Below are 72,089 nucleotides of genomic sequence, written 5' to 3'. Positions count from 1 at the left end.
GGAAAAGAGTGTGCTGTTTACTATAGCTCTCGCACACTGGTGGGCTATGAACTCAATTATACACCTATTGAGTGAGCTTGCCTAGCAGTAATCTTAGCAGCCACTAAATTGAGGCACTATCTGTTGACACACAAGGTACAACTCATTGCAAAGATTGATCCACTCAAGTATTTACTCAGCAAAGCAGCATGGACAAGGCACTTGGCCAAATGGGTGATGATTCTAAGTGAATTTTACATCGAGTATGTAGATCGTAAAGCTATCAAAGGGCAAGTTATTGCAGATCAGTTGGCCAATGTACCTCTCATAGGTGATCATCCTCTCATTTCCAATTTTCCAAATGAAGAGATATTCATGATCACAACAACACAACCATGGAAATTATACTTTGATGGTTCATACACTAGACATGGCTCGGGGGCAGGCATCCTATTTATCACACCTCAAGGTGATAGCATCCCGAATTCTTACAGGCTCACATTTCCATGCACCAACAACATCGCAGAGTATGAGGCCTTGATCACAGGACATAGGTTAGCCATACAATGGAAATTACAAGAACTACAAGTATATGGCGACTCCCAACTGGTCATTCGACAAGCAACTAATGAATATCAGACCAAGGATGATAAACTCATGCCATATAAGCAAATGGTGGACACTCTAAAGACATCATTTATTACTATCACTTTTGAGCAGATACCAAGAGATCAGAATCGAGCTGCTGACACCATGGCTACCATCGCATCTCTACTAGATCTTCCACAGAATTCAACATGCTACGAGTTCTTGGTAGAACAGCTTTGGATTCCCTCTTATGATATCCCCGAATCCGAAATGATATGTCACCTTGTCGGTTCTGAATCCCCATGGTATGGTGAATTCTACACCTATCTCCATGATCACACCCTCCCTCCCAACCAATCCAATAACCAACATAAAACCTTCATTCGCCAAACCGCTCGATATACCATTATTGCTGAAACCTTATACCGTCGTAGTCTTGATGGTACTCTCCTTCGATGTCTGAAACAAGATGAGATAACAAAGGCTTTGGAAGAAGTCCATGAAGGCATTTGTGGGACTCATTCAAGTGGTCCATCACTCACCAAGAAACTCCTACGCAATGGATACTATTGGCCATCTATGGAAAAGGATTCCTACTACTTTGTCCGAAAATGCAAGAAATGTCAAGTTCATGGTGACCTGATACATGCACCAGCCCAGGAACTACAACCAATCATGACACCATGGCCTTTTTGTCAATGGGGCCTTGACCTTGTGGGTAAAATCCATCCATCTTCATCCAATGGCCATAAATTCATTATTACCGCCACTGAATATTTCACAAAGTGGATTGAAGCTGTTCCACTTACCCAAGTCACCGACAAGCAAATCACCTCATTCATCCTCAACTACATCATCTGCCGGTATGGTGTGCCCATGTCCATCATCACAAATAACGGTCTTCCTTTCAAAAATCAGGATGTCTGTGAACTTTGTGAGAAATTTCACATCCAACATCGCTTTTCCACCCCCTATTACCCACAAGGCAATGGTCAGGTCGAAGCATCCAATAAAAATATATTGAGGATCCTAAAGAAGACAGTCAATGATGCCGGTCATGATTGGCATGTTCAACTAAATCCAGTACTATGGGCATATCGAACTAGCATTTGAACCCCTACAGGCGCAACTCCCTACTCATTGGTCTATGGTGCAAAAGCTATCTTACCTATTGAGGTCGAGATACCATCATTACGGGTTTCCTTGCATAATCTAATAGATGACGAAGCCTACAGAGTATCCCATCTTCAGGACTTAGAATTACTTGATGAGAAGCAACAAGCTGCGTATAATCACCTCAAAGCCTATCAGCAGCGCATGAGCAGAAGCTACAATCACCGAGTTAGACCTCATACATTTGGGGTCGGTGATCTTGTTCTACATGAGAATCCTCACAACCAACCAAATAGAGAACATTAGGGCAAGTTTAAATCAAACTGGTTGGGCCCATATGTTGTCACTGTTGTGTTCGGGTCCGGGGCATATCAGTTGGCTACATCAGAAGGAGAACCACTTACAGATCCAATCAATAGCATGCACCTCGAACGGTTCTATACCTAAGGTGTACAGAGCATCAGGCTCCCCTACATACTAGAAAATACCAAAAACATTTAGAAAAATGTCCTAAAGAAAATACAAAAAAACATTCAAAAAAAGTAAAGAAAAATCATACATCCAAATGGTGAACAACCACTCCAGTGGCACCTTGGGTAAGTACAATGGTGAAAACCTGGCAAACAGGCACCACTCGTAAAGGCTATGGCTCCATTGTCTTTCAGACTTGTTGCGATCACATCTACTTCATACATACATCCATCCATCCAAAACCATGGCCTGTTATTCCTCTGCAATTATGATAGTACTCCATACGCCTTGCACCTCGCTTTTTCATAGTCATGTCTAAAACTGGGGGCAATGCCCTTAACCTTTTGATGGAAGTGGATTCTACATTGTCTTGTGATTCATTGGGTTAAACATTCAAAACTGTCTCACATAATCCCAAAAACATTCAAAACTGTCTCACAAAATCCAAAAACATTCAAAATGTCTCACAAAATCCAAAAACATTCAAAATGTCTCACAAAATCCAAAAACATCAGAAAACATCGAAAATCACACAAAAACATGGCAACACTTTGTACATACTCGTCCATGCAAATACCAAAACAAACATTGACAAACTACTCACACGATGACCATTTACCAATCGACCACACAATCCACATCAACACTCAAAAAACTGTCTTTAACAAGGATGCATCCTTCCTTACCAAAACAAAGACAAAAGTGACATTTTCTTTGACAAGAAAATTATGTTAAGCTATCAAATACTTGGTTGATTTGTGAGTACAATCCTTCGTTTATCTGTATCGAGATCTTTCAGCATTGTTTTGTATCGTTTGCACATTATTTCCGATGAATTTTTGGGGCATGTACTAATGGTGTCTACGTGGGAAGTTCACCAAGCTATGTGATCTTATGCCAAATGCAGTCATAGATCATTACGGCTTGCTGACTACAGCGTATACCTCGACCATATGGGCATGAACCATTACCAAGGATCCTTATTCTTTATTCTTTATGTATATACTGTTTGTTTGCAGGTACAATGCTCTTCCTTTGGTTCCTCCTACCTCATCCAAACTGGATAAAGGTTTTTATCTCTTAGTACGGTATGCACTTGTCTCAAGATATGATCAGCCTAAGATCAAGGAGGACGATCCAAGTCATGCATGAACGGAGATAATCCTTGCCTGTTCCGCAAGCAATACTCTGGTCGACTTGACCCTTATATATCAAGTCATTTGTATTAACTTTCTATATAAAATCCATGAAAGGAATACTCAGGTCATCTTGAATCATTATGTCAAGATGCTTGTATTCTCTTCCAAAATTTTAAAGCTCAATGATGAAAATAGAGCACTATGGATTGTCATTTCATCTCATCTGTTTATATCTTGCATTCCGTTGCATATCACCCATTCATTCCTTCATATGTAGGTTTTATATGCAAAAGTGACCATTAAAACTAGTCTTGGATACAATCATGACCGAGTACTCTGATACATCATCAATGCAACATGCAAAGTCTTAAAAACCTTGCATTCCTCATGATCATATCATCATCGCATTTAGTTGCATCTCGCATTAAGAACATTCATATCATTTTTTTTAACATTGCATATAGTTCATTTTTTTGACATTAGTTTTTCATTAAATCATTTGCATCATTGCATCAATCATAAATAATTAAGATTCATTTTTGAGATCAAATTGTCTTTGGATTGTTTTAAAATCATTTACTAGGCATTCATATAGTGTCGATTATCCATTATCATTTTATTATCCTTTATCATTTATTATTTGCATACATTCATTTATAGTTAAAAGGTGCATTCATTCATTACTAAGTATCTTATTATGCTCATTTTAGGATTCATTCACATTGCATTCGTTTATCCTCTTTTTAATTGCATTAAGGTGCAGTTATTAAAAAACCATAAGTTATAATATCATCACATTATCATTTGTACTTAAATCATATTTAAAGCATTTACAATCATAAAATCCATTTGTTTCCAAAACACATTGGTTCATACCATTTTATAAATATCCATTTTTACATATGCATTCATTTAAACATTATCATATAAACATTTGTACTTTACATTTTGTTTATCCATATTCATTCATCTAAAAACATCTAGATGCATATCCATACATAACATCATTCATTCGACCATCGCATTAACATCATCACATAAATCATCTCATCATTATATCAAAAAAAGGAAACACCAAAATCTTGTTCATAAATCATCATAAGCATACATCATCATCATGACATTATATACATAAAAGCATTACATCCAAAATCAAACAAATCATACATATATAAACCTGCATTCATATGTCAGTATCATCATCAGAACATGCATATAAGGAACATCTCATCAATGCATACATATACACATATCCATCTAAGCAATAAACTCATCATCCTGCATAAACATCCATACATAATCAACTGCATATCATCCAAATATGGGATCTCCTCATATATACCTCATCTCATATATCAGAGTGCAATGAAGTCTACAAAATGGGCTACCAAGAGCCATCCAAGATACAGTCCAAAAAATAAACAATGATACAAATACATATATGCATGAATGCTCTCTCAAATGCCACTCTAGCCAGATGCTGTCCCAACACCTCGCCTTGCTCCACCACTGGTGCCTGCACCACCTGATCCATCTCTCCGTGGAGGCCTCATCGAACCACCACTCCCTCCTGCATCCCCTGATCTCTCCCTCCTCAATGGGCCCATCACACCCCCACTGCTCTGTACCCTCTATGATCGCTCTGATCTCGCCTACCGCATCTGCGAATAGCTAAGAGCTCGCTAACTAACTGGCACCACCTACTCGTATAAACCCCGCCAGTACTCTATCTCTTACTGTGCTCATCGCATCTCCCTCATCACCTCCCCTGTAGGCCCCTGTGCTCCTACTCCAATCCGCACTCTCTCCTGCAGCTCTGCCAATCTCTCCACTGCACTATCTCTCTCCTGCAGCAACAGCGTCAGCTCTGACTCCCTTGCAAATAGCTGCACATCCCTAGCTGCCACCTCCGCCTCCAAATCCTCTATCCGCGTCTGCAAGCGTACTATCATGTGATCCCATATATATCCAGTGGCCCCCACCTCGATATCCATAGCTGCCTCCCCTGCACCACCCTCTCCAGTAATCCCCTCCCCTTTGTCCATCGGGATCTCCCTCTCCATCCCCCTCCCACTCAACTGAACTCCTCCCTATATCAATGGTCCCTGTGATATTTGTAAAGGCAGTCCACCTCTCCCTCTCCGCTGACTCCGCATCCCCAATCCTCCTCCATCTCCTCCATCTCCTCCACCACCTCATCCACCTCCTCCATCTCCTCCACCTCCTACTCCTCCTCCTTGACCTCCTGCTCTCCTCCGTCTCCGTCCCCTCTCATCCTCAAAAGCTGGGATCGGCTCTGCTAGGTCCGATATCCGTGGGATCGGGTGTGCTGCCCGGTACTACGTATACTCATCTATCACACATGCATCCACAACCCTCGGTCGTAGGTCCCATGGTCTCGCCTACAGTGTCTGGAACTTTGCCAGTGCCTGATCATACGATAGCACTGGACCCCATGCATACCTCTCTCGAATCACCCACACATACTCTCCTGATCCACTGGGCAGTCCCTGCTACCGTCCAAACTGCCTCATCACTCGCCAGGGCACCTGTCTCTCCACGTGGTAGGAGGTCCTCCCAATGAAGAATCGAGTCATAAACACATAAGGCAGTGCCTCTGCGTCATCATCCCATGGCTCACACTCCAAGTATGGCCGTCATATCATAGCATCCAGATCGTCTAAAGCCCGCCGCCACCACTCTAACTTCCCCAAGTGGGGCTGACTCATCATGCCACTATACATGAACATGTACGGCTGATCTACTGCCTGGAATCTCAGACTCACCGGTCGAGTCACTGGTAGATGCTCTCAGGCCCAAAAATGCAGCAGCGTCATGCCCACTGCTAAGGAACCTCTCCCCCGAAAAACCACCTCATGCAACTCCTAGTACATGTGCACCAGCACGCACAGCTCCCACGCAAATCGGGTCTCCTTGGTCATCATCATCTCGATAACCTGTCCCCATCCGACGGCCAAACCATGTGATCACCTGTCAGGACACAAAAGACCTCCCACAATACTTGACAACACTGCTGGTAGAGGCTCATATAAAGCAGCTATATCCTCCCAAGCAACGGAGCCATCATCAATATAAACGTCCTCATCAAAAATCCTCTGCACCGCAAGAGTCCCCCAAGATCTATCATATGTGACCAGCTCCCCTTGAATCGGAATCCGCAAGATGCGCCACACATCCTCCAAGGTCACTGTCATCTCCCCCTGTGCCAAATGGAAGGTGCACGTCTTGCTGTGCCACCGCTCTGCTAGTGTTGTGATCAAACCGTGATTCATACGAATCACGGGCATGTGCATCACCTCATATAGTCTCGTCGAGGCAATGCAATCAATCTCCACCTGTGTCAATCGATCCCGCAACTCCTGTGTCATAGGATGGCGCTCACATAACTGCAACACGCGCAGTTCCTCCTACACATGGACATTCATCAATCACCATCAGTTGTTTTGTTTTCAAACTTTCTTAAGTTTAAACCTAGACTATCAACAGATACTTTGATCAAGTATCTTCGGGTCTCAACAGGTAAGCAATCATGGCCACCTAAACTTCAACAGGCATTTATCCTAACAAATGACCTAAGTCTCATCAAGCTGCTATGGTTCAAAACAACTCCCACTTCACATCGCCAACCATCCATCATTGGCATTGGGAGATTAGTCTTCATCCACATTGGGGCATCTCTTTATCCTAAGGCAAAAGCACTATTTTACCAACAAAAATGCTAGTTTCTCAACAATAGCGCTACAACCTTAACAAAAGCGCTCAATCAGCTATACAAAAGCGCTCAAACTGCAACAGTGCTAAAACAACTATACAGTAGCGTTACTTAACATCAATAGTCTTCAATTAAGCCCTCAATAGCACTTATTTAGCAAAAGCACTAAAACTTGTATACAATAGCGCTACTACAAACCAAAAGGGCTCAAACAATGGGGCAATAGCGCCATTGCGGCGCAATAGCGCTAGTTTATGGAGCAAAAGCGTCAAAACCGTAGTTCCAACGCTCTTGCTCTGACTTGACTTAGACTCAGCTAAAAACCTATCAAAAATACATAAAAATTAAGTTTTCAAATTTGCATACTGTTGGTCCGTAGTCGTCTGGACGCTGGAATTGTCAAATTCGCTCAAATCTATGCTCGGTGATCGGAATCGGCATCCTGACTGCTACTCGCTCCTCCAAAATGTCCCTATCAGAGCTCTGATTTTCAAATGGTCGTGGTCACAAATGATCTTGTTTTCACCTCTTTCACCCCATTTATACCCTTCATCGTCACCGTAACTTCTCCCCGCTCACCGCCATGGTCCCTGTGAACTTCCCGAGCCCCCCATTTCTCCATTTTTCCCCCATTTTCTTCTATTTTTCACCCGTATGCCTAACTTCTTCTCTTCTACCACCTTGCCAATTTTCATTCTTTTTCGAAAGATCGCCTGATTTTTCAAAAAAATTCGGCCCATCTCTCGAGGGGGTATACCACCCATTAAATTAACATTTTATGAGGCATTTCTTCACACCAGTTTTTCTTTCTTTAAAACGACGCGATAAACCGCACCGTCTCAAAGAGGGGCAAATGTAGTCACACAAATTTGTCCAGCTTAATTAAATAAATATTCGCTATTTATTTGATTAAAAATCCACTAGCCACCAGTTAATTAAATTAATATTTAATTAATTCATCCCCAAACATTCTTCTATTAATTAAATAAATTATTCAATTTATTTTAATTAATTCATTAAACCAAATACAAATCAATTAAATAAATAAAATATATTTATTTAATTACAATCCCCTTTTCCTCTTTTAAATAAATTAAATAAAAATATTTATTTAAATCATTATCCCCACCCCACTTGCATTTTTCTACAAATGCAACTTGCACACATTTATTGAAATAAATGAATTTTTATTTTAATAAAATCCTATTTTCCCTCACCCACCAAATCCACTTGCAAAATCTAATTCTCTTCTAGATTCTTCTAACCCCTTCCTAATTAGCCAAATCCACCCCCTAATTATTGTCACATTCCTAAGCAAAATGGAGTCACTTCTCAAAGACTTCAAAGTCTTTGAAAAACATTTAATGCTTTGCGTGTTCAACAAATTAACCCCCAAAGTATTCCAAGACCACTAATGGCTCTTATATGACCATTTATGGCTCTTACATAGCCATTTATGGTTATTTCAAACTTGTCCCCCCAAACATTTATTGTTTTGACCATATTCATCCATTTCACATTTGCACAAGAGTTTATCCATTGGATAAAAGCTTTATTCTTTGAATAAAGAGTTTATTCATTCAACCAACCTTGACTTTAACTCCCAAAGTCATGTCAAGCATTTAATGCTTATTCCCTCCCCTCTCAACCTATCTCACATTAACACTTGTCATCCTGGGATTGGGTTGAAAGCCCTCACATGGATTTGAAATCATTCAATCCTGACCCTTGTTGAGATTGCTCAATCTCAACCATCCATTGCTCCATTTTTTCTATAAATAGAGCCCATTTCTTCATAATCCAGATCCTGAAAACTTGTATGCATTTAAGCTATAGGCATTTTAAGAGAGCATTTTAGCATAGCAAACTCATGTATTGTCATTTTAGTTAAAATAAATCATTTTAGCATCAATAGCTTAATATTAGCTTCTTTATTAACATTTAAAGCAATATTTCAATCTCAATCCTCCATAAGCATCCATAGTGCAAAAAGTTGCTGAGAGCTACACTATTTTGGAACTTGGAGAGGAGAGGAACAAGGAAGAAGAAACTAAGATCATGCTAAGAGGCATTTGGAGATGCCTCATTATCTTTATTTCATTAGTTAGATATATTAGCATGATTTTAGTGTCTCTCTTGATATGCCTGTTTAAATTAGTCTTTGATTGAATAACACTAACGATTTTCTTGTGTGTCTTGTGTTGTTTATCTTAGACTAACCTTGTCCATTTTGCAGGGCATCATGTATGATCAATACCATCCATATATGCAACATGCTCCTCCTCCACCTAGTGGCTCAGGCATCGGATATGGTCGAAGAAGTTTATCTCCACCTAAGAGCAATTTGGAACAGCAAATTAAGGACTTACAAAAGAAAATGAAGGACATAAATACACGGAAGCCAACTTACACAATGAGAGACATATGTCCCTATCCATTTGACAAAAGCATTCCAATGCCTCCATTTCCTACACACTTTGTGACGCTTAAGTTTGATAAGTACATAGGAAAAGGAGATCCTAAGACACACATCAAATAATTTTTCACAGCTTGCATTGAGGTAGCAGCAAAAGAGACATATTTGATGAGATTATTCCCACAAAGATTAGGTGATCAAGCTATGGAATGGTTCTCCCAACTTCCACCTGGAATTAAGTCATGGGGTGACTTAGCAGAGGCATTTATCCAACATTTCTCATACAACATAGAGACAGACATATCAGTCACTACTTTGTGCAACACCAAGCAAAAGGATGGAGAGTTTTTTTCATCATTTTTACAAAGATGGAGGAATCTAGCCAGTAGATGCTCTTGTTAAATTCCACAAAAACAAATGGTAGAGATGTTCACCCAGAATGTTAACAAAGACATTGGTTATGACTTAAGAAAAGCTTATTTGTCCACCTTCAAGGACATCATTGAAAAAAGCTTATGAACAAAAAAAGTCTTAATTGAGAAAGGCATCGTCAAAATATTCAAAGAAAACAAAGAGGAATTTAAAGGAAAAGACAAGCCAAGATTTTGGAATAAAAAAAAGAACACAGTCAATGATGGTATTTTTGATGCCAATACAGTACCACCCAAAATCATTTTTTCTGGATCAAGCTCTACAAACAATCAAGTGAATACTCAAACAACTTCAAAACCATGAAGGAAATATACCCCATTGGGAGAACCACTTGAGTCGGCTTTCAAGAAGCTAGATGCAAAAAAAATAATAACAATTCCAGATATGCCTCCATATGAGCCAAAGGTCAAACCAAATTGGTGGAATGAGGATGAATACTGTGAATATCACAAAAGCAAGGGTCATAAAATAGGAAATTGTCATCGGTTGAAGAACATTATACAATATCTTATTGATAAAGGTGACATTGAGATCGAGGGACACTCATCCAATCAAGAATGTGAAATATTTAAAGAACCATTCCCAAAACATGACAAGGGAAAACCCAAAGCCATAGATGAGAAGACCAACTATACCAGAGCATCCTATAACTATGATTCAACTGTCAATCACATTTTGATGGACAATTATGTCTCTACCATTATCATCAAGGACAAAATGCCTGAAAATTCTACCCAAAGACCTAAAATTTTTCTAAAAGGCATTGGATCTTCTTCTGAACCTTCCTCTGAATGTAATGTTATAACTCGTCGAGGTAAATTCACTTTGCAAGGTGCTCCAACTAAAAACACTGCTTCCTCAGCAACCAAACCTGAGTATGACCTTGTATAATAGTTAGGGAAGACACCTACACTTATCTCCATCCGTGAAATTTTATGCATATCCCCCGCACATAAAGCCATTCTTGAGAAAACTTTGCGAGACATTTTTGTCCCCACTAATCTAAATGTGCACTAGTTTCAAGCCATGGTGGGATACCTTTCCATTCCACACTCCCTTACATTCACAGAAGTTGACGACGGCTCCGTGAGCCAACCACATAATGCACCTTTACACATTGAAGCCTTCCTACACAAACATCAAATAAAATGAGTCCTGATAGATGGAGGAGTTGGTCTCAATATATTTACTTTGAACACAATAATATAATTGGGATATTCAGACAAAGTTGTGAATGCTACAAATAAAATTACCATTAAGACATATGATGACGAAGAGCATTCATCCAAGGGCACAATCACCTTACCTCTTAGAGTAGGGCCAATTACAAAGGATGTGGTTTGTCAAGTCTTAGACCTCAATCTCACATACAACATATTGCTAGGATGTTCATGGATCCATGAAATGAGAGTTGTACCATCTACATATCATCGATGTATCAAGTTCCCACATAATGGAGTCAAAGTGACCATTAAAGCTGACCCAAACCCATTCATATATTGCAACAATCTATGACCTAGATCAGAAATAACAATTCTAGCCAATTGAGGAGTTGTTCCATCTTCAACATATGTGGATCCAAAATCATTAAAATATTCTACATCCAAACAAACAGAGCTCAAAGAAAAGTTCAAGATTAAAGACATGGGATGTGGTGAGTATATCTTTCATGTTGATCAACTCCTACTATCTCCTAAGGTATTCAATCGACAGGAACAACCTACAAACAATTTGCAATATCAAGGAATTGGGTGTGAACCACCTAGTGTTGTGGCTACTAAGTCTGAATGCAAATCTCCTCTAGTGGTGCAAGCATCTCTTGATATCAATAGTCCTAAGAGTGGTTCCAGCAAAGAATCTATTGAGCATATCGCTAGCCCTCTTGAGAACTCACATAGCCTTACCATTTCATCCATTCATTGCATTTTCACTCCTCTCCTAGACTTGGATCAACAAGAATCACAAAAGCCCTTACTCATTGGGGATCAAAAATCAAGCTTTGAAAAGAAAAATCCAAAAGTAAAAAATAAAGAAAAGTCCTTTAGTCCAAATCAAAATCAAAAGGTATTAGACTCTGGAAAAATCAAAGTCAAGGATAAAAATCTGATGCAGAGGGGTCTCTCTTACTCTATACCATTCAAGGGTTCAGTCACTCAAGGAGACACACAATAGGATCCTTCTACATGCTAGGTGAAACACACTCTCCCTTCCAACTCCCATTGATCATGATTGATCATCTCATCAATTGCCTAAGGCTGCACTCTTAAGGTTTTGATAACCTACTCACTCCCTTGGACCCAACTCTAAGATCAACACTTAGCTCCTAAGCATCCTCAATACCCTAACACCAAGGTATACTCTTTCCACATTTCATTTGAAAGCTTTACAACCCCCTAAACTTCAAACTAGGTTCATAAAACAAAAATGCTCAACACTTTCATTAAATACAACCAAAGTTACCTTCTTGTTGTCCTCTTAGATATACCTATACACAGAGGTATATAAATTTTTAATAGGATATAAAATCCTCAATCTCCCTAGTGGGATTCTGAAGAACTTGATTTCGAACAACATATTAAAATTTTAGACAAATCCAATGGTTCAACTCCGAGATATTACCCCCGCATCAGACCACATTTTTTATGACAGTCTACTACTATCTTTGGAAACCCACTAGTTTAAGCCCTTCCTTGGGCACTCCACTTGCTCCAACACCTTAGGAATGTTTTCAACACACCAAAAAACACTCCCCTAAGCCCTTTTGTCCTTAACATTCTCTGCCATAACAAACAAAGCCTTCTTCACTTGACTGTAACAATCAATCTACCCCTGTGACTGTCCTAACAGTCTGAAACCATCATGTAGCACGTGAAAAACCCTTGCATGACACCTTGCACACACCATGGATAGGCATTATACACCCTTAGCCTCATCCCTGCCCAAAATTAGGATTGGTTATGCATCAAAACAAAAGATACTACATTTATGAAGCCACTGGTTACCCTAAGCCAGGGTTCTAGCAAATTTTATGAAAATGCAAATAACTTTGGTAAAACACAATGAAATTAATGCCACCACCTCCAAAGTAGAGTTAATTCATTCCTCTATCACCTCTAATCAATAATCTCTTAGAATACAAACATGAAATGCATCAAAACCAATGAGAGATTTGACTGTCACATTAAAACTCAGAAAATGCACATAAAAATATGGTTTGTATTGCTCCAAATGATTGCCTTCGACCAAACACTCACCATATCTCTCAATATAATTTTTTTACAACCTTTTATAGCACTTGTGGCATTAAAGACCTAACCATAACCACCCAACTACCTCTAACCACCTATTTTTGTCATTTTTTGCAATTTTGACAATAAACGTTGCTCAAAAAGTTGTCAATATGAAACAACTTGACCCCTAACTCTACCAACACATAAAAATGGTCTTAATATGACCTTATAAAAATTTCAAACATGTTTTATTCCTCACAAACCTATTCTACCCTTCAAAACCCAATTTTAGCCTTTTAGGCCTATTTTGCCAATTTTGATAATTTTACATCTTTTCATCATTTCATTACATTGATTAGCACTAATGGCCCATTTAGATTTTAAAATGACCTCATAGGTCTCATTAGCTTCTTCCAATGACCTGTATCATCATATGACTCGTTGAACTCACTGTGCTCAGGGTGCTCCTGCACCAAAATCATATGAAGAAAAAAGAACAAGAGTTGACCTCCCCTAATATCAAAATAACTGGGGGAAAAAGTTCCAAAATTTCAAGTGAAAAAGCATACTTTTTGATCCCAAGTCTACATCATGCCATCCTACTTTCACTTCTTTTCACAATCATAAGCCTTCATCACTCATCCACTTGTTCTACACATTCTTTCCCTTCTGGCGATACATCATGGACCTTTAATGGAGCTTCCTCAAGGGACTTTGTTATCAGGGATGCCCAAACTTCTTTAGGTGACACACATATGGGCTTGTGTAGTCCATACACTAGTAATTTTGTCTCAGTTCCTTCATCAAGAAAGACAGTCACTCGAGCTACACATCATTCATTCAAGGAACGTCAAAGCTACAATCATAAGGTTAAGCCTCATACATTTGAGGTAGGTGACTTAGTTATAAAAGAAAATCCTAAGAATTAGAAAGACAGAGAGAAAGGAAAGTTCAAACCAAATTGGCTTGGTCCTTACATCATCATAGCAAACTATGGATCCAGTGCATATCAGCTTTCAACTCCAGATGGAGAACCTTTGGAGCATCCTATCAACAACATGCACCTTTGCAGGTTTTACACATAACTCTTTAGAGTATCCTAAATCAAAAATATTAAATAAATAAATAATAAAATAAATAAAAAATAAAAAATAAATAAAAATATCAAAAATACAAAAAAATCATAAAAACATAAAAAATCGTTACTTGGTGAAAACCTGGCAAACAAGCGCCTTGTGACACAAAAAAAACTGAAAAAATCGAAAAAAAAGTAAAAAAAAATATTTCGTCCAATGGTGAAAACCACTTCGGTGGCACCTTGGGCAAGTACCATGGTGAAAACTGGGTCATCGGTGCCATGTGTAGAGACATTTCTCCTCCCTCCTTTAGGATTCAATCTCATCCTTTCACTTTGCACACACTCACAACCTCTTCATTCATAATAAACTTACCCATTCCCATCATGGCTTGTTATTGATCTACCTAATATTAGTTAGCCATTCATAATACTACCCCTTTTCACCATTTCCATCCATAATAAATCAGCTCCTATCTGTGGCTAAGTAAAATCCTACGTTTAGTGATGGGTGTGGAACTGAGAGCATCACATGATCTGAGGACTATAGTTTCTTCCAACTTTCTTCAGTCTATCAACACACAATCCACAATAAAGAAACGCTTGCATCGCCAGATCCGAAATAAAGTTTCATCTTCTCTGCAATAAATTATCAGTTGCATGGATTTAGTCAGTTTCAGATGAGACACTGCAGCAACAATGGGCTTCAACAAATCAAATATTTCAACGGACTCAGACAACATTATGGTTCAGTGCTATCTATCCTTTTGTGAATGAAAACATTGTGACCACAATCAAATAGACTTATACAAGTGACAAGAGACACTAAACTTGAGGACTACAGTGGATGTTGGTGTTGAGTGTTGGTTTTCTTTTGATTTTATCTTTTGGTGACATGTCTTTTAGCTTTTCTGGGATGTCTCTGACTAGAGATTTTATCTCTGGGATGTCTTTGACTAAAAGGGCAAGGATGGGGTATCGTCACCTATTTTTCTATTGTTGTCTGTGGATTGTCTCTTAGTAATTCTATGACTTGTCCAAGGATATGAGGACACTATGAGTCTAGTGTGAACTAGGGCATTCCTTGTTTGTGATGGTCTGATCTCCATGCAAATGGGTACAATGACTTTCTGGGTCGAACATATATCTAGATTGTCATAAGCTATTTTCCATAATAAATCTCAATGATGATAATGCACAAGAAGCTCTTTCACTTCCATATCTTCTATCTTTCATCCCCCTTTCTTGATTGACCTCCATTGTCCTTCCTGAGTCCATGTAGCCTACTATCACATGACTAAGTATAATGACACACCAAAAATATTTGCATTTCATGTAGTTTGCACCTGCATTACCACATATTAATCATTTCATAAATACATATAGAGATCACAATTGCATCACATCCTGCACACAACACATGTTAGCACATTTGACATTCTCATCATATAGATAGTTATTTGCATTATTATATTCATCTGCATTTCATAAACTCACATTCACATTTGCATAACATATAAACCCAGAAAAAGAACAAAAATATTGCATTTCATCGTGTACATATTTGCATCCATGTCATAAGAATCACATAGAAACATGCATCACATAGAAGCAACATCGCATAGGTACACATGCATATAGCTGCCGCAAGGATGAATCATCTAGTATATATATGGCTACAAAATCACCTGAAGGTGTCTACATCATCATACAAAAATGGTACAAAAATTGATACATAGGAAGCCCTCTAAGGCTATGATGAACTCCCTCCATCGGAGCTAACTGGCCTTGACAGAGTCTGAGCCCTAGAAGGACCCGCCCCAAGATCATCTCTCCTACTAGTGGTGGTGGAGGACCCATGACCCCACCGCTAGACACATGTCTCCTGTCTCTCCCTCCAGTGGTTGTCATAGTCCGCGATGGTCTCTGGAAGCTCCTAGCCCGCTAAACTGGTGGCACCACTCCATAATACAGGTCTCTCCATGAGGCTATCTCCTCCCCTACCTGCAGAACATATTGGCATTACAATAAATTAAGATGAAGATTGTTGGCATTACAGTAAGTTTGTTGGTTGAGGATATTGAGAAGGTTGTTGAGATTATTGATTAAGGATAATCACTATCTTGATATTATTATTTTGTCATTGATGTCAAGCAATTGATTTTCTAATTCAATATGATGTTGCCATATCTTAAAGAGGATGTTTTGATGAATATAAAGATGTCGATAAGTGACACAGAAAGAATGTGAAAATGAAGGGGAGTAATAAGTTATTCAATGGGCAACTATTATCGAGTTAGACAATGATAAGATTATGATGTTTTGATTGTTTTGATATTCTACACATATATGTATTTGATGACTGAACAAGAGGAGAAATAATTTTATGCAATAGAATGAGAAATGGTTTTATACTATTCTATTTTACCGAGTAGGGAGCCAGTCGGTAAACACTAAGTTTATCAATCACTGAGCATACTGAGCAGAAGTAACCGAGATGGAATATCTACCGAGTAAAGTTCAGTATTAATCAAGTTTCAACTAAGCAGTAACAGAATGCATTAAATGAGTGATATACATTATTTAATAAAGGATGCCGATGAGTTGGAGATTTATGGAATATTGGAATGTCATGCAAGAAGTTTGTTAAGGATCTACGGCAATGAAAAATCAAGAGTCAGATTGAAAGGTTATAACAGAGCACAAGTACCAAGGAACGAATACAAGTTTCAAGGCAAGATAAAATGTTTTTCAATTCGAAGGATACAATGAACCTAGTCAAGTTTGAAGATCTGATGGCTAAGATTAATCTTGGGAAATGTGATTAAGGAGATTAAGCGGTTAGGAATTGCTTATAAATAATGAAAAGATGAAGAACAAATTATATGGGCAAATGGAAGAACAGTGATGCTATAGAGGTGATAACCGAGTACAGAAGATTGAAGATCTATTTGAAGAACACAGTAAGAAGCCTAGCAGGAGGATAGATAATTCTTATGAAAAGACTATCTTGAGCACATAGAATCTGCTTTAGCATTTCAGATGTAAAGTTGCAGATATATTTTATTATTGTTATTTATTTTTGTAAGTGACAGAAAATTTCTTAACTGAGTGGACTTAATAGTCTTATTTGTAAATCCTCTTGGAAGGTAACATTTTGAATGGGTGTTTGAAATCCTTTGACAAGGTCACTTCTAATAAAGTGCAAGATCCTAATAGATCTAAGGAAAATCCTTTAACCAGTTCACATCTAGCAATGTGTATGTATCTTTAACAGGATTTGCTTTTAACCGAGCATACTCTAGAACAGTATATTTTCTTGTGGGTCCGAAATCCTACAATGGTTTTTCCTTATTAGGGTTTCCATGTTAAATCTGGTGTTATATGTGTTTTAATGTTCAAGTTTATTAGTTTATGAGTTTGAATGATTTACAGTCATAGTTGTATATCTAAGGAAGGGCTACCGAGGTTGAATCTGATGAATTTGTTGAATTGTGAGTTTTATATGATTCACCCGACCCTCTCATCTAATTAACTATTGCTTCCAGAGCTATTAACAGAACATGGGTGTATCTAGCCCCTATGTCCTCTGATGCCTGACTCCCTACCCTCAGTGTTGTCTCAACCTCCATATAGCACTGAATAGCCTGATCTCTCTCTTGCTCAGTATCCCTCAGTTGTCTCCTGGGCCTAGACCCATCTTTCTCTCTAAGTCTTGAATCTCATCTTCCTGTCCCTGGTAGATCTCCATCAAAGCCAATAACTCATCCTCCTCCTCTCCCCCTAACTCCCTATCTTGGATCTTGAAACACTCATCTCAGTGCATCCCTATCTCCCTCTCGATCGTAGGGTACTAACTCCCCATCGATCGGTATCCTCGGTATCTTATATACATCCTCTAAGGTGATTTTCATCTCACCCATTGGCAAATGAAAATTGCAAGTCTCTAAATGCTGTCTCTCAGCCAGTGCAGTCAGCAATCCCATGTTCACCTAAAACTCATGCACATATAAAATATGTCGTAGGCCCATAGCCTTAACTGCTTCTCTCTCCTCGACTCTCAGCTCTTCTCGCAAACTCTAGGTCGACGGGAATCTCTCTCGTGACTCCAGCATAGGTAGGTCCTCCTATAGTCAAGCAAATCAACTATGTCAATCCTAGTGGCATTCCTTGTTCATCACAAAGTGTTGTTTCCTATCCTAGTGGTACTCCCTATTCTTCACAAAGTACTGCTTTTTATCTTAGTAGCATTCCCTGTTCATCACAAAGTGTTGCTTTGATCCCATCTTTAGGGCACCTACTTGAGTGAATCATCTTGAGTATCTTATCCAATTGACAACGTATGTTCTATCACTGAATTGTCAATTTCAGCCTAATCCAATTGGCAACGTATGTTTTATCATAGAATTGTCAATTTATTTAGTACTCCCTGTTCATCACAAAGTGTCTTGATCTATCCTATCCCAGGGCCTCTACTTGAGTGTATCCTCTTGACTAGTTTACTAATTGGCAATGTATGTTCTATCACATAATTATCAATCCTAGCCCTATCTGCTATTCTAGTCTTCCCTAGAGGACCTGATTGAGTGTATCCTCTCAGTAGCTTATCTAATCAACAGCATATGTTCATCATAGAACTGTTGATTTGGCCTTGAAGTCATAAACGCACCTTCATTCATAAACACGCCTAGCACAAACATAGATGCGCCTATCCTACCTAGACCCACCTAGCACAAACACAGATGCGCCTATCCTACCTAGACGCGCCTAGCACCAACACAAACGTGCCTTAACATTTTTTCCCCCACTTGACATATCTAAAGCACATTTATTGACCTACCTAACATTCATTTATGACAACAATTAATGCAACAAAGTAGAAGGGGATTTTGCGGTACTCACCAGCTCTCCTTCATCTACTGGCCTCTGAAATCAGCGAACACGATCAAATCTGTGAACCAATGCCATCGCTGCTGACTGCTCTTTTCTCTCTTTGCACTCTGATCTCTTGAATGTGTAGATGACAATGAAAATGTTTTCCCTTGTACTCTATCCTTTATACTACCCTAGCCCTAGCCCTAGCCCTAGTCTCTTTTGTCAGTCTTCTTTATCCCGTGACTCTATCACTCTATCCTATCTTGTCAGTCTATTCTAGCTTTTCTTTCTTATCGAGAGATTGTCTGCGATCTTTTCAGACATTTTCATCCAATCTCTCGAGGGGGCATATCATTCCCATCTTGGGGCAACTTTGTATCAGTTCATCTTATCTTCTTTGAAACAACGTGACAAGTTGCATTGTCTCAAAGAGGGGTAAAATGTAGACACCTAAAATTTTCCTATCTAATTAAATAAATATCTTTATTTAATTAATTATTTTAGCCTAATTCTTCTATTAATTAAATAAATCTTTATTTATTAAATTAATTCAATAATCCTCTTCTAAGCCTTTTCTTATTTAAATAAATACCTTTTATTTATTTAAATTATCCTTTTTCCTAAATTAAATAGATATTTTTATTTATTTAATTGATCCCACTACTTCTATTAATTAAATAAATCTTTATTTATTTAATTAATTCATTATCCTTTTCTATCTATGACACATGTCATTCATTTATTTAATTAATAGAAGAATCCTCTTCTAATCCTTTTCTTATTTAAATAAAAACCTTTTATTTATTTAAATTATCCTTTTTCCTAAATTAAATAGATATTTTTATTTATTTAATTGATCCCACTTCTTCTATTAATTAAATAAATCTTTATTTATTTAATTAATTCATTATCCTTTTCTATCTATGACACATGTCATTCATCTCTTAATTCATACACTACCTACCCTCTCATTATTTTTTTATTTTCTCTACCTACCCTCTAATCCTAGCCGACCATTTATCTTTTACACCTCTCAATCTTATCCCTCTATTTCTTTAAGTGTCTTCTATATAAGAGGATACTCTCCTTCATTATCAACCCCGACTACTCTATGCTTTCAAACTTTCATATGCGATCAAGTCTACTTGTAACCACATTTCCATTCTTTGTTGAGCTCTTGTGCACACATAAAATATGAGAGCGAATATATCAAGCAAGATCAATGGAGATAGGAAGAATGGAGATTCAAACCCTATTGGACATGTGATGGTATAATCTTTGTTTTCATTTGATTTTAATTGTCTTAGGTAATCTTCATATGTTATGGTGGATCTTTGTTGATTGTTAGGCTAGGGCTTTGTGGTTGAATTCATTTAGTCTTTCAATTTTATTGTTATCCACTTTCACCATACACAAAACCAATTACATAATTACAAAACATATCGACCTTAGACCAAAAAAACAAAATCTAACACATAAGACATCTCGAAAATGTATCAAGAGGTCCAATCCACACGCTTCATTAAACTGGTCCATAACCTAGACTAATCGGGACCCAGTATAGGTCCACTCTCTACAGAAATGATCTCCATCTGCCAAGTCTTGAATATGATCACCAACAACATCCTGAAACTCCACCAAAAGTTGCACCAACACCACTTATGCAATTCATAAAATATCTTCATCAAAAGCTCTATCGGTGAAACCCTCACCAAAACTAGAAGCCAAGGTTCTAAGCAAACAAGATAGCATCCGATCACCAGACCAAAACCAACTTACTAAATATGAGCATGAGTATCATGAATAAGACAATTCCATAACCAAACTATACCAGAGCCTACTGGATCCAAATTAACCAGAAACCACTCAACCTACCGGGACCAGAAGGGTCTCAGTAAAGAATCCAAACAGCTAGTGTTGGCATCAATGACAAAACATCATTGCAACACATAATCACTTCCATGAAATAGCCAACAATCTCACCCTTTGGCATCGATGGCAACACTAGATGTGAAAAATATCTAAGTACCAAGAAATGCCAAACAAATCTCCCCCAATGAAAGACAACCAACAATAATCTACTCAAAGATATAGCAATGAGGTTCTGAAACAAAGACCAAACACCCCCTGTGAATGAAATCTCTATAAAGCTCCAAATTGTACATGTATCTCTCTCCTTTTTATTTTTCTTATTAATATCTCTTTTCTTTTTCTTTTTCACTTTCTTATATATCCGCCTTTCACATCAATGCCAGAAATATGACATAAAAATCAAAGCAAAAACATAAACCACTTAATAACAAAGTTGACTACTAGCCCTAAGCAGTAGCATCCCCACATCAGTTCCAGAATGAATAGTATCTATGATAATGCATACTAGACTAATGTCAAACTGCATCAATTAGTTCTCTGTCAGAGGTGCAGAAACCCTCAATCTATCTCTCAAGTACTCGAATGATTCTTTGGGCAAAGGTTTAGTGAAAATATCTGCAATCTACTCTTTAGTGTTGATATAAACCAGTCTAACTTCATTTTCTTTAACCTTTTCCTTCAAAAAGTTATACTTGATAGATATGTGATTTGTCTTAGAATGAAATACCAAATTCTTTGATATATCAATAGCAATGAAGTTATCACAGTGAATAACTATCTGTGCATCACAATACAACTTTATATCCTTCAACATTTGCTTCATCCATAAAACCTATATATAGTTAATAGCAATAGCAAACTACTCAGCTTCAGTAGTAGATAAAGAAGTACATGACTGTTTCTTTTTGATCCATGAAACCAACTTCTTTCTAAGAAAGAAATCTCCATCGAAAGTACTTTTCCAGTTATCAACATCTCTAGCCCAATTAGCATCTGTATATGCACATAAAGTAAGTCATCATCTTTAGGGTACCACAAACCATATTCTGATGTACCTTGCAAGTATCTAAAAATTATTTTCACTGCACTCTCATGATTCTCTCTAGGATCACTCTAAAATCTTGTCAGACCTAGTCTGAGTCAAATAAAGAAGACCTTCAATCATAGATTTGTATCTTGTAGGATTTACTAGTGCAGAAACATCTTTTCTTGTCAATTTCTAACTTTTACCCATAGGAGTACTTACCAGTTTAGAATCTCCCATACCAAATTTGTTCAAAAATTCCTTAGCATACTTAGTTTGATAGATTAAAATACCTTTATCAATCTGAGTAATTTGCAAACCAAAGAAAAATTTCATCTCACCAATCATAGACATCTCAAATTCTTTCTCCATGTTCTTAGAAAATTCTATGCACAACTTATTTTCACCTCAAAAAATAATGTCATCAACAAATACTTCAATAATTAGTATATCATCATCAATGATTTTATAATATAAATTATTGTCAGCATTACCCTTAGTAAAATCAAGCTTCAAAAGATATTTATCCAACCTTGCATACCAAGCTCTAGGTGCTTGTTTCAATCCATATAAAGATTTTCTTAACTTGCAAACCATATTTGTATCATCTGATAGTGAAAAACCATCAAGTTACTCAATATAAACTTCCTCATCAAGATCCCCATTCAAAAATGCCAATTTAACATCCATCTAATAAACCTTGTAGTTTTTATAAGTATCATAGGCAAGAAATAATCTTTCAACTTCAATCCTAGCTACAAGTGGAAAAGTCTCTCCATAATCAATTCCTTCCTTCTGAGAATATCCTTTACAAATCAATCTAACTTTATTTCTTATAACTTGACCATCCTCATTCAATTTATTTCTAAAAACCCATTTAGTTCCAATAACATTCTTATTTTTAGGCTGGGGAACCAAATCCATGTGTTATTTTTCTCAATCTGATCTAATTCTTCTTCCATAGCTTTCAACCAATATTCATCTTTACCTGCCTCAATTACTGATACCGGTTCAACTTGTAAAATTAAAAATACCTCATTAGTAGCCAGTCTTCTTCTTGTCATCACTCCATTGTTCTTATCCCCAATGATCTGATCTTGTGAATGATTCGATCTCACATACCTAGGAGTCCTCTGACTCTCTATTCCTCTTCTCTGATCTTTTGTTATTATAGAATTTCCAGATATTGTCAGAGTAATTGGTTCAACTCTCTGTTTTGGTAAAGGTGCTACTCGTTCAGATATAATCATTTCCACTACCGATTCCTTCTTATAAACTCTGATTTGACTTATGTTCAGCTCATCTACTTTGACATTAGCACTCTCCACAATTCTCTGCAATCTCTTTTTATAGCATCTATATGTCTTGCTTTCATTACAATAACCAAAAAATATGCCTTCATCACATCTAGGATCAATTTTTCTAATGATATCATCTCTTCTGATATAACATTTACTACCAAATATTTTGAAATACTTAACTATAGGTGTATTGCCAAACTATAATTCATAAGGTGTCTTACTAGTTTCTCCTTTGATATGTACTTTGTTGAATGTATAAACCGTTGTGCTTACTGCTTCTCTCCAGTAGATATGAGGTAGACTAGCTTCCATCATCATTGTTCTAGCAGCATCGAAGATAGTTGTGTTCTTTCTTTCCACAACTCCATTCTACTGAGGTGTCCGGGGAGCAAAAAATTGTCTCCTTATACCATGTTTCTCACAAAAGTTATTAAACTCATCGGATGTGAATTCTCCACCATGATTTGACCTCAAACATTTAATCTTTAATCTTGTCTCAGTTTCCACTTTAGCCTTAAATATTTTAAACTTTTCAAATGCCTCAGATTTTTCCTTTAGAAAAGTAACTCGTGTCATTATAGAATAAGCATCAATGATTAGCATGAAATATCTATCACCTTGAAAACTTTTAAATCTAGCAGGGCCACACAAATTCGTATGAATAAGATCAAGAATAGCATTAGATTTATCTTGTATACTCCTAAAAGAGGTTTTGACCTGTTTATCCATTTGACATTCTTTACATACCGGATTATAGGGCTTCATAATCTTAGGTATATCCCTAACTGCCTTAGTTGAGCTGATCTTCACAATGAAATCAAAATTCACATGACACGGCCTTTTATGCCATAGCCAACTCTCATCAATCTCTGTAAACAAACATGTCTTCTCACCGGAGTTCAAATGAAATATATTACCTTTTGTCTGTATACCGGTTGCAATCTGTAAACCGGATCTAGTAATGATTTTGCATTTTTCATCCTTGAACTATAATTTAAATCCCTTATCCAGTAATTGTCCTACACTCAAAAAATTATGCCTTAAACCTTTGACATAATAAATATTTTCAATATTGTTCTTACCATCCAATAATATAGTTCCTTTTCATTTGATCATAGATGCTTTGTCATCTCCAAATCTAAGACTGCCATCAAATTCTTGCAAAGATAGAAAATTCCCTTTATCTTCAGTCATATGATGTAAATAACCGTTGTTAGTTACCCATTCATCCTTGTCTTTAATTTTAGCAGAAAGTGTTTTCTCTTCAGGTACATTCTCTTCCAGTGCCAGATCATCTTCCTTGATAGATAGGATCACCCATTCCTTCTCATTGCCAAAACCACTAGCAGAGTCTTATGTCGGTTCATCATCAGAATTAGTGATGCCTTCCTCATCCGCTATGTAGTGATGGACTTTAAAAGAACTGAGGGGGAGATGAATCAGTCACACCAAAAATGAAACTACTTCAGCTAGTAACCGGTAGATGAACTTAACAAAGCTTTTAAGAAAAATGCATATAATCCAAAATGATATAATAGCATTCACAATAAGTAACACATGCACCATAACACAAATATTTATACGTGGAAAACCAAAATAGGTAAAAACCACGGTGAGATAGAACTCACAAGTTAACTATCTGCAGTAATAGATAACTGATTGGTTAGGGTCTACAATGTGCTCTGCTAGGAGCGAATCTGGTTAAAGATCCCAAAGCTTGATTAGAAGCTTGTACCCTGTTAAAGGTAGTACCCTGTTAGGAGTAACCTCAGTGGAGGATTTCTAAATTCAAACTAATGAATTACCTTGTCAGGGGATTTGTACAAAGAAGCTTGTTAGATCTCACCTGGTTAGGGGATTTAATTGTTTTGTGATTGTTAGAAAATAATAGGATTGGTTTGATCTATTCTGAAGAGCACAATACTTGCTTGATCAGATCCTTCTAAACATATTCAACACTGCTATACAACTTAACACTTATCGCTCTTCAACATCGAAATCTTTCGCTCTTCATGCATGCCATCATCATATCTATAAATGATTTACTAAGATGTCAATATATAGACATTTAGATTTCATGTTGGCCTAAGGAAATCATAACACAATTTCTTATGTGCACTGTATCTAGTCAAGTGATCATAACACATCACAAAAATTACCGCCAAAATTTTTTCAGTGGGATAACTCATCACGATCTGTAGTAACTCATCACAAAAGCATCGAATACCAGTTGGAACAATCAATACTGGTCTGAGTTAAATATATAAACCATTATCATCAAATCTCATGTCATGATCTCTTCTTGATCTCCATCTTGATCTTGATCTTGATCTTGATATTGATTTTCATCTTGATGTCAACTTAGTATAACCATAGGTTGTCTCTTATGCACATACTAGTTATCACAAAGTACTGGTCAGAGATTAACCACTAAGTATACCAATTGACAATGTAAACAATGGAGGTTACACTGGTAGTCAATATAAACATATGTGTGTGTATGTGTCTCATCAATGGCAACATATGATGAATATATTACAATCATCATCATGCCAACAATCTCCCATTTTGGCATTGATGGCGATACTTAGAAAATTTTACAGTAATACTGCTAAGTGTGCATAAAGCAAATTTACACATGCTCCCCCTTAATGCATACATGATATATAAAATTATCGAAAACACACATACATATTTCTTCTCCCCCTTTGACAACAATGCCAAATTGAAAAAGCAAAAAATATATATATAAAGAAAATTTGTATCAAAATGTTTAGCATATACAACAATAACTTAAAAAATTGAATCAAAGTTCATGCTGAAGCAATTCTCATGAAAATATCATTGTAGTTCCTCTTCAATTGTGACAAAGCATTTTTCAATGTCTCGAGCACGTTCTCAATGTACTTGAATGTAGACATCGGCTGTGAATTGAATTCTTCCATTGAATCTAGTGTACAGGTTTCATGGGTTGCTAGGATAGCCTCTACATTGGAGTAGGCTCTCTAAAGTATGCCTACTTGTGATGTGAGAAGACTTTTGAGTTCCTTTGAATATCAAAGTCTCTTTGCCTTCTCATTATCATAAGTATCCACCTTGTTGTACAAATCATCTATAGATTTGTTGAAAGAAAATATAGAATCCTTAAGTGGAACATATGCATTGCATATCTGTTCTAGAGCTCTTTCTCTGTTTCTGTTTGTCTTTTTGTGATATCAGAATAACAAAATGAAATATTAGAGGCAGATGCAAGGAAATTTCCTCCCATTTCAATAGCTTTACTCAACAAATCTTTATTGTACATTAGATCTATTTTTCCACTATCAATATCCTTTGCCAGTTTTTCTCCATACTTCTTCTTGTGACTCTTTTCAGCATAGGTTTGAGCAGCATATTCAAGTGACTTGATTTGATCAGATGCATTTGTAACTAACTAACCAATTTTTCTAATAGGTGTAGATAGATGTGTTGTAGATGTGTCCGATAGAAGACCAGATAAAATATCTGCTATAGTCTGTATTGTCTCTACCTCAATCCTTTGCTCTTTCAATCTCTTCTTATGTGCCCTTGATTGCATAACATTAGCAATATTCATCATTTCTGGTGCGCTCATATTGTCCACATCGATAGGTCCTGAAATACTTAACAAATCATAATCATCCTCATCAAGTTGCTTTTGTTTTGCTGGTTCAGAGGATACAACCTTAATGATCACTTTTTCTGTATTCTTCTCCATTTCCTTTTTAGAGGACTGTGTGACAACATTTTCAGTAGATGACTCCTTATTATCTTCAATGATTGGTGGAGATTGGGGTTTCTCCAGTTGTTCTATTTTTGGTGGATTGTCCACTTTTAGTTGAGTTGTCGGTTGCTCAACTAACTTGTCCTGTAAATTTTTTATTTCAAGAGGCTCTATAGATACATCAACTGTGTCCTGAATATCATTCAATAACATGAGTAGTGGTGTCATCCTTGACAGGATAGACCACATCTTCCTGAACAATCTCTTCTTCATCCATTTTATCAACATCTCTCACATTTTTAGAGGATTGGATGAGTTCTTGCATCCATTTGATATTGCACTATATTTGATGTGTCTCAGTTTCAATAACTGACATCTTTCCATTGAGAATTTTCAGTCTTCTTGCTTTGAAAGAAAACTGAGAGTTGTATTGATCAATTAAAGCACTAATTCCATCTTTAGACAAGTTGGGAAAGTATTGTACAAAAATTTCATCAGTAATTTATCTTTCCAACTTAACAGATTCTTCCCATTTATTTACAAGAGTAGTGTACAAAGACTTTGAAATATCTTTTTCAATATCTTCAAGAAATCTAATATAATGACACAAATGATCAATTACCTGATGAATAACTTTCTCTTTCTCATCTTCGCTAAAAGAATCAAAATGTTCTTTTACCAGTTCAAATCTCTTCCTTTCTAATTGATTCATTGTCCTTTGAAAGTTAGTTACCGGTTTGTAGGTAGAGATATTAAAAGGTATAGTTGCCTTCGACACTTCCTTTACTTGCTTGGATACTCTATCAGTTGCCTTTATCTTCTTGGGTTCTTCTTCAATGTCAATACCCTCAAACTATGCTTGCAAAATTAACTTTCTACCTCTCTTCCTTGTAACTTTCTCCTTCTTTACATATACCTTTGGTTCCAGCTCCTTCTTGGTTTGCATACTCCAGGTTACCCTAGTATTCTTTATTGTTGGAGGTGCTTCTTCATACCTCTTTTTCTTTCCTTTCACATTTTTAACAAGAGTAGTATTGGTTTCTGCTGGTGCATCCTGGACTGCCACAATATCCAGTCTTGCCTTATTTTTATTTTTATTAGATGCTAACAGGTTAGTAGCATATCCGACCAGTAAGTCATAAGTTTACTTCATAGCTCATGTCTTCCATTTCTTCTTTCCTAGGTACAATTGATTGCATTAAACAAAAGTTAGTGGTAACAGTAAAGCTTATATCTTTTGCAAAGTGTTTTACCACATCTTCTACCAATCTCATTCTCAAGCTCATCGTTTTCTGAAACTCATTAAAATACTTATTCATTGCAACAGGAAAAGTATTCCTTATGGTTTTGATGTTGTTTTTGATTTGTGCAGTTACCAATAGGTCCTTTTGCCACTCAATATCTCCAATTCTTGGTAGGAAGTTCTGAAAATAAAAGAATAACCCAACCAATAGTTAACCATGCTTGAACTTTTGACTCTGTCCTTTTTCATAGATTGCAAATTTTGAAATAATTGCCTTCCGATAGCCTCAAAAAGATCATAGTTTGCATTTTCAACAATCATCATGTGAATTGTATGAATTGTTGCAACTGGAACATTATTAAGTCTACTAGAGTAAAATACTGGGTAGCCTATCACCATTACTACTAGTTTCACTATAGGGTCTCTATATTGTTTATACAAAAGGCACGCTTATCAGATGTAGAATCGGTTAAAGAGAAAACCGTATCTTTTGAAATTCGTCTTAAAAATAGGTACTTCACCGGTTGAGAAATAACTAGTTACAACCTGAATGGCTTCCTTAGTTATTGTGTGAGTTCTCTCTAAATACATGTTCTCTCCATGAACTCGACTCAAAATGATTCGGATGTGTTCTTCCTCGAAATCTTCAAGAAAATAAGCAACATTATGAAAACCCTTCTCGAAAACCCTAGCATACTCTGTATTTTTCCATTTTCATCACAAAGTGATTTCAACTAAGTATAAATGTATAGAGATCCTAGATCCTCTATCTCGCAATCAATATAACTAGATAAATCACCTTTAACCAAAACTCCACTCAGAACTTGTGACAATGCATAGTATGACACAATTTGTTCAGCTACTATAGCTTCCATAGATTCAGAAGTAATCATTAACCTTTCTACAGAATTTGAAAATGATGCCATTGTAGATGAACAAGACTTCGAAGCAAGATTTTCAAAGAAATATTTTTTCTTACGCACGTTGCCTCGCTTTACCGGTAGTATTATGCGCAACTGCACACTCGACTTTCTACAACCTTCAATTCAGCTTGATTACACAAATCACAAAGCAATTCGGCAATTCACAACAAACAATCTTTCTCATCTCAGCAAGCGCTCCAAATTTCTCTTCGAATGCGAACAAAATGAAAATTCACTTTTATCATTTTTACCTACTGCATTAAATGCTCACCTGTTAGGATTGCAAACCGTAATTTCACCACTCAAGGAGTAATTTCACCACTCAAGGAGTAAACTCGCTGATAACATATTAACAAAAGTTACCAAAATTTTATACTCACAAAAATTTATTGTAACAAATAAAATGTAGATAAAGTTATTTGAACTCAAAACTAATCATTAACTTGTAACACAACCTCACCAAATAAAGCTTTTAACAAATCAACTTCCACCAAAATATGAACAAATGAAATGTAGATAAAGTTATTTGAAACATTATCCCCTTAATAAACTACTAAAAGCATTACAAGTGGCCTCAAAAACAAAAACACACCAGATCTAAAGGGGATAAAATAATCTTACCAATACAGACAGAATGCCAATAGACTTCTTCAAAATGTTGAATGAAGGATACAAAGTCGAATCAAAAGAAGATGCAAATCCCACATATAAACTCCACCATATAAATCCTACCAACTAGTTCTATCTAACCGTATTCAATTCAAAATTTTAGATGGTATTTCCAACTGAACCGAAGCCATGATCAATTACATTTCAGCTAATTTCATCATGCCTTGAATCACTGTAATTCAATAAGGAAATCTTTACATTTAAGAAACTGGGATGGGTAGAACAACATCCACAGCCACATTTGCAAATGTATGCGCTACTCCAATTTCCCATCATTACAATCTAACACAAACATACCTTCATTAACTATCATTGTTGCTAAGCGCAAATAAAGTACCCATTCAGAATTCCTTGAACATAAAACCTTTAAAACAGAAAAAGAAGCTTCTAATGGATATTTTCTTCTAGAACAGAAAGAAGTAAGCAAAGGCCTGCTTCTACTGGGCTTTCTCGTTGCCTGGGAGTTTCTCCTTTATCTGATCCATCAAACCTCCCTTGTCCTTTTTATCTTGATGCCCCACTTCTCCTCCTTTCCGCTGTGCAGGAAGCTTGTCAGTTATCTGTTCCATAAACCCTCCTTCATTTTGCTTCTCTTGATGCCCCACTTCTTTCTTCTGTGCAGGAAGCTTGTCAGTTATCTGTTCCATAAACCCTCCTTCATTTTTCTTCTCTTGATGCCCCACTTCTTTCTTCTGTCCAGGGATTTTGTCGATTATCTGTTGCATCAATCCTCCTTTATTTTGCGGCTCTTGGCCCATTTCTCCTTTCTTCTCTCCCGGAATTTTGTCGATTATCTGCTGCATCAACCCTCCTTTATGTTGCGTCTCTTGACCCATTTCTCCTTTCTTCTCTCCCGGGATTTTGTCGATCATCTGTTGCATAAACCCTCCAATGCTTTGTTTCTCTTCATGCCCGACTTCTCCTCCTTTCTTCTGTGCAGGAAGCTTTTCCTTCATCTGTTCCGTCAACCCACCCTTTGAATCCGCCATTACTGTGAAGTTTCAAGCTAAAAAGTTTAGAAAGCAAACAAAATCCCAAATTTGCAGTTGAAAGAGTTATCAAAATGGTCATGTGGGAATGAAGATTTATAGTGTTGTATTAGCTTTCAGCACTGTGATTCGACGCTACTTCAGCAACTTCAGTTGCCACGTAAATCTAGTGTCGGTGACATAAATGTATTAAAATGTGTGGTGATAAAAATTTGGATAAAATTTAATACAAGTTTCTAGAAAAGGATTTTGTGCGGCTGAAAATGCACCAGATATGATAGACTTGACCAGAAGAGCAACAGATATTATGACAGTCAATAGTTATGGCAATTTATTCTAAAGTAGTGGAGATATTTAATTAGATATTTTGAGGAGATAGGGTACAGTGCCAGCAAGACGTAGATATTTATAAGCATCTTCGCATGTGATAAAATGTAGTAGGTGCTTATTCTGCTGGAACCTTCCAAAAGAGGAGATGGGATTGAAGCTGAGATATTTATTCAATTTTACCATATTGGATCTGAGATATTTATTGGATCTGAGATATTTATTCAGTTTCATCTAATGATATTTGAATGTTATTATTTGTTGAAAAGTAATCGATTATTTTGTTTTATAGGAATGTATGAGTGAGGACTTGTCTAAGGAATAACAAGTCCTACCACAATTATACTAGAGTTATAAGTCATATGGGTAGTAGGTAGAGTGCAAAGGGTTTAGATGTGAATATAAATGTGTTTAATTATTTATAATAATGAGAATTTTTTTTTTTTGTTATGGAGTTTTGTGACTTAATTAGTTGATATATATTTTATTATTATTAAAGGGTAGGGTGTTTAAGGACGTGTCTATTCTGGTTTTAAAATGGCAGTATGGATTGATTAACATGCGTGTTAGTCGCGCGTTTTATATCGTTGATTTTGCAATAAACAGCTGTGATTGACTCTCATGTTGTACAAAAGGTCATTTTGGAGCCAGAATAGCTTCGGCCGGTGTTTAATGGGTAGAAACAGTTTTTTAGTATTTTAGTAATTATTTTGGTATTGATTTTACTGGGATATTAATTTACGTATTTCAAGGTTGTGTGTTGATTTGACAACCAATGGAAGGGAATTAAATATTAGTCTTAATATGGCATGTCATTGGAGATGGACATAATATGCCATCTAGATCAATCCAACAAGTACACGTTATTATTGGTTGGACTTGATAGTTTGTCATGTGAGAGCATATGGTCCAATACAAATAAACGTAGCAGTATATTATTTAGAAGTTTCTCTCAAGTATCAAGAAAGCTCATGTATATGCTAATAAGAGTATCTTAGTTGTGGCTTGTTGAGTTAAAATAGGGAAATCTAGTGTTGTTAAAGTGTTTAGAAAGAGTATGCTACTCATTTTTATATAAATAGATGTATCCTATTTCATATAGTTGTATCAATAAAAATTTGTAGTCTTAAAGTTACTTTGAGTTTCTCTATTATGTGCATTTTTTTTAAATCTCTCTTTAAATGCCCATGTACGCTTTAAGCTTGACATGGTATGAGAGTTCGTACTTTTCTTGATAACCTATGGGAAGGAGTTGGACAATTACAATATTGAAAATAATCCAAGTGTTTATTGAGATGGGAAAGAAGTCACCACTATAGGAAAGAAAACTCTACTTGCTACACCCTATTACATATCATGTGTCAATTCAAGAAAAGACAAAAGTAATTCTACATAATATTTATTTCATAACTTTTTATGATAGTTTTAGATTTCTCAATCTATCTCCTTAAATAAAATAAAATCCTACTAGAATAAAGTTTACAATTTTCATACTTGAAAGGTTAAAATATAAATGCATTTAATGAATAAAAAATTATGTAATAGTTTATGGGATAGAAATTGTTGAACAAACCCCAAAACTAAGAGGGGTGGTGAATCTGTCTTGAACAAATTTTAGCACTTTATTACTTAATTCAAATTCAACTGTAAACTTTAATCCAATCAATCATAAAGAAAGATAAACAATGAACATAGATGCACAAGAGAACACCAGATTTATGTAGAAAACCCAATAATTGATAAACTATGGTTAAAGTTAACTAGCACTATATAAATAGTATTATAATTTTTTAGGGCTCATTGTCCAAGGAATCTCATTACTCCAGAAGGACTTGTAGATTGAGGATCACTTCCTCAAGGAAAGATACATAATACTTGCTAGGGAGATTCACTATCTCTAAGCAAGATACATGAATATATGAGTTACAATGAATAAGCCTTCAACAACACTACATCTCTCAATCACATTTAGATGTAGGTTCTCTTGAATCACGGTCTTAAGCAACCATTAGGTGATTCATCTTGAAAAATTCCACTACACTCACTTACAACTTCACATTCACCTTTTCCATATTCCACTCTGATTCACACACTTTGCAACTGACTTGATCTTCTTTATATACCACCCTCATCATCTTGACACATCAATTAAGTTGGATAGAACATATAACAAGAGATGATCCTGCAATATCAGACACAAAACACAATTGTAGTGAAATTAGTCTTACCCAAGGGATATAGAGGACCTATATACACCTAAATACATCATCCATTGTTGTCCCAAATATCACACACACTAGAGCACATCCTTTAAGATTAGCAACAGGGTGTAGGTAAAATGTGTAGCGCATAATTGGTTGCCCCAAAAACAATTTTTCCAAATGAATTCTACAATCTGTATCCCCACAAGCCATGGAGGAACCCAAAAATAACTCAACACATCTTCCTATGTTGGCGAACACCCCTGAAGATGCACCACAAGAGAGAGATGTAAATATAAATGGTCAGCTATGATTAAAGGGTAGGTAGAGGAAATAATTAAATGATAAAGAGGGTAGGTAAGAGAATAATTAAGAGATGAATGACATGTGCCGTGGGTAGAAAAGGCTACTAAATTAATTAAATAAATAAAGATTTATTTAATTAATAGAGGAAGTGCGATCAATTAAATTAATAAAATATTTATTTAATTTAGGAAAAAGGACAATTTATATAAATAGAAGTATTTATTTAAATGAGGAAAGGCTTAGAAAGGACTAAAGCGAATTATTTAAATAAATAAATATTTATTTAATTAATAGAATAATTAGGATCAAATAATTAAATAAATAAAAATATTTATCTAATTAGAGAGGATAATTTAAGGTGTTTACATTTTTCCCCTCTTTGAGACAATGTAGCTTGTCGTGATGGCTCAAAGAAGATAAGATAAACTGATACAAATTTTCCCCAAGACGGGAATGATATGCCCCCTCAAGAGATTGGATGAAAATGTTTGAAAAGATCGCAAATAATCTCTCGATAAGAAAGAAAGGCTAGAAAGGACTGACAAGATAGGGTGACAAGGTCATGCAGGAAAAAGACTGACATGGGAGACTAACATTAAGTAGCCTATAAGATAGCATGGACATAAGGAAAACATTCTCATTTGTATCTACACACTTAAGAGATCAGAGTGCAGAGAGAGAGCTTAGAGTAGTTAGAGCAGTCAACGACGATGGATAGAGTTCATAGATTCGATCATCTGGAGATATCAGAGACCAGATGACATGGGTGAGCCGGTAAGCATCTTGAAGCCACTTTGTACAATTTTGTATTTATTTCTATTGTTAATGCATTTTACGGTGGATTAACAAAAATGTGAAATCGATGTTTTCACTATCGCATCTAGGTCAGTGTCAAGCAAGTCTAGGTAGAATAAGTGCGTCTAGGTTAGGTTTGGTCACGTCTATGAATGTAATTGCATCTAGGTTTAGTATGGATGTGTCTATGTGAAAAGGGAACGTCTATATCACAAAGGCATGTTTATGTAGGACAGTGGCACGTCTATGATGTGCAAGCGTGTCTAGGGAAAGAAATCATGTTTGGGTTGATGAAATTCACATATGCATTCTAAAAATGCGTTTGTGTCTAAGTATGCTAAAATCAACAGTTTTGTGATGAACATACGTTGTCGATTGGATAAGCTACTAAGAGGATACACTCGAGCAAGTGCCCTAGGGAAGACAAACTAAGAGATAGGCTAGAATTGACAATTTTGTGATAAACATGCGTTGTCAATTGGATAAGCTACTAAGAGGATTCACTCAAAAAGTGCCCTAAATAGGATCAAGTGCAATGTGATAAACATATACACTATGATGCAGTGCCATGTGATAAACATAAGCACTAGGGTAGGAGTAGCACTATGTGATAGACATGAGTACCATGAAGATTGACATGATTGGTTTAGTTGGATGCAGTACTTGCCCCAGATAGAGTTGTGGGAGAGATTCACTATGACACAAAGGTTATGAACAGAGTTGACCTTTGAGGAGCAGGAAGCTATCGAGGGTATGGAATTGAGACACATCATGTATCTGCCTGAGATTCAGGTGAAAAAAAGGATTACTAACTGCTCTAGTAGAGAGATATCATTCTCTAAGACCTGTTTGTTTCATTTTTCGACTAGCAAGATATCAGTGACTTTAGAAGATGTTTACACGATTCTGAGGATACCGATCCACGACGAGCTAGTGTCATATGACAAAGAGGGAGACAGGGATGCATTGAGATGAGTCTTTGGGGCTCGAGAGTTGGAGATGAGATCGGGTCATGTTAGCTGTGATGTTATGCTAGCTACTGGATGCAAACTACCGACAGTAGTTGGAGGGGTGATTATTGGTTACCTTTGTTTAGATAGGGTGACACGAGGTATGGTTGTTAGATGGGAGAGGACTCTAGAGACATTGGTGAAACAACACAATAGATATACATGGGGTCCCTATGTATTAGCGCATTTATATCATGAACTTCACTAGTTTGTGCATCTTGGTAGCTGGGGGTTAGCTTGCAGGGTGGCTCTATTATAGGTGTGGTCATATGAGCACATTGCATTAAGTAGACTGGTTCACTTCAGAGGGAGAGGACATGCACAATCCTATGCACACTTATATAGTATGATCACTTCCCGGCCATAGATTGGGAAGGTAGACTATTGGAGATGGGTTATTGATGGCATAGATAGTGTCATATGGAGACCCTATCTTGACTTTGAGGATTTGGAGGAGGACACCACAGAGCTACCATATGTTTTTAGGAATAGGCATCTGATTGAGTGGATGCCTTATATACTCGACAGACATCTAATTGAAAAGGTTTGTAGGCAGTTTGGGTAGCAGCAGAGGATGCCTTAGGGATCTGGCAAGTTTGCACGGACAGTGCGAGAGCAGGCTCACTGGGGACCAATTCTATCCTATGATGCTGCAATTACACAGTTTGAGAAAATGGCACCAATACCTTGCAATCTAATAAGGGATGCAATTGATGTAGGCACAGATGTAGAGTATGATGCTTATTTTGCAACACATCCAATACCAAGGTTGACAGATCTAGATGAGCATGTGGCAATGGAGGATGATGATGATGAGGATGAAGAGGATAGGGGTTGAGGGAGAAGAAGGAGATGGAGGAGAGGAGCAACAAGGAGGGTGGCGAGGGGTAGGCATGGATAGAGGGATGCTAGAGAGAGGGTTGAGGAGAGACGGGATCCACAGGTAGGGAGGCCACCGAGACCACCAAGGGGTAGAGGAGGATAGGTGTTATAGGTTGGTGGATAGGTATAGGGACAGCTACTAGGGAGGGATACCTAAGGATAGGTAAAGGGATAGGCTAAATAGGAGGAGGGTGCTCAGGGTGGGGATGAGGATGAGGATGAGCTGCTAGTGCTACAAGAGATTGTAGTAGGATAGGTCAATGAGATTGAGGATCTCAAGAAAGATGTGACTCGATTGAGGCAACAGTTAGCAGAGAAGCAAAGGGAGAGGATCAAGCCATCCAACAATACACTGAGGCTGAGGAGGCACTGAGGGTAGGCAAGAGAGAATTGAGAACACAGGGGATGGATATGCATATGTCCTATGGGAAGTAGAGGAGATAGCCTATTAGAGAGATTTGTACTATGCAGTTGTTCCTCTAGAGCTGGGGCCTAGGAGCTTCAAGAGAGCTTCTAGGATGACTACGTCAAGGGGAGAGACATATGATAGGCATCTAGTGGCGGGGTTGTGGGTCCGCCTGCACCACCGGGAGGGGGAGACAAAGGAGGTGATCTTGGAGCAGGGACATCAAGATCTCAGATTCTTTCAAGGCCAGTTGGCTCTGAGGGAGAGTCTTCATCATAGATCTTTTGGATCCCATTTTGTATCAGAATTTTGTATGATGATGTAGACACCTTCGGGTGTTTTTTTAGCCTTATGAGATATTGACATCATTGTATCATGACACATTATTTTTTAACACACACACACACATATGAGATGAGCCATCCTTGAGGCAGCTATATGCATGTGTACTATGTGATACTTCTATATGTTTTATGATGATTTTATGATGCTTATGATATGAATGCAAATATGTACATGATGAAATGAAATATATTTTTGTTCTTTTTTTGTTTTATATGTCATGCAAATGTGGATGCACTATACGTAGATGGATGTATGATTATTATCATGCTATAATTATTTACATGAGGAGAATACGAATATATATATGATATGCTAATCAGTGGTGTGTGAAAGATGTAATGTGATTATTATTTCTATATGTATGCATGAAATGAAATATGTTAAAATGTGTTGATGCAGGTGAATACTACATGAAATGCAAATATTTTTGATGCATCATTATACTTAGTCATGTGATAGTGAGCTACAGGGACTTAGGAAGGATGATGGAGGTCAATCAAGAAAGGAGGATGGAAGGTAGAAGATATGGAAGTGAAAGAGCTTCTTGTACTTTATCATCATTGAGCTTTATTATGGAAAATGGGTTATGACAATCGAGGTACAAGTTCAACCCAGAAATTCATTGTACTCATTTGCATAGAGACCAGACAGTCGCAAACAAGGAATGCCCCAGTTCACACTAGACTCAAAATATCCTCATATCCTTGGACAAGTCATAGCATTACTAAGAGACAATCCACTGACAACAACAAAAAAATAGGTGAACATATCCCATCCTCGCCTTTATAGTCAAAGACATCCTAGAGATATAATCTCTAGTTAGAGACATCTCAGAAAAGATAAAAGACGTTTCACCAAAAGATAAAATCAAAAGAAGACCAAGAATTGACACCAACAGGCAATGAAATCTTCAATTTATTTGTGTTTCTTCCAAATATGTTAACATGTTTGATTTGATCACAATGTTGTTATATTGATAAAGGACAGATAATGCTGAAAAACATGTTGTTGCCAAAGTCTACTAAAAGATTTGATTTGTTGAAAGCCCATTGTTGCTTGTGTCTCAAATAAAACTGACTGAATCCATAAAACTGATACTTTATTGCAAAGAAGATAGAAACTTTATTGCGGATTGGTGATGCAAATGACTTCTTATTGTGGATTGTGCATAAAAAGGAGGAATGAAAAGACGTTGCTCCTCAAAAAATGTGATGCTCAGGGTACCACTTCCATCACTAGATTTAGGATTTTTGTCCCAGTTATAGATTTGACCTAATTTATTATGGAAGGATAGGGTGAAAAGGGGAGGTTTATTATGAATGGCTAACCAATCTTAGGTAGATCAATAAGAAGCCATGATGAGAATGGGTAAATTTATTATGGAAGTGAAGGCTATGAGTGTGTGCAAGGTGAAAGGATAAGATTGAATCTTGAAGGAGGGAGGAGCAATGTCTCTACACATGGTGTTGGTAACTCGGTTTTCACCACGGTACTTGCCCAGGGCCCCACTGAAGTAGTTTTCACCATTGGACAAATTTATTTCTCTTTACTTTTTTTGATTTTTTTGTGTCACGAGGCACCTGTTTGCCAGGTTTCACCAAGTAACGATTTTTTTTTTTTTAATACTTTTTTTGTATTTTTTATATTTATTTATTTATTTGTATTTTTGATCTTTTTTTTTTTTTTTTGTATTTGTGATATTGGAATATTCTGAAAATCTATGTGTAAAACCTGCGAAGGTGCATGCTATTGATAGGATCTTCCAAAGGTTCTCCATCTAGTGTTGAGAGCTAATATGCACCTGATCCATAGACTGTTGTGATGATATAAGGGCCAAGCCAATTTGGTTTGAACTTGCCTTTTTTTTCTCTGTCTTGCTGATTCTTAGGATTTTCTCTAAGAATTAAGTCACCCACCTCAAATGTGTGAGGCTTTACCTTATGATTGTAGCTGTGACGTTCCTTGAATAAATGATGTGTTTCTCCCTTAATTATCTTCCTTGATGAAGGAACTAAGGTATAATTACTAATGTGTGAACTATGTTCGCCCATATGTTTTTCACCTAAAGAAGTTTGGGCATCCATGATAACAAATTCCTTCGAGGAAGTTCCTTTAAAGGTCCATTTATGTGATGTATCACCAAAAGCGAATGGATGTGTGGAATAAGTGGATGAGTTATGAAGGCTTATGATTGCAAAAAGAAGTGAAAGTAGGATGACATGATGGAGACTTAGGATCAACAAGTATTCTTTTTTACTTTAAATTTTAGAACTTTTTCCCCCACTTATTTTGATATTAGGGGAGATCAACTCTTGTTCTTTTTTCTTCATAGGATTTTTATCCTTGACTTTGATTTTTACAAAGTCCAATAGCTTTTGATTTTGATTTGGACTAAAGGACTTTTCTTTATTTTTTACTTTTAGATTTTTCTTTTTAAATCTTGATTTGTGATGCCCAATTAGTAAGGGCTTTTGTGATTCTTGTTGATCCCAATCTAGGAGAGGAGTGGAAATGGAATGAGTGGATGAAATGGTAAGGCTATATAATTTCTCAAGAGGGCTGGCAATATACTCAATAGATTCTTTGTTGGAGCCACTCTTAGGACTATTGATATCAAGAGTTTCTTGCACCACTAGAGGAGACTTGCATTTAGACTTAGTAGCCACAACATCAGGTGCTTCATACCCAATTCCTTGGCATTGAAAATTTTTTATAGGTTGTTCTTGTCAACTAAATGTCTTAGGAGATAATGGGAGTTGATGAACATGAAAGATATACTCACCACATCCTATGTCTTTAACCTTGAATTTTTTTTATAGCTAGATGCTTATTTTGATGTAGAAGCTTTCAAGGATTCTGGATCCACATATATTGATGATGGAGTTGCTTCTCTATTAATTGGAATTATTATCTTTGATCTTGGTCATAGATTATTGCAATATATGAACAGATTTAGATCACCTTTTATTGTTACTTCAACTCCATTGTAAGGGAATTTGATACATTGGTGATATGTCGAGGGAACGACTCTCAATTCATGAATCCATGGACGTCCCAAGAGTATATTATATGTAAGATCTAAATCAAGGACTTGACATACCACATCCTTCATAACTGGCCCAACTTTAAGAGGTTTAAGGTAATTGTGCCCTTGGATGAGTGCTCTTCGTCATCATATACCTTTATGGTGATTGCAAGTGTAGAATTCACGGTCTTTTCAAAATATCCCAATTGTTTAATAGTGTTCAATATACAAATGTTCAACCCTTCTCCTCCATCTAACAAGACTCATTTTATTCATTTTTTTATAGATAAAGGCTTCAATATGCAGAGGTGCATTATGAGGTTGGGTTATGGATGCATCATCAGCTTCTTTGAATGTGAGGCTGTGCAGAATGAAAAGGTATCCTACCATGGCTTGAAATTGGTCCACGTTTAGATCAGTGGGTACAAAATTTTCTCTCAAAGTCTTATCAAGGACGTCTTTATGTGCAGGGGATATGCGTAAGAGCTCAAGGATGGAAACGAGGTTGTGATCTTGGATGAAACGCATTGCAAGGTGACTTTTATTTGATGGGTTATGCCATTAGATTTAGAGGTTTCATCTTTAAAAGATAAGGAAGATGGTCCAATGCCTTTTAAAAAAACTTTACTCCTTTAGGTAGCACCTTCAGGAGTTATGTCCTTTATAATGATAGTAGAAATGTGATTGTCCATTGAAATGTGTTTAATAGTAGAATCATAATCATAGGGCATCTTGGTATAAGTACCTTGATTATCTGTAATTTTGGCTTTGCCTTTGCCATGTTTAGGAAATTTCTCCTTAAACATCGCATTCTCTTCATTGGAGGTATGACCATCAACTTCTATCTCGCCTCTTTCAATGAGATTTTGTATCATATTCTTCAATTTGTGACAATTGCTAGTTAGATTCCCTTTGCTTTTGTGATATTTGCAATATTCATCATCATTCCATCAATTTGGTTCTACTTTTGGCTCATATGGTGGATTATCTAGTAGTGTTATGAGCTTGTTTTCCATTAATTTCTTGAATGTTGTTTCAATCGGTTCTCTCAATGCAGTGTACTTTCTTCAAGGTTTTGATTGCCTTTGATTGTTCACTTGATCATTCATATTAGAAGAACTTGTACCAGGGAAAGTAATCTTAGGTTTCACAAAATTTGCATCTACTACCCTGTCATCGATTGTGTTCTTATTCTTGTTTTGAAAGCAGGGTTTGTCTTTCCCATTTGATTCTTCTTTGTTCTCTTTGAATATCTTAATGATATTTTATTCAATAAGGACTCTTTCTATTGTCATTCCTTTCTCAATGACCTCTTTGAAGGTAGACAAACAAGATTTTCTTAGATCATATCCAATATCCTTGTTGACGTTTTGAGTGAACATTTCTACCATTTATTTTTGTGGGACATCACAAGAGCATCAACTAGCAAGACCTCTCCATCATTGTAAAAATGAAGAGAAGGATTCCCCATTTTTCTTCTTAGTATTTCACAAGGTGGCTATTGACATATCTATTTCAATGTTGTATGAGAAGTGTTGTATAAAAGCTCTACTAAATCACCCCATGACTTAATTCCAGGTGGAAGTTGGGAGAACCATTCCATTGCTTGTTCACCTAAGATTTGTGGAAACAATCTCATCAAGTATTTTCTTCTCCTTCTACCTCAATGCAAGCTGTGAAAAACTATCTTATGTGTGCCTTAGTATCCCCTTTGCTTTTGTACTTATTAAATTTTGGTATCACAAAATGTGGGAAATGGAGGCATTAGAATGCTTCTATCAAATGGGTAACGACATGTGTCCTTCACTGTATACTATTGCTTTGGTGTATTCATGTCTGCCATTTGCTTTCGCAAATCCTTGATTTGATCTTGCAAGTCATTCTTGGGTAGTATCTTTTCTCTTTGAGCTAGTCCCATTCTTGAGCCACCGGGTAGAGGGGGAGGGATATAATGCATGTATGGATGGTATTTATCATACATGTGTTCATATGGAGGAGGGACATAGTTATAGCTTCCATATGGACCACTTGGTATGGTGTTGTAATGAGGAGCACTAAGTCTAGCTCGATACATGTCATGACCATGAAGATGGGAGGTATCATAAGAGTGATCTTGATTATTGCCCCCAAATTTAATAGGAGTCTCCTAGTGTCATGATTTTGAATGTTTGTTTGAGTGTAATTGTATGCATTGGTATAATCTTAGGTATCATCATGGTCATACATAGTGGTAGTTCTTCTCCATGGGAAAGGATGACTATGGGTTTGTTCATGAGAGGTTCTATCATAATTGGTATGCGAATGAGTGTATGTGTTTGGATTTTCAGTTTTTTGAAATGGGGAGGAAGGTGACTCAAGCATGAGATGCTCTCTCTTATTACCACCATTATTAGGCCTCCTTTGTCTTGTATTAAATTTATTTATTTGATTTGTATCATCCTTCAAAATTTGTGACATATCAAAATCATCGGGTAATCTTGTTCCACTTAGTGCGATGACTTGTAGGAAATATTGTCTATCCCTCTTTAGAATTTTTTGAACCAATTTATTAAAAATGGAGATCCATGATATTTTCCTCAACTTATGCAGAATCCATAGATACATTGGCATTATCATTATCATTGTTGTTGTCATTGTTGTCATTGTCAGGTATATTACTGCAATTGTCAAATGGATTATAGAATTCTTCTCCATCAAACTCATAGGTACTCATGTTTAAAGACCTTAAAGATTCTTAATCTTCCCTTCTAGACCTTTGTGAATGGATTTCAACCACGAACTAAAGTCTTGACCAAAATGAAAAGTAGGATGAAGATGCAAAGACTATGGAAGACCAAGAGGTGTATGAAATGTAGATGAATCTAGGGTAAACTTGCAATATCCAAGAATGTAAGACCAAAGTATGTATGTTTAAGAGTAAGGTGTGGCTTCCAAAGAGGTGATGATTCTCTTGATGAGGTAAGTTAACCTTGACTCTAGAAGACCAAATGAGACCCTAAGATGATAGATCTTGATGCGGGAATCACCTAGTGTTGTGTTGTAGTATGTTTGAACAGTTTGATGAGGACAAGCAAAGTAACATTTTGACTCAAATTTGGAAAATTTGTATGAGGGCAATGCAAGTCAAGGAAAATGATTGACTATGTATGACCAAGACAGGCTGACTGAAAAATGAAGCCCTATAGGAAGCAACCTTAGGAGCTCTTTGAATCTGAAAAACTAAGTCCTTTTTCTCTTGACAAATCTTTTGCAATTTCTTAGTTGTGAACACATGCAGTTTTAGCAGACCCGGATGTGATTTCTAATCCCAAACGTAGAGCATAGATGTAGTTTCCTGGTGATAATGACAATTTTTAGTTGGAAAGTCAAAGACGCTATTTTGCTCTGCACAGACATGATTTCTCAACACAGACATGGTTTAAATTGACAGAGACATAATTTCTGAAAATGTGACAATTTCTTGTTGATATTCTATTGTAGGACACAGACACAATTATGTACTGCACAGACGCGATTTATGAACACATATGTGGTTTTAATAGTCACATGCACATTTTTTGATACTTTATGCAATTATTTCCAATTCTGAAGTTATTTAATGTGACCAAATCTCAAATTTTTTTACTCTTTTCATGGCAAGAGGACACAATGATAGTGAAGACTCAATGTTTGAAAGTTTTTTGTCTAAAAAATATTTCCAAATTTGTGAAATATAATGTGAAATGTTTTTGCATACACTTGAAAACACGGTAGACACAATGTTTCTTTGTTTTGAAAATGTTTGAGTGTTTTGATCATGCAAGCACAAATCCTAGGGTTAGTTGGGACAATAGTTGTTAAATCTCACTTGGGGGGTTACCCCGAGCTACACAATTTGGAGTGGATACTTAGATGCTTGACCCCACTGGCTCCACCCTCGACACTCACTTCTCTTGGGTAGCTAAAGAACTAGTCCCCATGAAAACTCCCTTGTGGAGAACTTTGTATCTCTACTAAGAAGCATAAAAATGTGAGCCACTTCAGAGGTCTGACCTCTTGCGCCAACAACTAGAAGGTTTTTGGCTTCTAACAAAAAAGGTTTCTAGTAAGGGCATCCATCCAGGTGGCTATAATCAACAGTGTATTACTCTCCATTAAATGGAAGGCCTCCCAAACTATAGAGGTTGTTCTCTATAATATTTATGGGGATTCATAACGTCGTTATAGAAGCATGTAACACCCATCGCTTGCAACTTTCGTTACAAACACCTTTATTTATAATGGCTTGGAAGATCTTGGCTTTAGCCCATTACCACTTGGTTCGTTCCCTCTCACTTGGATTTATGGGCTACTTGGGAGGCATGCCCTCTAAAAGGTAAAACACAAAGAGCCTATTGCTCAAGACACAAAAGACACTTGTTAGTTTTAGAGCACCAATTGAAGTGTTTAACTAATCTAAAGAAGACAAAGAAATCAATCTTAAAATTAAATCTTTGCCAAAGGTCCTGCACTAAACTTGTTAGTAGTTTTGAAGTAATACCCCTCCTGCAAGCACACAAGTTAGGTAAATTTTTAGATCCAGAAGACTTTGTGAAATAGGGGCCTTTGACAAGATGTTTTCTTCCTTTTAAATAGTTGCACCACTTCATTAGTCACATCCAAAAGAGGTTAGCTCCAAAAACAAAGTCTGAAAATCCTTACTAAAAGCAAAAATGCAAAACTCAAAAACATATATGCAGCTATACCGAACCCAGACGCAGAAACAAATCATAGATATAGAATGATAGAACAAAGACACAATTTTTAGATTTGAGACCTACAAAATAGACAATAAAATGTAGATGCAACAAAAACCTACACAAACGCTAGATCTAGACATAGACGCAACAATACAACTCACAGATGCAATTCCAGAAACTTGCACCGTGGAAAACTGATTGAAAAACTTGCAAAACAAAAACACGGCAAAAGGCAATATAGAAATGAAAAGAAAACAAAAACGTGACTATATTCTTTAGAGACACAACTTTAGGATGACAAATCTGCAAAAACAACAACCAAAAAAAAACACACAAATAGTACTCACAGACGTAGAAATAATACAAAGATGTGGTTAGATCCATCGCAGATGTGGAATCGTCTCAATGTCGAACCTACAACTTTTAAAACACCAAAATCTGCAAATAAGATGTCAAAATAAAAGGGACAAGAGTCCCACCGGGCGTGCCAAAATATATACGGTGAAAATGAATAGTGAAAACAAGAATATTGAAATCCTAACAAAGATCCAACCACAAAACCCTAACCTAACAATGAAAACGATCCACCATACACAAATGAAGATACCTAAGACCATGCAAATAAATAAAATAAACCAAGATATACCATTCATGTGTCTAATAGGGTTTCAATCTCCATTTCTTCCTATCTCCATTGATCTCGTTTCATATATTTTCTCTTAGATTTTATGTGTGCACAAGAGCTCAACAAAGAATGGATTGTGGTTGATAGCTTGATTGCAAGAAGGCTTGATTGAAGCAGCCATTAGTTAGCTAGATTGATTAGATGCATTGATTATGGTTGAAAAGGAAGAGGGCATCCTCTTATATAGAGAACATTGTAAGAAATGGAGGGATAAGATTAAGAGGTGTAAATATAAATGGTCGGCTAGGATTAAAGGGTAGGTAGAGGAAATAATTAAATGATAAAGGGGGTAGGCAAGAGAATAACTAAGAGATGAACTACATGTTTCATGGGTAGAAAAGGCTACTTTATAATTAAATAAATAAAAATTTATTTAATTAATAGAGGAAGTGGGATCAATTAAATAAATAAAATATTTATTTAATCTAGGAAAAAAAAAAATTTAAATAAATAAAAGTATTTATTTAAATGAGGAAAGGCTTAGAAAGGGCTAAAGTGAATTGATTAAATAAATAAAGATTTATTTATTTAATAGAAGAATTAGGATCAAATAATTAAATAAATAAAAATATTTATTTAATTGGAGAGGACAATTTTAGGTGTCTATAGGTAGAATTATTGGTGGATGTTTGTGAAGCCTTGGAATGTCTAGTATGATTCCTTGAGTTTTATTTTCAAGGTTTGTAATGTCTTATAAAGTATCGTGATAGTGTTAATTAATTAATGTACATAATTATAATTTAAAATGGGATGAGAAACAAAATAAATAAATTATAATATGGATATTTTATGTGAACTATTAATTAGTTATTCTCGCCACATAAGATGAAGTTGATGGCTAGGGTGGATCACATTTCCATCAATAGGGGGCCTATAATGATTTTTATAACACTTGTATTGAAATGAATTCTAAATTATTTGTTTACTAGAAATTGTAAATACTTATTGTAGTCACATAAATCTGTCCATTTTAATTAAATGAATATTTCATATTTATTTGATTAAAAATCCACTAGCCATCAATTAATTAAATTAATATTTAATTAATTCATCTTCAAACATTCTCCTATTAATTAAATTAATTAATCAATTTATTTTAATTAATTCATTAAACCAAATTCACAATCAATTAAATAAAAAAAATTTATTTATCGAATTTAATCCCCTTTCCTCTTTTAAATAAATTAAATCAAACATTTATTTAAATCATTTATCCCCCCCACTTGCATTTTCTTACAAATGCAACTTGCACACATTTATTGAAATAAATTAATTTATTTTAAATAAAAATCCTACTTTCCCTCACCCACCAAATCCACTTGCAAGCCTAAACCCCTTCTAGATTTTTCTAACCCCTTCTTAATTAGCCTAATCCATCCCCTAATCATTGTCACATTCCTAAGCAACTTAGAGTCACTTCTCAAAGACTTCCAAGTCTTTGATAAGCATTTAATGCTTTGTGTGTTCAACAATTTAACCTCCAAAGTCTTCCAAGACCACTAATGGCTCTTACATGACCATTTATGGCTCTTACATAACCATTTATGGTTATTTCAACTTGCACTCATGTGTCTTCTCAAGCATTTATTGCTTTGACCATGGTTATCCCTTTTGCCTTTGCACAATAGTTTATCCATTGGATAAAAGCTTTATTCTTTAAATAAATAATTTATTCACTCAACCCAACCTTGACCTTGACTCCCAAGTTAACTCTCAGGTCATGTCAAGCATTTAATGTTTATTCCCTCTCCTCTCAACCTATCTCACATTAACACTTGTCATCATGGGATTGGGTTCAAAGCCTTCACATGGATTGAATATCATTCAATCCTGACCCTTGTTGAGATTACTCAATCTCAACCATCCATTGCTCCATTTTACTTATAAATAGAGCTCACATTCCTCATTTTCAAATTCTCAAGCATTTAGCATTCATAGTCATAATCTTGAAAACTTGTATGCATTTAAGCTATAGTGAATTCTAGAGAGCATTTAGCATAATCAACTCATATAATTGTTATTTTGGCCTAAAATAAATCATTTTAGCATTATAGCATTATAACATCTAATATTAGCTTTTATCTACATTTGCATAGCATCTAGAGTAATTATCTACAATCTTGAACCTCCATAAGCATCCATAGTGCAAAAAGTTGTTGAGAGCTACACTAATTTGGAACTTGGAGAGGAGAGGAACAAAGGAGAAGGAGCTAAGAACATGTTAAAAGGCATTTGGAGATGCCTTCTTATGTTTGTTTCATTTGTTAAATATGTTAGCATGATTTTAGTATCTCTTTTGATATGTCTGCTTAAGTTAATCCTTGGTTGAATAACACTAACATTAATCATGTTTCTTGTTGTTTTTGTGTGTTATAATACCACAGGTTTTAATCTAACTTCTCAGTTTTGCAAAGCATCACTTACTATGGGTTGTACATAGATTACATAATTAAATGATATATTTTTCTTTATGTGAATTCAAGCCCAAAAAAATTAAGATAGTTTCTTATGTGTAAAAATATTATGCAAAACTGAATCTATTTTAATTAATGGGAAAAATAATTTCTCTCAATACCAAATTTAACATTTCCAACTAGTGTGCATCCATATTCTCTATCAATGAACTAATTTCACCTCTTAATGATGTACTTACTAGTATGTATTAAGAAAGAAAAAATTTAAGCACTTTTTTGTAGTTGTTATAATACATATATTTGATAACATTAAATATAAAATAAATATTATTTTACAATTTATAAAATCTTTTTTATATGATGGTTACTATCTTACATCTATTTGATTTTTAAAATGTTTGATATACATTATGTCAAAATAAATATTATTATATAAGATTGTGATATAAAGAAAAATTAATGCATTATAGTTTTATTTTTACAAATGCATGATTATAGATGATAATAAAATAATTGAAATAATACCATATATAATAAAATATTCATTATGTATGCTTTCTTTTGTAGAATATTTTAAATGTATAGATAAAATAAATAATATATTAGAAAAAATAATTTAAAAAATGACTTTTTAACTATAAAGAATGTATATTTATTCTATCCACCACATTATCATGATGTTCATTTAAATTTTATAAATATTTCATTTTTTTTAATTTAATTATTAGAAATATTCACCCTTTTATATTTTAAAAAATTTCTACTATATTTAAGATTAAATTTTATAATACCTCATAAGACATCTAGGGGGTTGAGCTAAGTTGGTTAAAGCATTGAGTTCTCAATGTGGAGACCCAAGTTCAACTCCCATGAGGGATATCTTTGTGGAATTCTAAGTTGTGACTCTTGGTCTTCTATTGGTTGTATTTCTCACATTGTTTAAAGTGGATTTCTAAGTTGTGAGCCTTGGTCTTCCAATTGTTGTTTTTATTTTGGTGCTCAAAAGGAACTTGTATTTGTGCTCAAAAGGAGCTAGTATTTGTAATAAGTTTGTTTGAAAGAAGCTGATATTTGTATAAAAATGAGCTTTGTGAACTATCCTTAATAGATTCTATGATACTTAATACAAAAAATACCTCATAAGACATTTAAAATTATATTTATGTAATATTATCTTATATTTATATTAAAAAATACACTCATATTCAAATAATATAAACAACAAATTATAAGAGTTTAATTAAGATGTAAAGAAAAATCTAAGACAATTCCACATCTTAAAAAAGCTCTTAATATTTTACCAGTTCTCTAAATATCAATTTAGATATATTGTAGGTAAAATACATATGACACGTTCAAAAGTTTGGGATGAACAAGTTTTGTACACAATCACATTGTTTGGATGGATATATGGTTGCTACTATGAATCTATTGAGTAGTGTAGAACATCATTATAGAGTGAATATATAAATGTGTCTTACTTTTTTTTAAGTAAATTTACTTAAATAAATATTTGGTTTTGTCAATTATAGAAAAAAAATCATTAAAAAATTAAAGACAATAGATTTCAAAATAGTTTATTTTTTTTACAAAGTATTTGTTAATCAATTATTTATTTAATATAATACTTTCTCTATCATTCTTTCTTACATATATTATTTACTTCAAATATAGTGAGCAAACCTATTATCTATAAAAACCCTCATCTTCTCCTTCAAATATTATACTTTATAATTTTATAGATAATATTTTTCTATAGTATAATTTAAAAACAAAAATTGTTTTATAATTTGTTAAAATAGATTGGTAAAAATATAACATATTTTGTGTAATGTCTGATTGTTTATTTTACTTAAGATGGACTATAATTTAGACATATTTCTAATATAATGCATGTAATTAGTGTAGAAGTTGAGAAAGCCAACTTCACAAACCCCGAAGATCACCTGCATGCAAATAACCTGTCACAGAAAGAAGAGATGGAGACAAACAAGCAAGGGTGCTCTGAAAGCTGAAAAATGTATTCATCCAAGAGAGAGATAAATTACAATGATGAATCCTTATAAAAGGATATTGTGCAACCCTAAAAGAAACCCTAATAGGTAGACATTTAATAATTAATATAATTATTAAATGTCACAAATGCAAACTAAAGTGAAATCTTAAGAGAGGAATAAAGGTAATTTAATCAACATGATTAAATTAAAACCTTTACTCTAACAATTAGCTATAATTAATCTAATCTTAAATAATCTAAGATTTAAATTTTTAGAACAAGATGCCAAGTTCCAAACTGTGAAAACCATGATCGATTACATTACAAAGAGTTTCAATATGAAAATAAATAATTTAATTAACTTCTTAAAAAAATTCTATTGTATTTAAGAATATTTTTAAATATAATATAAGACATGATAGATTTATGTTTACATGATTATTCAAGATAAAATGTTCATGTGTACATCTTTTATTACAATTATCTTCAATTATTATAAAAAACAAATTATAAGATTTTAATTAAGGTGTAAAGAAAAATTTAAGACAATTCCACATCTAAGAAACAAAAACTTCAATTTTTTTACCAATCATGTAAATCTCAATTTTGATCTCTTGCAAGTTCGATGCATATGACACATTCAAAATTTTGTGTCAAAATTGAGGTTTTGTATAATGTTTGGATGGATATATGGTTCTATTAAGTAGTGTAGAACATCATTATACAGTGAATATGTAAAAATGTTGGGATGTGAAGTTTGACTCTTCATTTCACCTTCCCATCTCTATCTCTTCATCTTCTGTTGAAGACTATTGTATAAATATGAGGGCAAAGCCCTATGTATATAAGCTACAACAATAATAATAAGATACCTTCTCTTCTTTTCCCATGGATGTAGCCAAATTGGTGAACCATGATAAATTCCTGTGTTTGTGTATTATTTGTGTGTTCCCATTTTGTCTTTTTAATAAATAATTGGTATCAGGGCAGTTACCAATCCAAAGAGAGTAGAGGCGGTAGCCATGTCCAAAGCAGTGTTTCCATGTGTTGGTGTATTTATGAAGTTCATTGAATCTATGACAGTTATATTCAATTGATTGGACCTTGCAGGGCATCTATGCAGTTCCACAAATGTCTCTCCAGTTTGCAATCATTTGCACAGGTGTTGGAGAACCTGTAGCAGAGTCGCAGAATGTAAATATTCAGCTAAAGGCAATTTGAGGAAAGTGTTCAGTTTTTTATTTTATTTTTCTTCCATGCGTTTTTAGGATGAAGAGCATGGTCATAACAGGCGGCAGAAGATTGTTGATAGAGAGGTGGATTACTGAAAATAGAGATTGTTTGTTGTCATTTTTGTTTTGCAATCTTCCATATCTTTCTGAGAATGCCAAAATTTTACAGTTTTTTTTTAATTGTAGATTGGTACAAGATTTAAAAGAGGTTTTAGGAAGAAAATTGAGGGTTTTGTATTGAAAAATTGTTTGGATTTGAATAAGACTATTTCAAACAGATTATTTTTGGAGGTGAAAAGGTATCTTTTTAGATTTTGTAAAATACGCTTAGGTTTACAGAGTTTCTAAGCTGGATCAGATCTTGGTTGTCTCTTTAAAAGTATGAATCTTTGGGCACCTGAAGAGGTTGGAAACTTTAGGCAGGGCAGTTGATTGTGTGTGCTTTGTTCATTTTATTTTTTTTGCAAGCTTAACGCTTCAAGTGAACTGAAGTGAATATATGTGCAAATCGACTAGGGAATTGGTGATGGAGGGCAGCGTGATGCAACTTGCGTCCTACATGATGACAACATGTACAGTGAAATATTTGTCTCCTCATTAGTTTATCCCTAACTATGGGGCACATATCAAGCAATCTGGAAGGATTGAGTTGCCACACTAGACGGAAATTGTAAAGACAACCACATTTAAGGAATTTGCAAGCAGGAGAAATAAATGATGGATAGTTGTGGAGAAACCTATTGGCTGCCCTGTATGAGGCATTTGTTATGGCATACAATTAAATGGGTGGAACATTGTCTCCTAATATTTCAATGTGCAAGAAAATTGAGCATTTGGATTTGTCACATAATCTCTTCTTTGAACCCCAACTTTTTTCTGTCCAAATTAAAATATTTGGGACATGTGTAATGGTGGAAGGGGAGCTATCGATCCTCAGCAGAATGTGTAAGAAAATCATGGTCTATATCAAGAAGTGCACAAGGAATGACTATAATAGTCTCAAGATTTTCTATGATAACTATTGGGCAAGAAATTTCACTGGAGATGTTAGATTTGGCCCAGAATTTGCAGGAAATGGAGAGTAATTGCAACTGTAAGTTATAATCATTGAGTGGGAGTTTTTTTTAAGGGGGGGTAGTGAGTTTTTGTCAAGAGGTAGTTATCTTAGAGCATGTTGATTCTTAGATGCCATGGTAGGCTCTTGATTCTAGATTAGAGCATTGGCATGATACAGGTTCTCTTGATAGGTTATGCTCATTGGAGCATACAGTCTTCATTTTTGAAGATGTAAGATCAAGTTGTCATGTTGTATTCCCAGGTAATGCAGATGTGTAGTGGGAGTTTTGACATTGGTCTTGTGAGTGCTCTTAGTATCGAGTACATTGGCAGATTGACCATGGAGGTGCTTTTGAAAACTAAGAGGTTTGGGTGAGGCTGGAGTTTTCTTGGGATTAGAGAACATTTGTTGAGATGGTATCTCTTTAGAGGTTTCAGCAAGAACACTGAGGAGCCTACACCTGGTGATAGATGTGAGTTCATTCTAGACCTAGAGGAGATTGTTCTTGGAGAGAGTCTTTGTGACTTAGTGTATCCTAGAGGAACATTCTTAGTCCCCACTCTTGGTCTACTCGACAGATTTATCTCCTTGAAGGATATGGTTCCTAGTTTTGGAATGATATTAAGTTTGATCTTCCTTGATTACAAGGGCTTACATCTATGCTGGTTGTGTGTTGTTAATGCTTTCATTTGGGGAGGTAAAGGAGATCATACTTGACATAGCTGAGCACTTGGTGGTGTTGGTAAAAGGATGAGATATGGTTTGCATGGATGTTTCTTCCTAGAGTTTTTGAAGTCATCTATTGTTGTTGTACTTTATTTTTTTTAACAACAATATGTGATTTTCATGAGGACTTGGAGGATGTCAAGTGATTTTTCGCAGCAAGTTGGTTGCAGGATGCAAATCATTGTGATTTGATTATCGCCACACATTTTATGTTAGTGTTGCTAGGTAGATTTGAGGTATTGGTTAACATTGCTTATGCAACACGTGGACAGTTATACAAGTGTCTTCTAGTTTTTTGCACATCAATGGTTTTTGGTGTGTTTTGTTGGAAGATGGGATTACACAAAATTGTTGTATGGGCTAGAAATGTTGGTATGATTTTATTTGATGTTGTATGGTTTAGTTGGATGTCATTAGCAATTAGCTATGGTTGCTATTTCATCTATGGTGATTGATACTTAGCCTGTTTATTACCATGTGATTTGTTGATTGTGCTTGGATATTGGTTGAGAAGGGAAAGCAGGGGATATACTTTAAGTGGGAGATTGTTTAGATGTGAAGTCACAGCGTAAGTCAAACTTCAAGTGGGGTTGGGATGTGAAGTGCGACTCTTCATTTCACCTTCCCTTCTTTGTCTCTTTGTCTTCTATTGAAGACTATTGAATAAATATGAAGGCAAAGCCCTATGTATGTAAGTTGCAATAATAATAAGATCTCTGCTCTGCTTTTCCATCTAACCATGATAAATTCTTGTGTTTGTGTGTTATTTGTGTTCTCCCAATTTATCTTTTTAATTAACAAAAAGTGTGACTGGCTACTTTGTCTACGTAGATTTAATTTATTTTTTTATTTTTTTGAAAAAGGTGGTAGTGCCACTTAATATATTTTATTATATAAAGTTGATTCAAAAAGATAAAAACTTTGATCCTTGCTCTATAATACATAGAAAGGTTGTGAGATTTAAATCTCAAATATGCCAAAAAATACAATATCTTATAATGTCCAGAATACTGAGTGCCATAAAACATCCCCCAGTATTAAATGCTTTCTGGAATATATTGAATAAGTGCAGTCTGAACTAAAACATCACGAGAGTTGTACACATTTACATAGCAGTCCACAATCTATTTCACTTGTGCATTTATCCAACTTACAATCCAGCACGCTTCTCAAATCGACATTCCTTCACAATATATAGATACAACAAAACCACAGGACCCTACGCTTATAATACCACACATACCAATTTATATCATTATGAAAAAAACCACTGCATAGCTATATGTAATATTATCATGTACCCATATCCTCCAAAATTTTCCCCTTAAGTATTGGATAAGAATTGAAATCACAATTTTTGACCCATCATATTAAGTTCCTCCTTGGAACTTCCCATATTTGCCAAATGATCTACAACCTAGTTACCTTCTCTATACACGTGAAATGGTAAAGTTTGTAAATGTATCAATTAGTATCCATGCTTGTTCAAGTATTTGATTTTGTCAATTATAGAAAGCAAATCATAAAATATTAAACGTAATGTAAATCGATACAATTTTAATTTTTTTTAATAATTTCGAAATAGTTTATCTTATTTAAAAAGTATTTGTTAATAGCTATTTAGTTGTATTTTAATCTAATATAATACTCTTTGTTCATCATATGTAATATATATAGCTCACTTATAGTTGCCGTTTCTATTATCCATAAGAGCCCTCATCTTCTCAATGTGTTTTACATAGATTTTTTTTAAATATAGATATACCAGTTATAATTTAACTTATTTCTTCTTTCTTTCAAATCAGAATTCTTACCAACTAGAATCTAACTATAATTAATCTAATTATATACAATCCAGGATTTTAAGAACAAGTCGCCAAGTTTCAGCATTCCAACTGCCATAGCCATAAACAGTTAAATTGTAGAGATTTTAAGCAGTACGGATTGAAACAATGTAATTATCAAAAGGAAACCTTTTTTCATTTAAGAAATCACAATGGATAGAACAAATATCCACAGCCACATGTGCAGAAGCATGGACTACTTGATTTCTCCACCATTACAAGAACATAAGCGTCCCATTATTAAGTAATATCATATAAACATAAAGACAGTACCCATTCAGATACATCTGAACATAACATATGCTATATTAAACATAAAAAAGAAGCTATTGCTGGTCTTTTTCTTCTATAACATATAAAACATAGAATAGTAATCAAGCCTGCTTCTACAGGCCTTCTTTCTTTTGTCCAGGAAACTTTTCCTTAACCTTGTCCATCATCCCTCCTCCTTGCTTCTCTTGTTTGTCTTCATGGATCACTTGCCCTTCTTTCTTCTGCCCAGGAAGATTCTCTTTTATCTTGTCTACCAAACCTCCTCCTTTCTTCTCTCCAATCCCACACTCACCATGCTGCTGCTGCTGTGCCGTCTTTTCGTCTTTGTTTTTCCCAAACAGCCCACGATCCTGCTGCTCTGGTGCATTTGAATCCGCCATTACTATAAACTTCACAAATTCAACAATATGAATCAAAACGAGCTTCACAAGTTTGCAGGTGAAAATGTTTGATTGAAATGGGTATGTGGATATGCATATTTATAGGGTTTCACCAGAGTGTGGACGTTGTTGTGGCGCTGCTTTGTCATGTTCAATTGCCACGTTAATATGCTACCGGTGGCATAGACATTTTAAATCTTGTAGTGGGATAAATATCTAGATAAAGTTTTTATCTCCACAGGTGTCCATATTAAGAGAGTGCAATTTTATGTCAAGGTAGGTCATTGGGTGGCGAAAGGAAACTCCAGATTTGACGACTTTGGGATGAAACACTCATTTACGTGTTCATTTATTGTGGAGCATGCATATGGATTAGCATCGTGTATTTATCTTCCATTGTATTATATGCTCTCTTGTCCTTCTAGAAACTATCTACAAGGGGATTTTGTTAAATGTAATCAGATTACTGTAAATTAGTGTTGATAAGTAATTGTTAATAGTAATTATAATAAAATCTTTTAGTATCAATTTCCATGAAGGACAATTGTGATTTGATATTGAAATTAGATTGAGATTTTTTTGAAATTGTGATTTCTTTGTCGGTAAATAGTCTCAAATTTTGTACTGGATAGATGTGTTTTGTCAAATATCATGTCTATAGGTTTGGGATCAAATCTACAATTGCAAATTTATTATCTACATCTATATTGCACCATATGAAGTGTACATTTATAGTCTTTGTTCACCTAGATAATCTTCATTTTCTAGGCTTGTCTTTATCTCACAAGGAAATATGTTTTTCTAGGCTAGCATTTAGAAATGCATACAAAAGTTTAACGATGGTACACAAGGATCATCAAATGATGTATGCATATTTGTTACTTTTTTATGTGCACCAAATCCATGTCTATCACTATTGATTATCCTTTAATGCTCTAGGATTTGAGAGATTGATTCTAACTATAAGATGGATGCTAATGAATTCCTTTAAATATTAGCATATAGCATCAAATATTAAAAAATGCGTCTTTAATTGAATCAAGGTAAAAAATTAAAGGGTGATAGTTGCCCAATTTTGAATCTAATTTTTAGAAATGAAAGACTCAAGTCCATAACCACAAGATTAACCTTATAACTATGGAAATCACACTTGGTGGAAAAAAAAACCAAATTCAATTGTTTCATGCTTATATGAAGGAAGGTTTATAGATAAATCTAATAAATGGAAGGCTAAGATGAAATTATGGGTGATTCAACAATAGTGTGCCAAGTTGTCAAGCATGACAAAAGAATGTGCCCAAGATATCAAAAAACTTAAAACACCTATAAAAGAATATATACCTTCAAATGCAAGAACTCCACTTAATGGTGGTATCATCATGACATTTGAATGAAGGACCCTCATTAAAGGGTGATCATTGTGAACTTTGAATTAAGGAATTTGGTTTTATTTTTCTTGTTTCTGTAGACACTAAAAAATGGTCAACGCTTGTGACTCCCCTTTTTAGCATGTCTCGTTATCACATGTTTGGTCTTTATCATTCATCCATATTGTGTTATTCTTTTGTTTAATTGATAATTAATTTTTCCCCCTAATTTGACCATCTCTTGTCAATTTGACCTAAATCACTCTTCTTGTTTACCCGATTAAATAATTCTATCAATTATTCAATCTCTATCTCTTTGGCATTAATTTGACCTTATCCAGATCTAGGATTAAATATTCATTTAATTATTGACCCCCCTTAATTCTAACATGTCCCTCTTAGGATTAATCAATTCATTGTTTATTTAATTCTTTTGTCACAATTAAATAAATATTTAACTCAATAATTACTAATATGGGAGTGAATTAACAAATGAATATTTATTAGTTTCACTCCATTTTCATCTCCACTTCTAAGTACACCTCACTCTTTCCTCATTTTTCTCCACTTAACTCTAACTCATTTCTATTTCTTCCTCCACTTGGAAATGCAATTTCCTATTTCTCCTTACTTAACAAGTCCTCTCATTTAATCTCGTATGTTATCACTTTTAGTCCCAAATCAATCTTAGTCATACAATCAATCCCAATTTATCTATAAATTAAGCTTTTATTGCTCATTCTAATAACCATGACCTTTTGGTTATCCTTGTGATCATCCTATCAAATTACCCTTGCTTTGTCATATTTATGCACTCACCCATCTGAGAGCCGCATCCAATTAGAGGAGAAAGAAAAATGATGGAATGGAATGAAGGAGATCCATAGTGTTGGTTTGCATAGTGTTTTTCGTTTCATTTTATGCATTTCAAATTCATAGTTTCATTGATGTGATTAGGTTATTTTCATGATGTTAGCTTTGTAGTTGTCTTTTGATATCATGTGTAATTCAAGGTAGAATACAAATGAAATTAAGACATGTGCATCTCCATCACAAACCCTTACTACCTTCTTTTAAAAAGGAAAAAAAAAAATTATGTTTTTAACATTATTTTTATATTAGATATTTAGTTAAATTTTTGTTTTCATTTCCTGTATATGGTAAAAATGGAAACAACAATATTGAAAGACTAAATGAATTCAACCACAAAACCCTAGCCTAATCAACAACAAAGATCCATCATAACATACGAAGATTACCTAGGACAATGCAAATCAAATAAAATCACAAAGATTATACCATCACATGTCCAATAGGGTTTGAATCTTCATTCTTCCTATCTCCATTGATCTTGCTTGATATATTTGCTCTCAGATTTTATATGTGCACAAGAGCTAAACAAAGAACGAAAATGTGGATGCAAGTAGGCTTGGTCGCATATGAAAGTTCGAATGCTAGTCCAGGAGTTGAATAGAATAGTTAGGAGATTGTTAATGAAGGAAGCGTCTCCTTATATAGAAGACACTATAAGAAATGGAGGGATAAGATTGAGAGGTGTAAAAGATAAATGGTCGGCTAAGATTAGAGGGCAGGTAGAGAAAATAAGAAAATAATGAGAGGGTAGGTAGTGTAGGAATTAAGAGATGAATGACGTGTGTCATGGGTGGAAAAGGTTAATGAATTAATTAAATAAATAAAGATTTATTTAATTAATAGAAGAAGTGGGATAATTAAATAAATAAAAGTATTTATTTAATTTAGGGGAAGGATAATTTAAATAAATAAATGTATTTATTTAAATGAGAGGCTAGAAGAGGATAAATGAATTAATTAAATAAATAAATATTTATTTAATTAATAGAATAATTAGGCTTAAATAATTAAATAAATAAATAAAATTATTTAATTAAACAAGACAATTTTAGGTGTCTACATTTTACCCCTCTTTGAAACAATGCAGCTTGTTGCGTTGTTTCAAAGAACATAAGATGAACTAATACAAAGTTGCCCCAAGATGGGAATGATATGCCCCCTCGAGAGATTCGAAGAAAATGTTTGAAAAGATCGCAGACAATCTCTCGATAAGAAAGAAAGGCTAGAATGGACTAACAAGATAGGATAGAGTGACAGAGTCACGGGATAAAGAAGATTGTCTCGAGAGATGAGGGGTAGGGTACTCTATAAGATAAACTACGAGCGAAAACATTCTCATTGTCATCCACACATCTAAGAGATCAAAGTGCAAAGAGAGAAGAGAGAAGTTAGCAGTCAGCAGCAATGGTATTGGTGCACAGATTCGATCGCGTTCACCGATATTAGAGGCTAGCAGATGCAGGAGAGCCAGTGAGTACCACAAAACCTTCTTGTACTTTGTCACATTAATTGTTGTCATAAATGCATGCTAGGTAGTGCAATAAATGTGCTCTAGGTAGGTCTAGAAAAATGTCAAGCGAGGGGGAAATACATGAAAGCATGTATGCATTGGTGCCAAGCACGTCTGGGTAGGCTAGGCGCATCTGCGTTGGTGTTAGGTGCTTCTACGATTGTTATAGCATCTGTGTCAGATGCGAGCATGTTTGTGTATTTCAGGCACGTTTATGAAAGACAGGCATGTCTGTGCAGAGTAGAAGCACGTATATGTGATTTAGGTGTGTCTGTGCAGAGCAGGCACGTATGTGCAGTATGCAAGCGCGTTTGTGCCATGAATGTGCTTTTATGTCTTCAAGGTCGAATCGGCAGTTATGTGATAAACATACGTTGTCGATTGGATAAGCTGCTGAGAGGATACACTCAAACAAGTCCTCTAGGGAAGACTAGAATAATAGATAGGGTTGGGATTGACAATTCTGTGATAGAACATACGTTGCCAATTAGGAAACTACTCAAGAGGATGCACTCAAGCAAAGGCCCTAGGATAGGATAGATCGAGGCACTTTGTGATGAACAGGGAGTACCAAGGAAATCAACAATTTTGTGATAGCACATACGTTGCCAATTGGATTAGACTTAAATTGACAATTTTGTGATAGAACATACGTTGTCAATTGGATAAGCTACTCAAGAGGATACACTCAAGCAAGTGCCCTAAAGATAGGATCAAAGTAACACTTTGTGATGAACAGGGAATGCTACTAGTATAGAAAGCAGCACTTTGTGATGAACAGGGAATGCCACTAGGATAGAAAGCAGTACTTTGTGAAGAATAGGGAGTACTAAAAAAGAGCAGCACTTTGTGATGAATAGGGAGTACTACTAGGATAGGAAGTAGCACTTTGTGATGAACAGGGAGTACCACTAGGATAGGAAGCAACACATTGTGATGAATAGGTAGTACCACTAGGATAGAGTGCCATATGATAGATATAAGCACTAAGATAAAAAGTAGGACTTTGTGATGAACAGGGAATGCCATTAGGATTGACACAGTTGATTTGCTTGACTGCAGGAAGACCTACTGATGCTGGAATCACGGGAGAGATTCCCTTCGACTCAGAGTTTATGACTAGAGCTAACACTCGAGGATAGAGAAGTAGTAGAGGCTATGGGATTGTGATATAGTTTGTATGTGCCTGAGTTTCAGGTGAACATGGGATTGTTGACTACGCTAGCTAAGAGATGGCACTGAGAGACTTGCATGTTTCATTTGCCAATAGGTGAGATGACAGTCACCTTGGAGGATGTGTACAGGATACTAAGGATATCGATCATTGGGGAGTTAGTTCCTTACGATTGAGAGAGAGACAGGGATGCACTAAGATGAGTGTTTCAAGATCCAGGACTGGAGATGAGGGTGGGACATGTGGCTTGGGACACTATGACATAGATAGGATTGGCACTACTGTCGGTACTGGCAAGAGTGATCAATGGGTTCCTCTATCCGGATAGAGCGACACAAGGGTTGGCAGTGGGATGGGAGAGGACACTAGAGACATTGGTGAGTGAGCACACTAGGTTTGCACAGGGTTTGTGTCTGTTGGCACACTTGTATTATGAGTTGCATCAGTTGTGTATCACAAATCATCAGGATTGGGATGCGAAGTGACATTGTTGCAGGTATGGGCATATGAGCATCTATCAGTTACATGTCTAATACACTTTAGAGGTAGGGGACATGGGCGTAGCGATGTACACTTGTATGATATGATTATGTCACAACCACAAATTGGGAGACTAGAGTACTAGCTCAAGGTTATTGATGAGATAGATAGTGTGATATGGAGGCCTTACTTAGACCGTGAGGAGTGGAAGGATGATGCAGTGGAGCTGCCATATATATTTCGAAGCAGGTATCTGATTGGTCGGACACCATATGTGATTGAGAGGCAATTGATAGATAGGGTGTGCAGATAGTTTGGCAGGATACAGTAGACTCCACGAGGTTTAGGGATGTATGCACGGACAGTGAGGGATCAGGTGCACTTAGGGCCATTGCTTTCTTATGATCAGGCTGTGATACAGATGGTAGAGATGGTTCCCCTGCCTTGGTATATATGGGCAGATATAGAGGATGCAGGGATGGATGCAGAGTACACTACATATTGTGCAGAGCATCCGTTTCCATGGCTGACGAATCTAAGGGAGTCGATAGAGGGAGACAGTGGAGGTGGTGGAGATGATAGTGGGGATGGTGGATATAGAGGCCGATGACGGAGGCAGGGTACAATGATAGAGAGGAGAGTGGCTCAGAGAAGAGATGGCGGAGAGGAGAGACAGATGCATTTAGTGAGGGATAGAGGTGGATTTCCATTACAGGTGCTAGCAGCACAGGTTCCTAGACAGGTACAGGGACAGGGACAGGGACAAGAACAGCCACAGGGACAGGGTGAGGGGAGATAGGAGGAGGATGAGATACTATCCTTGAGGGAGATCTGCTAGGGATAGGCAGATGAGATCCGGGATCTGGAGAGGGAGACAGCTAGGCTTAGGAGATAGCTGAGGGCCACTAAGCGGGAGAGGGATCAGGCTATTCAATGCTATAAAGACGCTAAGATAGCACTAAGGGAAGGGAGGCAGGTAGTAGAGGACACAGGGGTTGGATACGCCTATGTTCTGTGGGTAGGGGAGGAGATACGCTACTTGAGAGACCTATACTATGGAGCGATGCCACCAGATCAGTGGGCTAGGAGCTTCCAAAGACCATCGCGAACTGTGATGACCATTGGATGGAGAGACAAGAGACAGGCGTCTAGCGGTGCGGTTATGGGTCCTCCACCACCACCAGATAGAGGGGGAAGGGGAGGTTATATAAAGATATAAGATACCTAGAGGGGGAGAGAGGCGTGAGAGACCTAGATAGGGTGAGAGAAAGAGAGGTTTGAGATAGATGGAGGGAGGCAGAGAGAGGTTTGTAATGAGATATGGATGGAGATGTAGAGAGAAGGAGAGGGAATGAGGGAGAAACCTACAGAGGGTTAGAGAGGGTGTGATGGAAAGCTAATGATGTAGACAGTAAAGAGAGAATAAGAATTAGTAGGGAAGGGAGAGAGAGATGAGATAAGGAGGGAGAGGGAGATAGAGAGGGAGAGGGGAAGAAAATAATGGAGATGCCTATAAATGGGAGGGAGGGATAAGAGGAGAGATGAAAGAATAAAGAGAGAGAAGAGTATGAGGGGATTGAGGGAGAGGTGGACATGGAGGGACTACAAGACCTAGGGAAGGAGATGATGCAGAGGAGGGGGTAATGCGAGAAGAGGATGAGAGAGTTCAAAAATAAATAGGAGTAAAGGGGGAGGGAGATATAGGGGAAGAGAGAGGGAGAGAAATATATTGGGAAAGAGAGATGAGAGACCTAGATGACAAGAGAGAGGAATGAGATAGATAGAGGGGGGGAGAGAGGTGAATAATGAGATATGATGCAGAGGTAGATAGGTGGAGAAGATGGAAGTGGTAAACCTAGAGAGGTGAGAGAGAGTTGATGACCTAGCATGTAGAGAGAGAGAATAAAAAAGTGGGGAAGTGAGATATATATGGGGGTATGTATGGATGGGGAGGTAGAGAGGGAGAGGGGAAGAAATGAAGGGAGAGACCTAGAGAAGGGAGAGAGGGAGAATATAAGAGATAGAAAAAAAAAGAGAGGAGTAAGAGGGGATGGATGGAGAGGTAGACATGGAGGGAGTGAGAGACCTATGAAAGGAGGAGATAAAGAGGTTAGGGGAGGAAGAGAAAAGGAGGGAGTTCATAAAGGGATAAGGTTAAGGAGGAGGGAGAGAGAGGTAGAGAGGGACATAGAGAACTATAGAGGGGGCATATAGATAGGTGAGAGACCTACATGGCCAGAGAGGAGTGAGATAGATAGAGGGGGATAAAGAGAGGTTGGTAATGAGACCTATATGTAGAGGTAGATAGGTGGAGAGGAAGGGAGGGAGAAACATACAGAGGGGAGATAGGGTGGGATGGAGAGGTAATGACCTAGACAATGAAGATAGATAATAAGAGAGAAAGAGAGAAGATGAGAGAGTGGGAGAGGGAGAGAGAGAGGGAGAGAGGAAGAAAGGAAGATATAGACCTGGAGAGGGGAGGGAGGGAGAATAGAAGAGATAGAAGAACAAAGAGATGAGTAAGAGGAGATGGATAGAAAGGTAGACATGGAGGGACTGTGATACCTAGAGAACGTGGAGATAGAAAGGTTTGGAGAGAGAGAGAGAGAGAGAGATAAGAGAGGGAGAGAGTTCATAAAAAGATAGAGTTAAGGAGAAGGGAGAGAAAGGTGGAGAGGGAGGGAGAGAACTAGAGGGTGGACAATTAGATAAGTGAGAAACCTAGAGGGGCAGAGAAAGGTGGGTAATAATATAGGGAGGGAGAGATAGTGAGGTGAATAGTGAGGGAGGGACAACCCTAGATATGGGGAGAGAGAGGATAAAAGGGATAGGTAGTGACCAAGAGAAAGAAGTGGGAAGGGAGAGAAACATTAAGGGAGTGAGAGAGAAGAGAGAGGGAGAGAGTCAAGGATAAAGAAGCGAGAGAGACAAGAGAGGGAGAGAGATAGGTCTAGAGTTTGGGGAAGATAAAGAGAGTGAGATATATAACTAAAGAATGCTAATGGGATCATGTTGATTACTGAAATTTGACATGTCGATTATTGAAATTTGACTAAGTCTGAAATTTTATATGATCCTCTAAAAACTAGAATCTACATTATAAGTCCTATAGAGATATACTTAAATTTTATATTTCATGTATATATTCTCCTTTGGGAGTGGATTCAACTTGTGCCAAGATTGAAAAATCTATACAGTCACAAAACCTTCACATTGGACAATGCAGAACATTTGGCGCTGGCCAAATGCAAAAAATTGACTTTTCACATTTGGCGAGCACCAAATTTGGCGCTCACCAAATGTGAAAAGTCAATTTTTTGCATTTGGCGAGCACCATATTTGGCACTTGCCAAATGGTTTGCTTGGGAGAATACCAACCCTTTGGGTTGGATTTTCCTTGGGCATCCAACCCGTAGGTTTGGACGAACTTTTCATGCCAATGATGCATTTTTATGAAAAAGTAAGAAGTGGCACCTTTTTGGTACCACAACTTGGTGCACTTACCCTTATGTAGAAGTGAATACTCTATTACAACCTTTCTATCCTCCTCTATGCTATAATCTACATGCATGCATGTTATGTGTACAAAAATAGAAACTTCTGTAGAATGATAATACATAAATTTTACTTTATTTTGAGGTTGTAGTGTATAATTTTCAGCAAAATCAATAATAGAGACAATGGTGCCAATAGGAAATGTGTCCTTACATAACTTGAATTGCTCATCTAACCATTGAGCTCTATGTGTATGCATTATGTACTCATAAACTAGTTTCTATTGAAACATTTTCATAAATTTGGCTACACATATATCATTTTTCACTAACTCACATCTCTTCAAATCTTTTCCATCCTTAACTCCATATGTGACTATCTTATATTTTCTAGAAGAAACTAGTTTCCTGCCAATTTCATGTGTGCTCTCCAAATGTACACATCTTGGCAAACGTTGCAAACCACCACATATAGCTCAAGAACCTTCCAAAAAAAGCATCTTATAGTAAATACAGCCATCATGTCTATTACATAGTACACTTGAAATAAATTCTCTTACCGACTTAGGAGGTGTTTGTATATTGCATTGTTGCAAAACATCGTTAGTGTGCAAATTAGAACAAATATGACAAAAATATCATACTGCATGGAAAATTCAATATGAATCCTACAACAACACATGGTGCATACATAATTAATCTTGATATAAAAAGGTTTTTCCATTTCAAAAAATCTTTGAGAAATTATTATTTGAGGAAAATTTTCAAGAAATCTTTCATAAAATTTTGTTTGAGTCATTTCCAAATAGTGTTTGGCATGTGGCTCATGATTTGTAGACCCGATTTGCCTTCTAACAACATCTCTTTGGTTCAGCAAAACTCTTGTGTTGTCATGCCAAAAAATTTCAATTAATATTCTTAGTGCATCAACAACAACCTTGTCTTTCCGTGGTAGTCTACCCAATAATTCCCAAAGAGAATTATTGTTAGGCTCCTCTATTTTTTCTCACCTCTGTAATGCTTTACTTATGTTTTTCCACTAACATTTAATGACTTACTTGTTTTGCTTATCAAATGATCTTTTTTTATTTTCTTGCTCGTTATGGTTGATATAATGACATGTTGAGTAACATTAGAATCTTTAGTATGTGATTTTGAACCAATAACTTGATATGCATCAAATATATTTCTCACAATAGTTCTTTCGTTGTTACTTTCGGATGATCTTAGGCCTAGAATTTTCATTGTCTCCCTACAATTCAAATTTTTAATCATTTGAACAATTAATTGACATCTTGCGGTTTGATTTAAGTTTTAAAAATAGTTTTTCCATATGCTTTTAACCATTCTCCTACAAGTTCATTCATTCATTTTGTTGGGCATTGGCTTCAATATATTCTCATCAATGTCAATTAGATACTTTGGTTTCCTACGAATGATTCTAGGAGGTGTTAACATCAGTGCATTATGTACATTCAATTCATCAAATAGAGAAAGTGTATGTTCATCATTTAATTGATTATTGAATGTGGTCTCTTGTTCAATTGCATTAGGTTCATATAGTAAATCAAATGTCTCTTCTTCAATTGCATTAGGTGCATTATGTTCGTTTGGTAAATCGAATTGAGATGTTGAGGATGACATACCTTCTTGTCCCATTATTCTTATGTCACGTAATTTATTCATAAGTTGCCTTTGTCTTTCATTTTCATCCTATAGTTGTTCCATCGTTACTCGCTTGTTCTTTCCCATGGTTGATATCGGTTTTCCTAAATAGAATCATATTACATATATATGTAAACAAAAGTTCATAAACAATCAAATAACCATAAATATGCATCTTATCATTATTTTTTGAATCAAAACTATTAAAAAATCACAATAATATTGACAAAACTAATAAGAACAACAATTCAATCATTTAAAATCATGCAAAAAACAAAAAATTCACTTACTTCTATGTATAAAACAGTGATAGAAGTGCAGAAACAGTTGCAGTGGGGCCTTCAACAACCTCAAAAATGTATGAGGTTGTTGAGGCTCTTGGGAAAATAAAAATATGTCTAAGTACCGCGTACGCATTGTTAGTCCCTAAAATGTTGGCAAGCCCAAAGGTATTTGTTTTCGACCCTGTAGGTGCTTAGAACTCATAATTACCGCGCACGCACTCCTACGCCTTAAAAATGTTATGGCAAGGCAGCGAAGTAATAGGCTCAGTACCCCATACGTGCTATTTGTAGAAAATAAAATGTGAAGGAAAAGAGAGGGAGAGGGGGAGAGAGAGAGAGAGAGAGAGGGGGGGGGGGAGAGAGGGAGAGAGAAAGAGTGGAGAGGGAGAGAAGAAGAGAGAGAGGGATGGGGTATGGAGGAAGGGAGAAGGGGAGAGGGGGATAGAGAGGTAGAGAGAGAGAGAGGGGGGGAGGGAGAGAGAGGGAGAGAGAGGGGGGGGAGAGAGGGAGGGAGAGAAGAAGAGAGAAGGATGGGGTATGGAGGAAGGGAGAAGAGGAGAGAGGGAGAGAGAGAGAGAGAGAGAGAGAGAGACAGGGGGGAGACAGGGAGACAGGGAGACAGGGGGAGAGAGAGAGGGAGAGAAAGCGAGAGAGAGAGGGGGGAGCGAGGGAGGAAGGGACAGAAGAAGAGAGAGAGGGATGGGGTATGGAGGAAGGGAGGAGAGGATAGAGGTAGAGAGAGGGAGAGAGAGAGAGAGAGAGAGAGAGAGAGAGAGAGAGAGAGAGAGAGAGAGAGAGAGAGAGAGAGAGAGAGAGAGAGAGAGAGAGAGAGAGAGAGAGAGATGATGTGCAATGGGTTTTATACACTGAGTCAAATGCTAATTATATCAAGGAAAGCATAGACTCTCGTGCTCAAACTGTGGACCTTGGGATTATTAGGTCTATTGTTCATCCAAATGGTGACCACTACATGGTAGATCTAATTGCAGTACAACAGTATAAAGTAAGGGAGATAAAGGGGGTAGGGAGAGAGAAAGAGTGGGGAGGGAGAGAATAGGAGAGAGAGGGATGGGGTATGGAGGAAGGGATGGGGTATGGGAGAGAGGGAGAGAGAGGTAGAGAGAAGGAAAGAGAGACAGAGGGATAGAGAGATAGAGGGGGGGAGAGAGACAGAGAGAGAGGGAGAGAAAGAGAGGCACCCTATATGCGTTTGAGAGGGGGAGAGAGGGAGACAATACGCATACATATATACTTAATATATTATATATTATTATATACATATATACATATATACATACATATATATATATATATATATATATATATATATATATTATATATACAATATCATATTATACATATTATACACTCCCAAATTTTAAATAAAAGTAGTGCATGTATGCGCTATTTATAGTAAAGACAACGCGTACGTGCTTCTTATACCATAAGTACCCCATACGCGCTTTTAACTGTTTAGCCTTAGAAATAGGCCTGGATGGAAAAGCTACGGGTTGGAAGTTTGATTTCCCTCCTTTTCCCTCCTTTTTGATGTGTTATATTTTACCAACTTGGTTTCTCGACTTTGTCATCATCAGGTTTACACTTCATCAAGTGGGTATTTCTAAAATTGCCACCATATTTTCACCCATCTTCTGATCTTTCCAGCCATATAATTTTTTTAAAATTTGAACAACAATAACATTATTATTGAATTTTTTTTACCAGTGTCTCCATAATTCTCACAAACATACGTGTACCATTTTTTTAATGACTTTTGATCTACTTATCCAAATTTAAAAACTTTATATATTATTGTAATGCACTTGATTCTTTACAATTTAAAAAAAATTGTATTTTTATTTTTTTTAGTTCAAGTTATGCTTCGTGCACGAACAGATATGTAATTTTTAGGATGTGCTCGATTGGAAAAATCACTTAAAAAAAATTCTCAACAAAAAATTACAAAAAAATACACAATTTCTAGTGCTCGCTCTTAACTATCTTTCTGCCGAAGGATTTGTCAAAATACTAAATCTAACTATGACTTTTTTGATGTGCACGTCAGACACTATGTTATGTTTTTCAAAAACAATTAGGGTTTCTTTTTCGTGCATGAAGGATTTTACCCCCTTAATCTTATCCAATTTTGAAAAATTTTAGTTATTTGGAAACTAGATTCAAAGTAATCCAATATTTGTTCTTTGATTATCTTCATATCTTGAGTGGATGACTTTCAAATTTTGCCTCCAAGTTCAAGTTCAGTTGATTTCTGAAAAAAAGTGTTCACTTATACCCCCTTTTTAACAACCATCTTTGTGCACTTACCACTCATATGCATATTATAGCTCATATGCATGTAGAGAAAATCCAAAAAAGTGAAGTTACAATGATTCTCAAAAGATTTATACAAAATTGTCAAAATTATTCTACCATATTGTAAAATTATTCTTCTAGATGTCCCAAAATCAATCAAGTGAACCTTCTGGATTAGCTCCAACCCTTAGTGTCTCAACTATTTCCTTGTGGTCATATTCACGAACTTTCACAAATCCTTGTTCAGAGGTCTACCACGATATTTAATCAAACGAATATTTGTTTCAACAAGAAGGTTTGAGTAATGAAGAATATGTCTATGTGTCTTAAAGTCCTCAAACAACCAAGCATTAGAATTTTTGATAGGGCACCTACATTTTATAGAAGGATAAGATAATGCAAAAATCAATACAACGATTGATAAATAAATGAGTTTAAGAGGTCTCAATACAACTTGACACAACAACGGTACCTTCTAAGTCATGTCCCTGTCACAACAACTGATCCTATTGGGTACTCAATACCCTCTCCATCAACCACTGTAGAAGTCAATTTCTTTTTGGCCTCAATACAATGACACAAAAAGTAATATGTTCCTTCTTTGTTGTTCTCTTCCACAATAACTTCATATACATTACCTACATTTAATAGAAGGATATAAGTTAATACCAAAATCAGCATAAGTTAATACTAATAAATTGAGCTTAAAATTGATTTTACCCAAGTAACAAATTGCAACCCTTTACCTGGTTCAACTATGTATGATACATGGTCAAACTCCACTGATGCTTCAATCTGGCTCATTTGTAGTGCTCTAGGAAGTTGATATGTATCTAGGGTTTGCAAAGGTCTACAAGACCATTGGTCAATCCACTCTTTTGATTCACATTCATCCCACACAAAATGCATACACGAAGAGAAAAAGATTGCAATATGTCTAGTTTAAATAACTAGTGATGTTGCATTTGAACTTCTAAATGAATACATGTCACTTGATCCTGTAAGTGTACAACAATCTAGATATTTTTCAATGTTAGATTCACGTATTAACCAAAAATATATAGAAATCATAGAGTTACACCATTGCACAATTGTTTGTGCATCTATTAACATTGCACCACCTTTGTCCTTCAATTCCTCTCTGGTAAGAGCTCTTTCAAACACATGCTCCTGCACCATCATGCTCTCCCTTTCCATGCCCTGCCCTAGTGAAATTCCAAAAATGTTGCACACCACAAGTGTCACATGCATCCTAGTCAACCAGTAGAACATCCTTGCATTCTTGAAATTTGTGGTGCAATTATCCGACCATATTAAGTGTTGGTTGTATCTTATATCTCTTTCCCTTAAACTATCATAGAGGATTGTAAAGCATCCTTGCACAAACTCTAAGGAATGAGTACGATCATCACTAATATAGAAGTCATATTCTCTTATAACCTTTTTGTCCTCCTTAGTGCTATCATGTGCATGCATGAATGCTATGTGTACAAAAATTATAACTTGTGTAGAGTGGTAATACATAGGTTGTACTTGATTTTGTGGCTTTAGTGTATAATTCTCAACAAAATCAATGACAAAGACAATATTGTCGAGGGGAAAAGTGTCCTTACACAACTTGAATTGCTGATCTAACCACCTAGCTCCATGTGTCTGACCTATGTACTCATACACTAGTTTCTCTAGAAACATATTCATAAAATCAGCTATGCATATATCCCTTTTCATTAACTCACACCCCTTTAATTCTTTTCCATCTTTAACACCATATGTGACTGACTTGTATTTTTCAATAGAAATTAGTACCTTACCAATTTTATGTCTGCTATCTAGATGTAGGCATCTATGCAATTGTTGCAAACCACCACATGTACGACAAAAATCTCTCAAACACATCATCTTATAGTAAATGCACCTGTCATCTCATCTACATAGTACACTTGAAATAAATTCTCTCTGTGACTCAAGAGGTGCTTGTAGACTACATTCCTACAAAACATCATTAGTCTAAAAAATACAACATATATAGCGATAAATATCATAATGCATGGAAAATTCAACATGGACCCTACAACAACATGTACTACGTGCATGATTAATCTTAACATAAAATGGTTTTGTCATCTCAAAAAATCTCTGACTAATTTTAATTTGACGAAACCTTTGAAGAAACCTTTCATAAAATGTGTTTGAGTCATATATAAATAGTGTTTTGGATGTGGCTCACGATTTCTAATTCCAATTCGCCTTCTAACAACATATCGTTGGTTGGGTGAAACCCTTGTGTTGTCATGCCAATATTTCTCAATTAACATTCTTAGTGCATCAACAACAACCTTATCCTTGCGTGGGAGTCTACCTGACAATTCCCAAAGAGAATTATTATTAGGATCCTCAATTTTCTCTCACCTCTCTAAGGCATAGTGTAATGTGGTTCTACTTATCCTTAATGGTCCTGCTTGTTTTGCTTATTAAACAAGATTTTTTCATTTCCTTTCCCATTATGGTTGATGTGAGGACACAATGAGTAACATTAGCATCTTTAGTGCCTGATTTCAAACCAATGGCTTGGTATGCATCAAAAATATTTCTCACAATGGTTCTTTCACTATTATTTTCGGATGTTCTTAACCCCAAAATTTTCATTGTATCTCTAAATTTCAGATTTTTAATCATTTCAACAAATAATTGGCATCTTCCACTTTTATTTAAGTTTTCAAAATAGTTATTCCAAATTCTTCTAACCATTCTTCTACAAGTTCTTTCAGAAATTTTATCATGCATTGGCTTCACAATATTTTCATCAATGTCTATTAGGAACTTTGGTTTTCTAAGAATTATTCTAAGAGATGTTAAGATTGGTGCATGCTCTTCATTTTCATTAGGTGCATTATGTGCATTGATCACATAAAATTCAAATGGTATATCTTCTTAAATTTCATTAACATGTGCATTCACCGAATCATTTTCAAGTGGTGTATGTTCATTGCATTCATTAGGTGCATTCATCATATGCATTTGAATTGGTGTATGTCGATCATTTTGATTTGGTGCATTCATCATATCAATTTAAATTGTTCAATGTTCATCACTTTCATTAGGTGCATTAGATGGCGTACCTTCACGTAATCTCCTCATACACTCCCTTTGTCTTTCCTTTGTTCCCTCTCTTGTTCTTTCCCTTTGTCCTACACATAACATCATGATGATAATCCCCAATCAAATAGTAAAAAAACAACAAATGATCATCATTTTGTTTTTGATAAGATAAACAGGTTTTACATGGACCCCAAACCAAATTTTTTACAAAATCTGGCCATCAGCAAAATATAGACAAGAACTCAGCTAAACGAGTGCACCAACTCCTTTTTCTTCTAGATGGTAGCCTTGTAGATTGCCTCCCATTCCTCCATAATGAACCTGGAGGTACCCTTATTGCTGCTCCTGCTTCTAGTACTAAAACAAGGGCTCGTAGTTTTATTGCCACCAACAG

At 35.9% G+C, this 72,089-nt stretch overlaps 1 protein-coding gene across 1 annotated transcript; it reads right to left on the bottom strand.

Annotated features, from left to right (window-relative positions):
- Nucleotides 1–30,262: 30,262 nt before the first annotated feature.
- On the bottom strand, nucleotides 30,263–55,527 carry LOC131050920 (uncharacterized). The gene is made up of 4 exons (XM_057985235.2): nucleotides 55,173–55,527; nucleotides 55,003–55,070; nucleotides 54,791–54,834; nucleotides 30,263–30,825 (listed from the first exon to the last, which is right to left on the bottom strand). The coding sequence occupies exons 1-4, from the start codon at nucleotides 55,434–55,436 to the stop codon at nucleotides 30,263–30,265; spliced, it is 939 nt and encodes a 312-aa protein (XP_057841218.2). The 5' UTR covers nucleotides 55,437–55,527.
- Nucleotides 55,528–72,089: the final 16,562 nt, after the last annotated feature.

This window comes from Cryptomeria japonica, chromosome 4 (assembly GCF_030272615.1).
Source record: "Cryptomeria japonica chromosome 4, Sugi_1.0, whole genome shotgun sequence".
Lineage (NCBI taxonomy): Eukaryota > Viridiplantae > Streptophyta > Pinopsida > Cupressales > Cupressaceae > Cryptomeria > Cryptomeria japonica.
This window is presented reverse-complemented; position numbering and strand designations above follow the sequence as displayed.

Coding starts and splice junctions, on each gene's coding strand:
- LOC131050920 (XM_057985235.2), bottom strand. CDS start 55,436: ATGGCGGATTCAAATGCACCAGAGCAGCAGGATCGTGGGCTGTTTGGG. Junction 55,071..55,172: donor GACAAAAGAAAGAAGGCCTG/TAGAAGCAGGCT, acceptor TGTTATGTTCAG/ATGTATCTGAATGGGTACTG. Junction 54,835..55,002: donor AATGGGACGCTTATGTTCTT/GTAATGGTGGAG, acceptor TGGCTATGGCAG/TTGGAATGCTGAAACTTGGC.